This window comes from Numenius arquata, chromosome 15 (genome assembly GCF_964106895.1).
Source record: "Numenius arquata chromosome 15, bNumArq3.hap1.1, whole genome shotgun sequence".
Classification (NCBI taxonomy): domain Eukaryota; kingdom Metazoa; phylum Chordata; class Aves; order Charadriiformes; family Scolopacidae; genus Numenius; species Numenius arquata.
Genome location: NC_133590.1, coordinates 10,573,093 through 10,645,181, shown reverse-complemented (window position 1 = coordinate 10,645,181; position 72,089 = coordinate 10,573,093). Strand labels below are relative to the sequence as shown.

Sequence of the window (72,089 nt, the reverse complement as noted above, 5' to 3'; positions counted from 1 at the left end):
AACTACACGTGTTTCATAAAAATCGATATAAAAATAACAACACTGGGGTACTTACATCTTTCTGGAACAATTGAATTTTTGAACAAGCATCTCTGGTTCTTCCTCCTGCAAATGGATCAAATTACATTTCACTAGGTAATAAAGCATGGTACAATAGCCTGCCCAATCTGTTTTCATCTTGTCTTGTACAAAGTCTCAGATATACTCACTCATTATTCAACCTAATGGGCCTGCATTTGGCATATATTGAATGTTAGCGCTCTCCTTGGAAGTTGCAGAGGTTAACTGCTCCTAACAGCCTCTTTCCTTCCTCTCTGGGCATGTTTTCACCATGAATAATAGAAACAACAGAAGTGAATGTCATAATACCCTAGACTGAAGGTGCTGGTACAAACCACAGGGATGAAGTAATGGTAGCAATTTTTTTGTCCTAATCCCTGATCATCCCAATGGAACCTGGTCTATACCTGGAAATGTTTTGAAACGTATGAGGGAAGGAATCTGCTCCTGCTGAAATACTTCCAGAATAGAAAGTCCACATTATGAAGCATTATTATCATTCTATATTCACTTTATTGGTAGAGTTTGTGTGATCGTGGCTGTGCATGAGAAAAAAAAAAGCTCTCAGAAGCTGGAACTGGAGATGTTACACCCTTCATTCAACTATCATTCCAGTGGAGGAAAAAATCTTTCTAAATACAAATGACCTAATTTAATGTTAATTATGAGCTACATCATGGTCATTGTAGTCCTGTAAGTGGTCCTGCTGCAGCAAGTTAAAAACGAAATTACTTTTGAAAACAGAAGCTTGAAAAATATTTGTATATAATTCATAAGTTCTATAACAAGGAATTACACAAATTGCTGATTGCACACAAAAATGACTAAACTGTTGATACAGTTGAAATGGGTTTTTTTGCTCTCTTTTGTGCTATAATATTTTTCTAGTCCCTGCACTCGAAGTAGATACATCACATTTTGATGTAGTTAGGCTCCTTTCAAGGTGTGAAATTGGTAAGTACCAACACCAAAGGAAAGAAATTCTTTTAATACTGCGCTGTGCCACTTGAAGCAGTATTACCCTCTGGCTTCGAGCCAGCAAACTCCAGTGAGAACTATTTTATAGCACATGACTATAATAAAAGATATTTAAACATGGCCTAACAATGGATTAAACTAGTAAGACATAGTTTGTGTTAGATCCCAAGGATGAATATCAAAAATAGAGGCAATAGTTTTGAAACAACAGCCAGCAGTGAAACGTTTACTTCTAATATAAACCAGACAGTCCCCAAAATAATTTGTGGTTTATTTAATTCTTACCGTTCATCTTGTGTTCTTTTGAGTAAGCTAAAGTAAGACACCCGCCTAAAAACACCAGCTGGTTTCGATTTTGATTCTGGATCTCTAGTGAGCTGAAAAACCGTAATCTGCATCTGCGAGGGTGGGGAGTCATTTCTGTAAACACGAAAAATAAGCATTTGCTGGGGGGGAGGAAGGGCAGCTCATGAGAAGGTGCATTTTGGGAGAAGAGAGAAAACCAAGCCTCGCTAATATATTATAATAAATTACTGTTTTGTCATTATCTGGTTATATTTGCACAAACATCAATTGCATGTGAGCCCTGAAAAAGAATGTCTCATTGCCTTTAATATGCACTGCAGTGTGCACCCATACAAAATCATTACTGTAACAAAACCAGCTGTGTGTAATAGAAAGCAAATGATTTACAATGTTACTATAAGAAACTACTTTATTTCATATTATCATAAAAAGAACAGCACTGAAAATTTGCATGACAAACACAAGGATCCAGGAAATTCCAAATCTAATTCATTTTTAGGTTTTAATAGGTATTAACTTACAGAGGTGAATTGTTAAGAACATTTCTTGGAGAATATTTCCAGAGAGTTTAGCTGCAATATTGGAACTCATATTTAGTGAAACACATACTAGTCCAGTAGTCAAAGAAAATTCATAAGCCTTAAAGAATTTGGATTCATTGTTGGACCTAAAAATATATATATTTATTTTTATCACCATGCTCTGGCTGAAGGTTCTGGTCTATCAAGGATCTCTCTGAAGTCATCGGGACTTCACTCCCCTGAACAAAGACTGCTGGATTAGATCCTGTTTCTTCCTAAAATTTCAGTTCTTTTATCAACCTGCACAGTTTGGGGTTTGTTGTTTTTCAAGTATTGTGAAATTACCATAAATAAACATAAGCAGTTTCAAACTCATGATCTGCTCAGTCGTATGGAGCAGTTGGGTTACTCGAATGATTTAGCAGATGACAAAGGATCGGCTCCCAACTCTATCTCACACAAGCCACGAAAGAAGTTTCTGCTGTATAGTGGAAGGTAAGCCCATTTTATGTTACTATCAAAGGAGATAACAGCTGTTACCAAAAAGGTGGCAGGCATGTAAAACAAAAACTAAAGTCTTGAACAAATGAAGCTTTATAAGACCCAGGCAGGACTCAAACAAATGTTCAATGAAAGTCACTTTTATGACTTTACTTTGGTTTATCGCAAGGCAGTAATAAATGTGTCTCATTAAAAGCCAGTAAAAGAACACCACCTACACCACCAATTGCTGTAACTGCAGATATAGCAGATCTGGAATAGTTACCTAAAGACCCTCATTTCCTAGCATTTAATGCTTCCCTGTCCATATAAACTAGCCTTCTATGGATTTAAAGACTGTTGGACGCTAAAAGCAGCAGCTGTTGCTGGGAAAACGACACTTTCAAAGCCCTGCTTCTTTCTCAAGGTGAAGGTAGGGGGATGTTGAATGAACATGGAGCTCTCCTTGGGTTAAAAAACAAAATTGCCAGAGGAGACCATGCCAACAGAAAGACAAGCAATTCCCCCATTCTGGCTAGAGCGTAAATGTTTTGCTTCAGCTTTATTGCTCAGCGGGTCAAATTCATTCCTGGTGAAATGGCAGTTCCCATGGTGAAGCCACAAGAAAATTCTGAAACCTTCTGGCACCTGTCAAGAAATGGGGCTGTGAAAGTGGGGGGAGGAACTGGCATGTAGGAGCTGGGATTAAGGGTGGGAGCCACCACATAAAAGGTTATTCTTGTTCTAGTTGTTAGAACTTTTTTATTGCGTAGAATTTACATACATGCTTATTAAGTGGTTTAAAAAAGAAGCCTGACAGATATTAAACAGCATGCCACGCTCTTTATGCTGCTGCCATACAGATGTGTCCAAAGCATAAACAGACTTACAGTCAGCACTTGGTTGCTCTATGGGAGAGTATCTCTGTAGTAAATTTCTCCAAACTTTTCAGGACAATTAACTTGAGAATTGGAAACTTTTTTTTTTTCCCCCTCAGATTTGATCCTTTGCTTGATCTCTCACTGCTTTCCAATTATGCAGGGAAAATATATAGCAAGTGTTTTAACGCTCTAGATTGAATTTCCTAAACCTAAACTAGCAGCAGAATTACTGGGCCAGGGATTCTGGCACAAGAAGTACAGCTGTGTGTGAGCTGGTGGGAAAACTACTGGAATATCATGACTAGTCTTGGTGTTCACACTTCAAAGAAGCCATGGAAAATTGAAAATAGATCAGAAAAGAATGATTTCAAGATCCGGAATATCTGCCTTGTAGGGATAGATGTATGCAGCCTAATCTGTTTACTTTATCAAAAGAAAGGTTAAGAGACTTGATCGTGACATATTAATACCTCCATGTGGAGAAGATTTGTAAAGGCTGTGTAACTCAGCATATAAAAATGGACCAAGACCTAGAAGCTGAAAATGTCAAATTCTGATTATGGATAAAGCAGACAGGATTAACAGTGAGGTTAATTAGTCATCAGGAAAATTTCTACAAATGGATCGTAGGTTCTTCACACCAGACGCTTTTCAGTCAAGACTGGACCACTCTTTGACATAAGGAGACCTGTCAACTGGGCTGGGTGCAGGATTCCCAGGTGAGGCATTCTGGCCAGGGCAAATTTGTTAATCATGACAATGTCTATGACCAAGGATGTGCTGGGGCAGATCAGTCTTATTCAGATTAACTAGTTGGCAGAATCAACATTGGTATATGACCCACATTAAAACCTACATCCTGAATGGTCTCCTCTTCACAGGATCACTGATGGTCTTTCTGGGAAGCTCCCTCTTTCCTTCCCGATACCCTCCATGCCTGGACTTTTCTGTAGAAAATATAAAAGTGGAGGCATTTAATTTTCTTTGTCCAATCCCACTGGTGCCACGCACAACCCAACTGCTCTAGTCTTTCTCCTACCTCTCTACCTCTTCTCTCTCACCAACTCCTAAATCTCGGGCTTGCCACTGGATAGAAAAGTCTGGCAAAATGTCTTCTTTGGGAACATATGCTGGATACTTAAATGCTGAAGTGAATTTCTGAGATTTAAGCAATTTCGGGGATGAGCCTGAAAAGTGGTATCTTGGCTGGGATGATGTTTAAGTTAGTACTTACGGCTGCCTGGGAGTTTTGCTGAGTAAAAGTTATTTGCACAGTAATGTTATTCTTGTGCTCCTTTAGTCAGCACTCTCCAGGCTTTACCATGCTGCTCAAACCCAGAAATGGTACAGTAATTAATGCCTTACCTAAAAGTTTCCATGACCTCTTTCTATTGTCACTAGGGGTGGAAGGATCCAGGTAGTGGCAGGACACTATACAAAAGATAAGATCCGGAGACAAATTAATCAGGTAAAGCCTCTGACTGGCAAAATGGAGCATTTAATTATATAGCCTTTTTTATCACTGTAAATGAAGGTGGACATGCTGCTGTGGTAGTACGGGGGAGAGAAAAAATTAAATTGAGCAGCAGCAAAGAAACAAAGGAGAAGCTGAAGGAAAACAAAATATGGAGATGATTTAAAATCACTTATGAGACCTGTGCCTGCTAATGCATTTTTTCAAATGATTATGACTTACATAAAATACATTCAGACATCTTCTTCTCATTAGAAATACTGAGTTGAAAAAGATATAACCAGTATCCCAGTGTGTTCCTCTTACATGGGATTTTGAACCACAGCTACGAAGTTGCATCCAACACTGGTATGCCTTAACATCATATGTTGCTGGATGATGAGACATCTGTGTTCTTACATGGACAATCACATTTACTCCAGCATCAGTGAGAGTGTTTCTAGAGAACAACTGCTGATGTGTTAGCATGGTTTCTATTTTTCTGAGACTGGTATGCTCCATCTTTGATTTCATATTTTTCTAGCAGATGGGAGTTTCCAAAGAGCTGCTATAGAGAGCTTTTACTGTTATTCACTGCTTTTTCACAGTTTGATAGACAATGCTGTTAAACATCAATGGAAAAAGAGGGAGCATCATTGGCTTAAGCCATGAAGACACAGTGAAAACCCCAAGGTAATGACCAAAGTAAGAAAACAAATCACTTTTTCTAACACTAGGTTCATTCAAAGTGGTGGTTGGCGAAGCTCAGAGGGTGACATCTATATCCTGTATATATATAACAATATATAACAATACTGTTAGTATTAACTTTTTTAGTGACGCTCAACCAGAGATAGCACCAGTAGCAAACTTCCACAGCAATCCCTCTTTTAGAAGCAAAGACAAAGGATTATGAAGAGCAAAGCTATATATCCAACAAGAGATTCTAACACCAGGGAACTGCTTTCATTTTTATTTACTCTGACTCCAAAAAGAACTAAGTCTGACTGCATCGCTTTGCTTTCATGTGCAGCTGCATTTTCGGAGCACAATTCTAAAGCGATAGTGGACAAGCTGACAGAAGAGACTCAGTAGATTTCTAGTGCAAGGGGAAGGGCTTCAGAGCTGCAAATAATAATCAGAGGCAAAATTCTGCTCTCCGTTACACTGGAGAAAATTCAAAGTAATTACCCCACTGACTTCAGTGGAGTGATCCTAGATTTATATTACTGTAAATGACAGCAAAAATTGGACCCAATATAGAAATAATTTATCTAAGGCCCCAAGTATAGTTGCACAATTCAATCTGTAAATAATGCCACTAATGCACATATGGCTAATTTACATCCAGACTATGAGAACATATCCAATGCTGATTTCCAGGATGCTTGAAGCACTAGGCAGTGCCAAAATAAATTTGCAGTATTCCCATAGCCCTCACAATCCTTCCAACTTTTGGTGTTGGGAAGAAGATGCACTACAGATATTTTGGAGAAGTGAAATTTTATCTGTTATATGACTAGGTATTGGATAATTCTTACCAAAAAAAAGGCATAGAAGGCTTTCAAGCAGCACTCCACGTCTCCGTGCATGAGCTCTGCAAGCTCGCTCCTCTGAACAAGTTTGTTTTTATCCAATTTGCCTCTTACTGGGAGCAGAATTTTAGGAGCAGCTTGAGTTTTCTAAGAATAAACCATGCTTCAAAGAAAGGACGGTTGTAAGTAACATTGGAGAAGAGTGCTTGGAGTACATACATTTAACGCACATAAAACTTAAGTACAGCGATTTAATTTAGATTCCTTCTCTAATCACATATTTATATTAAGACCTTGCTGAAGCCAAATTGAAACTTATATTGCTAGGAGGCAAAGATGATATAAAATCTGAATTATTCATCAACTCAGCAAGAGAAAAAAATTATCCCAAAATACCAAATATTGTTCTGGGCTTTATACCAGCTCTGCAACATGGGGCGAAGAGTTAGAAAATCCATGTCTTGGTGTACAAGAACTTGAAAGGAGACACGTTAAGTATAAATTGAACAAATACATCTATTCTCCTTCCTTCCTTCATAAAATATTTTATGTTATGTTATTTTACTTTTTTTTTTGTATCATCAGGGAAGAAGGGTTCTCCTGTTACCAACACGCAGGAGGTGTTGAGACCCTGCAGTTAACTGCAGATTAATCACGGCTGACTCAGTGCTGCAGGTGGATTCCATTAGACCCTTCAACAACAGAAGAGACATGGGGTAGTCCTCTGGTAGGAGAAAATCCCTGGGAAGAAATTTTGGGGGCAGCTAAGCCTGGGAAAAAGTCTTGGGAATGAGCAGGAAGTTTAAATGTGTTATTTCAGTTAAGAAGAACTAACTTCAAGGAGGACTTTTCACTCTTTTCAAGGAGGACACTATGCTTTAAGGTGGGCAGATACTTTATCACCTTGCTGCAACTGCTAACTTAGCACGCAAAGCAATGATGGAATCATAACAATTTAATCTTTGTGCAAGTAATTCCCTTTTGCCTGCCCTTGTATGGCAGCTAGATGATGCTGAATGTGTAGGTCCCATAAAGCATTTTGAAGTCTTAGGGAGGAAAAAGAAGTAGAGAAGTTCAGAATTTCCATTATTAGAACTTTTTTTAGGACATAATTTTCTGGTATTTGCTGAGATTCTCCTTAAGAGAGTTGATAACTTTGGATAATTTCTGAGGTAATGGTCTCTGAGATCCTTAGAGACCTATAAAGAGAGAATAAATGCATGAGTTATTTAAACCCAGGAAAAGTACCTCTGAAGAAACTTCATATTCAGACAATGATAAAAATCTCTTTCTTTTTTTTTTTTTTCCCAGCTAGTTCATTAGGAAACGAGAAATAAGGTCATAATTTTCAAGTCGTTTGTTTCTATTGCTAATATTTCTTAGGTTCTGTCAAGCAGAAAAAAAAGATTATTCTCTGCAGAGATGGCAAAATTATCCTTGACTCTCCTTATATTATTCATGTCTATTTCCAATGCATAAAAGTTGTTTGTGACCTTCAAGCAGCGGACATGTACTGAAAACAAGAAAATCATGTGCATATTTTAAGTCTGAAAATAGACGTCATAGAGCCAATCTCCATTTCTAATGTAACTGTTTACTTTGAGCCCCAGTTTGTGTTTCTATGATTTTTTGAAAGGGTACTTCTCTAAGGGTCAGCTTTAGGAGAGCCAAGGGCGAATCTGAATTTAGCCCTTAGCTAAATTCAGCTAAACTCTTTCAGTTGCGTGTGACTGCTCCCGTGCCCTGAGGAGGTATTGCTGAAGACAGCCTGGATCCTACAAGGTTTAGGGCAGGGCTATGGCCTTCCCGTGTGCCTGAGGGATCCCGCAGCTATTTCAGGTTAGAAGCGCTTGAGGAGTTTGCGTGATGGGGATGCTTTGACAGAAGAGCAAAATGATTTGCCTGCTTGCGATTTGTGCAAAAGCTGCCAAAAGGTAGGTGTTTTCATGTCTTTAAAAGACTGAATTGAAATCTAACCCAGACACCTGACTAACATCTTGAGACACAGGCAGTTTGGGTCAAATCTGGATGACTGGCAAGTTTAATTATAGCAGTTGATGACTGTTTTACAGCATTTAAGCCTCTTTGAACTTCACAATGGATGACAGTGTTGAAAGGCTGTGAAACAAGTTCAGCTAAAAATGAACAAAAAAGATGATGTTCCAACGCTCTTAGTGGTACCTGGTGCTTATTTGAAGTCTGATATTGCACAAAATTCTACTGTAACTGTGACTCCAGGTTTCTGGTTGAAAAGTACAGGATTTCTATCAAAACGATGGACAATTCCATGGGCATTTGCCTGATTTCAAGCCCCCATTCACCTCTTTAGAGACACATTTTCTTTGCTATTTGTCCTATGATCCTGTTTATTTCCTTAATGAAAGAAATGCAGGAAAGGATGAGGCAGGGAAGAGACAAATTGCATCGTAAGCAGAGGGGAGGATAAATCCATACCTGGTTAGAGAGAACAATGGCACAGAAGCGATGACTGTGGCTGTACCTGAGAGCTCAGTATCTGAGAGGTGTGTGTAGGGCTGTCGAGAGCTATCAGAGAGGATTTAGCCCTAGTGTTGAGGCCAAAGACAGCCGGAGGATGAGCTTGTACTTTTAAGGAGATGTTCCATAAGTATGAACATGAAAGGTAAAAGAGAGCAGCCAGAGCAGGATGCATCGTGATACATCCAGCCTCAGAAAACCACGAATGCTTGGGGAAGCAAAATTTGGGTTCAGGACAGAAATGTGATGAATATTCAACTAGCTTTTAATATTTACATCAAAATACTGCCACTTAATGAATTATTCTCAAACCAAGAGAGCATACAAAAACAGTAGCTTGAGAAAAACTTCCAAATCCACAGTGGTGGGTTTGAGCCCAGCTATTTGATTTCTGCACTCAATTAATTCTACTGAATTCCTGAAGAAGTCACTAATTGAAAAAATAACGACAGCTAAGATAAAGTTAACAGACAACATTCAGTCTCAAAATTTGCATAGTCTCTCCAGAAAATGTGCAATCTGGACAGTTGCAACAGCTACTGAAAGTCAGAGTCAGCAAGGCAGAAAGCAGAGGCTCGTTACATGTCTAGACAAAACCAGCCTGTGCCTCACAACTACACAACATTCAAAAGAGAGACACTGCCCGAGATCTGCCAACAAAGAATTATTCAGCAAGTAATTTCAAAGAAGAGATAGCATTTTCATAAAAAAAAAAAAAAACGCAAGATGCTTCCTACTTAATAAACAGAAATCGGGGAGAAATTAAATCATCAAATTATCTGCTACGCTTTCCCACTGTAAGCACAACTGCTCTGATCCTCTTTAGCAAGTACGCAACTGGAAATGAGAAGCAGAAGATGGAACTGTCTCAGCAGAACAGGCAAAAATATTTTCTTGCATTTTCTTTTGTAAGGGCAGCCAGAATATCAAGGCTGATGTTTAATCAGATGTACCGTTGGCTCCAGAGGGAGAATTGAAAGGGTATTTCAAATTACTGAAATTGAAAAAAAAATCCGCCATAATTCTTGGAATTCCCTCTTTAAAAAACAATGTAGATCTCCTGGGCCAGAAATGCCTGGAAGAACGTGTAAGAGAGATAGATGGCACACATGAGGATTAAGGTTCCGTATTAAATACACCATAGATATCCACTGTTGTTCTGTGATAAACAATCATTTTTCAAACTCACTCTCATCACTGTATCATGTTTTCTGTCCAAGTCCGCTCACTCTCAGGATGTTCTATCACAAATTTTCCAGTCCTTGGTTTTGTTTCTTTTAGAGGATTTTGAGCTCCAAATGTCACGTTTGGAGCTTACACTCAAAAGCAGCTCCCTTGAGCGCTATATTGTGGTAAAAAGGATTTCTCTCTGGGATGGTAGCTCCTGCATCGTTCTCTGCCTTGTCCCTTTTCCCTGTCCTCCCACCACCTGTGCAGGGTTGGAGAAAGACAGTTGAGAAAGGTGAGCCCAGAATTCTTACTGCTGAAGAAAAAGCCACCAAAGCTGAATATCTGGCCTCAGAAAACTGTTTCTACATTTTTGATTTGTGCTCTCTGTACTATGCTCCTGGTGGCTGCTCCAACGCCCCCTCTCCTTGTAGATAATGTCCCTCTCTTTTCTCACTTTGTTAGTCCGCTTAGCTATTCCTTCCTAAATAAACCACTGAAAATAAATAAACTTCTGAGATTAAGGAGCATTTTGATGACATGAGCTAGCTGAAGAAGCAATATGGTGACCTTGATACATAAAAAGCCGTAAGTCCTTTTCACAGAGAAAGCATGAATTACAGATCTTGCCAAAACCCAATCTAAGAAAAATTCTGCCCTTTACCCAGGAGACATTTGAGTTTTAATTATCTCTCTCAGAGTCCCTAGACTTTCCTTCTCTTGTACCTATTTTTGTCTGCTTATTCTAATCAGCGAAGAGACAGTGAAAACAGCTGACAGAATTTGTCCATCACTTCTGTCAGCTTCACAGTATCCTTCCCCACGTGAACTGTTGTTTGGTTAGTGCCCGCTTCGAATTCAGGCAGAAAAAATGGTTTCTCGAAGATTAGTCACCCTCATTAGCATTCCCACTGTACTGCTAAGGCAAAGTATTTAATATTAATGACCACTGATATTCCTGCACTGTTTGTCCTGCATCCACAGTGCTTGGTCTCAATTTGTGGAGGAAAAGCAAAAGCAAAGGAATTGTACGGTCTCATAACCAAAATGGTGCACAGAAAACAAAATGGATTTTCTAATGTAATATTCACTAAATCATGGGAAGTGATGAGCAAAACCTACAGTGCATGCAGCCACTGAGCGGTGGCGGTGGTGTAGTAAGCGAGAATGTGAGTCGTTTCTGGATTAATGCTCTAACACAGTGCCAGGGGACACTGTGCTGCTGGAGATATCATTATTTCTCGGAGATGTTTTGTCATTTATATCACACGTTACATTCAAGAAGATGACAATGTCCCTGTTCCAAAGAGAACGAAATCAAAAGGCCGGATTGCAACTTGACCCTAGAGGGGTATAAGAGGGAATAAAATATATCGGGTGCACCTTTGAGCAGAATTCACTGCGAGCGCAGGGGTGGGGGGGTTGAGAGGACATCTCCCCAACGCCTGCTCCACCAGCCCAGCAGAGAGGAGAGAGGTGAGAAAGGCTCCACTCTCCTCTTCTCACATGCCAGATTGCGCATAAGGAGTAGAAGACTAATAATCTGCTTATTTTTGAAAGCAGGAAAGGCAGATTGGGTATTTAATTGATATATTGTATGCGGAGGTACAAAAGTTCTTCCGCCTCCCCCGGTTCAGCTGCATGCACATGTATTCCAGTCAGACCCCATTTAGAAAGAGACAATAATAAGAAATGATAGAATGCCAATAAAAGACAAGGAAAAAGCACAAATCCTGCCTGTTATAAGAACCCATAAAACTTTTCCTAAGACTCAGCATGCAAGACATAATGTTTGACTTAGATTTCTGATTAAATAAATACATTCTGCCTACCTAAAATTCATTTCTTGTTTTGATTTGACGAGTGCATCATGCTTGGTTTCGATTTAGTGCAATGAAGAATACTCTATTAAAACAGAATTTGTATGTGGTAAAATTCATTTAAGAAATAATGTGATGTACATATGTCTCCCTGGTTTCCAACAAGAACCCCGTGGCTTTCCCCCACGGCCTAAGTCTCCTGCAGAACACTGTCACCATAATCCTTCCTGGCTCTTCCAGCCTGAAATACAGCTACTCTTTCCCCAAGCACAGCAGTTTGCCCTGGGAGCTTTGTTGACAACTCACTGCGAAATATTTGGGAAAGAAACCTGAGGATGTGGGACACTGGCAGCTGGAGAGGAGGGGAAGTGATTTTCGGGTGAAGGGAATGGCAATTCATCCCAAAGAATGATGTGCGGCCTTAATTCGACCATTAGTATTGCACAAATAAAAACCAAGGCAGATAATCATAGCATTTATAACTCTTTAAGAAATTACTACCCTAGATAATCCATTTACATGCTTTTGCCTAAATATGATCCCAAGACACGTTCTAAAGTTTTCATCTCCCACCAGATCATCTATTTTCCAACATCAACAAATATCAGATACAACGTGGAAGAGGAAAAAAGTGCCAGCACTGTGTTAAATATCATAGCACGCAGACAAATATTGTTCCCAGTCAAAACTTAGGGGTCATTTAAGTATTTAAATCGTGTACTGAGATAACGTGAGCCAGGACACAGACTAACGACTATGTGTAGACTAGTGATCCCCAACCTTTTCTGACCCTGGACAATAACTCGCTCAGCATTAAGCATTGTGGGCAGCATCATACTTTACTCTCCCTAATGGCCTTCAGCTTTAACTTTTTAATTTCCTGTAGGTCTCAGCAGTATGAGAAGGTCTCCCAAGCTTTTTGTTGCTCACAAACCCGTAAGCCATGGACTAGGGACTCATGAGTGAGGGGTGGTGGATGAAGTATTATCTGACTTGGCTGCTGATCTCCCCGCTTGTTATGGTTTTGGGGGGTGGGATATGGAGCCTTGCAACCTTAATTGCGTGTGGGCTTCTTTTTTTTTTTTTGTAGAAACCAAGTTAATACCTGTGATTCCACTTACAGGTGCGTGTGTACAAGCACACATACAGACGTAGCCTCCAGGTGTGCCATCAACAGCCTTACGTGTCCTCAAAACACCTGACAATTATTTCTGCTTTCTCGTTTTAAATCCGAGAGAGTTGGCAGGGCGGGCGGATGGGGTGGAAAATAAAAGGGTTCCCGAAGTGGCTTCCAGCAGGATGGGCCGACTGAGAGCTCCCTCCAGAGCAGCACAAGTCCACGGCCGCCCCCGAGCCCCTCATATATAACAGTAACAACAACAGAAATCTATAGAGGTTCCCTCCTGCCCACAGCTCCCGTAGGGATCTCGGTCCCCTCTAGAAATAACAGCAGCGATTAATTAATTAGGGCGATGGGGATCTCGGGCGGGAGGGGCCACCGAGGACCCGGCTCTCGCCGGGGGGACCCCGGCCTGACTGGGTGCCCCTCGGGCTGGGGGGTGTCCCTCAGCGCTGGCAGCCCCGGCTGACCGGCCACGGCGGGGAAGGGGAAGGAGGGGACAAGAGAGGCGGCCGCCCCGGCGGCGGGGAGGGGGCGAACCCTGCCCTCTGCCCTCTGACCGCCGCGGAGGCCGCCGCCGCCGCTGGCAGCATGGGGAAGGCGGAAGCGGCGGAGCCGGCCCGTCAGGCCGGGCGGCGGCGGTGGCGGCGGGGGGGGAGCGCGGCGAGAGGCTGAGGCAGTCGGGAGGGCAGCGCGGCGGCAGCCCGGCCCCACACCCCCGACAGCGGCGGGGCGGCGGCGGCGAGCCTCCCCCCGGCTCCTCCGCCGCCCTCAGGCACCGAGCCGTGAGGGGCAGGGGGAGGCCGGCGGCGGCCTGCGGGGCCCGCGCCGGGCCGGGCCGGGCCGGGCCGCGCTGAGGGGCCGCGCTGAGGGGCCGGGCCGGGCCGGGCGGAGGGGCCCTGCCCGGGGGATGCCCGGGGGGCCGGCGGCGGGCGGGGGGAGGCCGGGGGCAGGAGGGGAGTAGTGTCGGTGCTGCCGGGGGGAACGACAGCCGGCAGCCCCCAGCCATGGAGCCGCAGGTGGGGCTGCGTGGGGAGGGGGCGACCTGAGGGCTGGTGGGTGCCACCCGCGGCGAGGGGCTGGAGGAAGGAGCGGGCCGAGCCCCCTGACAGGTGTCTCTGCCGTTAAGTGCCCTTCCGCGGTGACCCGGAGACTTACAGACGTTTGTGTTCGTTATCGCTGCCGCCGTCCTCAAAGATGATGTTGGGGGAGCAAGCCCAGAAGTGGTTCCCAACTCACGTGCAAGTTACGGTCCTTCAAGCCAAAGGTCTGAAGCCAAAAGGTAAAAATGGCAGCAATGACGCCTACACCATCATCCAGCTGGGCAAGGAGAAGTACTCCACCTCGGTGGCCGAGAAGACCCTGGATCCCGTCTGGAAAGAAGAGGCCTCCTTCGAGCTCCCTGGATTACTCATGCAGGAGAATCCAGAAAAATACATCCTGTACCTGATTGTCATGCACAGGTCGCTGGTGGGGCTGGACAAGTTCTTGGGACAGGTGGCGATAAGTCTGAATGATATATTTGAGGACAAGCAAAGGAGGAAAACAGAGTAAGTGCTGGTTGGTTTGGTGGGGTTTTTTTCATTGTAATTTGTATTCCTGGTACAGTTGCACTTGGGGGGGGGGCGGGATTAGCAGCCTTATTATCAGTGTACTTGGAAATGGAATTAGTATGTTTCTTTCTTCTGTGGTGTGTTCAAAGCCCCTAACGTATACAGTTATGTCACTGCAGCCTGACCTCTTCCAGAGAGAAGTTTGCTGTAATCACAATAGTCACCCTGCACAGGGAAAGACAGTCATTAACATTTTTTGACAACTTCTTATGTGCAATGTGAACTCATTACAGTCTGTTTTCCTAAAGATTTTTCTTCGTTCTGCTCAGGGCCATATCCCAGTTCAACTCCTACCTCGATTTCAGCCATCTCCCTCGAAGCCTGGTGTTGTTCTCTTTAAAAATGTTTTCCTTCAGTTGCTGCAACCAAGTGTCTTTAAATATTTTATATTTATGTTTTGGTGGTCAATGAACTGTGACTTTGTGCTGCCGTGGTAAGCCTTCACTGTGTTTTTCTGATCCTGATTAGCCTTGGGCCGTGATCCTGCAGGCTGCTTTGTATAGCAGGCCTCGACAGAGAAGACTGAAGGGAAGCTTCTGCTGTTGTGGTAGCCTCCATCATTACCTACATAAGTTTTTGTCAAGTAAAATTGCCGTTTGCCAGCACATTTTGGCACTGGAATGCCAAAAAAAAAAAAAAAAGGCATCACAGCAGTTTATTAGGATGAACTGTAAACTTATCTAACTCGGTTTTTCAACTAAATTAGTAAAATTGTTTAAAATTTCTAGTCAGGATGTGGTTGCACGAAGAAGTCTGATACAAGTGTAATTTATCCTCCAAAGTGTATGGGAATAAACTGTAGATGTAAGCATAGTCAGGCCTGCCTGTGACTACATGATCTGTGTTTGTGTTAGCTATTCTTGTCTCACAGAAGTAGGCCAAGAACAGCATACAGACGTCCAAGCTTGGAGCTGACAAATCTTTCTGCAGTGGTTAAAAAGTTCCTGCCCCAGGTGCCTTTCCTCCTCCAGTGTCTCTTCAGTAGAGCAGAAAGGCCCAAAGTGCCCAAATCTCAGCTGTTAAAATTAAAGGCCGGTATTTCTTCTGGTCGTGATGGTGGGTCTATGGTAAGGTGCTGGACTTTTGCGTCAAAGTGCCTAAGAGGTTGGCATCGTTTGTCGCTGATGGTGCTGGGGAGGCGTGAACCTCCAGCAGAGTCAGAGAGGGCAGGTGGAGGTGGAAATCAGTGCAGCAGCACCAGCCTGGTCTTGTTGATCAGACAACTCTTTCTGCAGAAACCGTCTTAGAACCTTGTCCTTCGTATGTGCAGTGGCTGAGGTTGAAGGAGCACCAAAGACAAGTCAAAGCTGGCTTTGCCCTAGTGGTTGGGTTTTTTTTGTAAACTACAAGTTTTTAGCAAAACAGTATGTTCACTAACCATATAATAGGAAAGAACATGTCAGTGCAGAATCACTGTGGGTTCATGGTCTGAAGTGTTATACTTTTTAATTGCTTATCTTTTTAGGGACAAACCAGTTACCTTGATGCAATACATGGTAATGTCTGTAGCCTTAGGGTCTTAATTTCTATTTACACTTGTTTCAAGAAGTTTCGGTGCTCTTTAGACATGCATCTTAAATATTCTTTAATCATCAGTTGTAATTATCTTGCAAGTCATAGGCAACAGCTTTAGTTTAAACACCTAGCTACTCTGCAGAAAATGGAGTGAATGAATCAAGTGGAAATGCTACTAATTGTAAAAACTTTCTAAGTCTAGGTAGAAATATGTATTCAGAAACTGGAGGAAAATATGTAAATTATTCATGTATTAGTGTGAGTAAGAAAACCTCCTTTCCCTTTGGGGAACCATATGCTTTTGCACCAGTTTTAGTATTGGAGTCTTACAAAATTATTGCAAAAATTTGTAAGTGGGGTAATTAACATAGCCCTTGTGATAGTTAAATAAATACTCTTATCTCTTCGGTATTTTTAGATGACATTGTGTTTTGCAGGGCTCCATAGGTGCCCGTTATTTTTTCAGTTTCTTTCTCTGGAGTGTGAGGGAGGAACTCGCATGATGTAAACGTGCCGCGTTGCTTCCCGGGACCACCGCAGAAACGAGCAGGGCTCCCCGAGAAAGCTGCGCTCTGCCTGCAAGCTGCACTGCAGAGATGGGGAGCCTGTGGGGAAATTTTTACAAACAGCCCAAGTCCTCTTTTCAGAAGTTACTTGAGCATTTAAGATTGCAAATCTTATTAAAAGTTGATGGGTGTTAGGCTTCTAGAGCCGAACAGCCGTACTTGTAAAAGTCTTATATACGTGTAAAAGTGCGGATGGGCGGTGAGCGGGATTTTTGGCAGCACATACTCACTTAATGCCGATTTAAACTCTTATGAGATAGGAGCCACTGAAAGTCCGGTTTTCCTGTCTGTGTCTTTAGGTGCTTAGAAGCTGAGGAAATGTCCTTTTTGAAACTCACTTTTGAAAAAAAAAATGAGAGTCCTTAAGCATTTAGAGGTTTTTGAAAAGTTATGAGGGTTGTCTGCTCATGTGCCTTCGTGGGACGTGTGTGTGTTGCTGCTGACTCCTGTAAGCATTAGCTGGAGATGTGGATGCAATATTTGTACGTGTTCATGGGAGGAGGGCAAACTTTCAGGAATATGTTTGCAAATGTGCTCTCAAACAAAACGTTCTTTCTTATTATCCTTTTATTAAATCCTTTTTGATACAAAATATTCCTAGTCCTGTGTTGGCAGTAAACTAAGGGTAATATATTTAGACCCGAAGACCTTCTAGCCGTGACTGTGGTGTGGGAACTGAGATACCCAGTGCCTTTCAAGACCAAGTCCAATGTCTTTATTACCACAGCATTCTGATGGTTGAAAGCTATATTCATTGTTTCAGAAACACTAATCTGTTTTATTAAGCAATGTTTTTACTTTCAAATATGTTCAACAGGCTTGTGGTGTTATTAAATCCAGAGTTATTTTCTCATGTTGATGTAACCTTAACATTTCTTGCTTTGTTTGGGGATGAATGAGATCCAGTTATTTGATGAAGTGTCTATTGGTAATATTTCTACTTTTTAATATATTTAATAGCTTCCTCTTTCCAACACAGCTGTACATATGGTGCTGTAAGAGACAGACTCAAGAGTCACCAGGGTATTGCAGAAAAGATATTTAATATTCTGCACAATGCTGAACCCTGTCAGCAATTCCCCTGTGCTTTTTTAGTAAGGAGGTATGAGAAGTGAAGGCTACCAGCTGATTTTGAATTCCTAGGAAGACCATGGGGTCTGTGACATTGAGCTTTTTGTATTTTTTTTTTATTTAATATTTTATAATTTGGAAGAAATAAATTTAAAAATTCACTGCATCTTCAGAAACATTATGCTAGGGAAAAATAATCCTTTTTTTCTGTATAGCTTCTTTGTCACTTGTTACACCTTAAGAAAAATACTCTCTGCGGTAAAGTTTTCAGGCAGAGGCCTCATGATAGGATTTGTGCGTCTTGTGTTCTAATAAACTTGCTTTGTTTCACTGAATATTGTGTGAAATCAGTATATTTACTGCAATTTGGTGCTGAAAGTTTCGTATGCACCATCATGCAATGTCCTTTCTCTTTCTTTCTGAAACCGATGATTTTTCCAGTTCTTAAAAGTGAAAATTCCTGGAACGGTTAGATCCAGATGTGGCTCAGATGGTCTCGTACTAGGTCTCTTCCCGAGCCCTCAGCCAAAGCGCCTGCAGGATCTTAGTTCATTTTCTTTCTGTGTTGGTGCAAAAGTGCCCATCACACTGTGCTGACTTTGTAAATTTTTGTCTCTGGCATCTCTGCTGAAGTTGGAAATGGACAGGCTCTTTTTACTTCTCCTGCTCTTTTCTCCAGAGTTGAAAACTGGGCTCCAGAAGCTGAGAGATTTTACTGAGGTTCTTTTAACAGTTCAAAAAACTTGGGAGAGACTGCTTCATTGGAAGTATATTTAGCATAACTCTTCAGATTTTAGATTTCTGACATGGTTTCATTTTTTGCAGTAAAACCCTGTGGATTTTTTTAATTCATCCTGGGAAATACATGACAGTTTTTTTTAGTCTGCTGTTGCAGAATAAATATACCTCTTTTGCTCTTGTACTTTAAATGTAAATGATGATCAATGCATGTGTTTTTTAAAGGATATATACATTTTTGTAATAATTTCAATTCAGTTACATTTAATAGTTGCCTTACTACTGCTGATGATGTGACAATGCGTAACATCAAAACAAGTTTTTGAATTATCATGGAATAAAAAAATACTCATTTACTGTCATGTCTGAATTTACTGAAGTATTTTTCAGTAGGTTTTTTTTAATGACTGCTTAGTTTTTTTTCTCCGGTGTGCTAAATGAACACAGCAGTAGGAGAACAAATTTCTGCCAGCTTTCACCATAATGTTACTTATTTCATCGGCATTTGCTTCGTCCTTGTCGTTCTCTAATTCCACACTATTTATTGTCCATTCCTTTATTAGCTTTCCTGGAGAGCTAATTTTATGATATGTTCAGCTGATTTAAGATGCAGCACTTCTCTGGAATGTTATAAATTTGAGGGGGGCAGGCGATGGTCAAATTATTTATTACAGAATTTTTGTTGGAGGAGACATTTTTATTTGTGACTTAATTCACCTTTTCTCTGGTTTCTATAATACCTCAACACCTTACCCCCAAATTGCTTCAGCGTTGTAAAAAATAATTATTTGAGCATAATCCAGTGATGGAATCTTGGCCTTATCTCAGATGTTTCTCCTGTGCTTACATCGATCATATAAAATAGTTAAAAACAGCTTCTCAGCAAACAAACAAACAGAAAGAATTAGCGATTGACTACGATCAATACCTCTGTAAGCACTTATTCCTTAGCGCTGCTGAGCTTCCTAAAAGATGGGAAACTTGTGTGACTTCCTCCAAATTAACGTGAATTCCTTCTTGGCAGCCACCCTCTTGGACATGGACAGGTTCCCCCTTCGACCGCCTCTGCCCTGTCCTCTCTGTCATCTGCGGCAGCACAAGCAAGAGGCAGGCACTTGAGTAGGTGGCTTCAAATATAACTTGAATTAGGAACAAGCAAACAACTTGTAAATAGATAGTATATCATGGGCTTGTTAATGTCATGTCGTGCTTGTTAATGAATAAAGCCTTTTTAAAAATAATTCTACAAAACATAACACTTTGTAAATATTATTTACTAATTTTGAGTCTTAAATTTAGTTTTAACCAGAAAAATGCGTTTTTTTTAGATTATTTTAGGTGGTAAAACTAAATAGGAGTGGAAATGGCAGGCTGTAGCATAAATTATCAAAATGTCATGGTGAAAGTAAGAGAAAACACTCGTTCCACTGTAGTCAAAAGTGGGAAGAGAAATTTGTCAAAGGCATAGAAATAATGAGCAGCCAGGAGGATCCGTATGGATTTGTGCTTTTACTTTTGTGGTCCAACTCAGTAAATGTAATAAAAATGAAAGAAAGTTAGTAGTGAGTAACAGAAGAGAAAAATGGTTATGGGGGACAACAAAAAGTTGTGCTCAGTTGTAGCTTTATGGGATTATAGCAATATTTTCCAATTATCTAGTAATATTGCCAGCATTTACATTTCGACAACAAATGCGAGCACATCCTCTGAATAAGTCATAATTCTGAGTCAGAGTCTGAGGGCCATCTGGACTGAAATACTTCTCCATTTTCTGTGCATACACGCGTGCTTATACACACACTCAACTGAAATAACTGGCCTTAATTCTCATACCTTCAGTTATTTTGCTTCTAAAGGAAAAGCTTTCACACATAGTCTTTAGCCAAAATAATAAGTAAACTAAGACCACGTTAATTACTTTGATTCCAGTTGATGTTAGCTAACCCCTTAGAAGGGGCATTGTGATATGTGTCAGTTCCCATATGTTTTGTGGTGTTACGATGTCACTGCGTAATACTTATTTTTAAACTCTACTTTGTCTATCTCATTTCGGTTGGCTTCCAGAAAGTAATAGTATTCATCTTTGTGAATGTCATCACTTATTTTAATAAATAATCTGTTTTCTTCTTCATTTCCCCTTGTACACGATGTAGTCTGTGCTCAGCCCCTTGCCTTAATTTTCCTACTTACTGACTTTTGAGGCGGTCTTTCAATATGGTATTCTGCATTTTTCAATGTGCATTTGCTGCTAATGAAAATTTTAGACAGTTCTGGGCTTTGGATGTTGGTTTTTATCCATTAGCTGTGGATATTTATGTTAGTGGGTTTTTGAAGGAAATTTCTTCAGTGTGTCTAGCTCAGACATAGTAACTTAAATGAAGAAGTCCTTCTTTCCCGTGACAGCTGATGGACACGTTCTATCATTAGGATTTTGATGGTGTTTTATAGGGGTAGTTTTAGAAGTACCAGCTGGTATAGAAAATTCTCCTCATCGCTGTGTAGCAGATTAAAGTTGCTTAACAGTAAAATCAGGGTGCTGATTTTACCTGTAAAATCAAGGGTAGAAGCTTTGTGGATGCTGTGGTTGTATGGCTTTTTGCAGAATTCCTTCAGTAATTTGTGAATCGAAATCAAGATTTTGCAAGTCTTTGGGTGCAATCTAATGATTTCAGGAAAGCAAAATTAGATCAGCTCAACAGGTATTTACTGGTAGAGTGAAGGCAGAGCGGCATATTTGGGAAGCAGCAAAGTGAGTGGGAAAGCTCCTTTTGTAGTTTCCATCTTTGGCACAGGCAAAAAGATGGAGTCAGAAGGTCATCTGTCATGCATAGGTTGAATGTGCTGGCTAGAAGACTTCTATTTCCTGGTGAAATTGGTAGACAAGTATCCCAGTGGTTTTTGAGGCTGTTAGTATATAATTAAAATGTAATTAAAATTACATTGTGGTTTTTCTAACCTATACTGTTACTATTTTTCTTACCCATCCTATGAACCTGTCCTGCTGAGTGTTACGTGGTGAATAGGTTGAGTGATGCTTCTTCAAAGAAGAAAGAGGGCTCAGACTTGGAACTGTCAAATTCTGTGACAGTTTTGGAGAATAAGACACCACGACATCAGCTTCCTGCTATTGGAAGGGAAACAAGGTCTTGGTTTCAAAATATTTGTTTAAAATAACATTTGTAGATCACTAGCTATTCAGCTGGAATAGACAGGCAACTTGCTCATTAATAGTAACTTATTTTAGTTTTATCCTTCAACCTTCCTGTCTACCTTTTCTAAGGTAAAGGGATCAGTACTGCTGATACTATGGAATTATGGTATGCAGAAGATAGTTACTGTCTTAGAAATAAGGGAGTTTGCTTTTTGCACCCCTAATTACAGGTATGGCCAAAAATGAGTAATTTTGTTGTGGTTAGAAAATAGCCACGTTTCTTCAGGTAGGGGTTTAGTTTTTCAGGGCTGACTGGGCAGCAGGATTTTTCAGCCTTGAACGTTGATCTTCTCTTTACACGTTCAAAAAAATTGTCAGTGTACAGAGTGGCAATTTATATAATACTTACAGAATAAAAATGATCAGAAACCTGTGCAAGACAGGCAAAGCCCATTAGCACATTCAAAAACAGATGAGAAAAAGAAGCAAGGGTTGTTCTGATGGAAACCGTAGGGGAAAAGTCAAAATTAGAGGGTGTATGGAGGACGTTGTCCTACAGAACATTTGAAGGTGAGAGCAAGAAGTATGAATGTGATTCAGGAGGCAATAGGGCTTCCTTTGAAGTTGGGAAAATTTGCCAGACTTTGTACAAGGTCTGTTTAAATAAAGACTGTCTGCAAGACTGGATGTAATATTTGGTTATTAAATAAAAGGGCATCTGCTCTCATAAAAGCCACCCTGTTTTGTTCGTGTATGTTATTGGCTATTTTCCTACTTTGTACAGGCTTTCTATAGAATAAGCTCATGGCAGCCTGACAAATGGAGCATTTATTGTGGCTAAAAGTACTGTAAACAAAACCAAAATAGCAAGTTTTATTGGCTTTTATAATACATTACAATTTTTTAAATTGGCAGTGGTATAGTGGAATTTAGTATTTTAGGACCCAAATGCTGTTATCTGAAAACAGTGGACTTCATTTTCCAATTCTTTTTTCTGTTGTATACAGCACTGTTTTTTCTGTTTGTTGCTCACGCCCATGTGTTGTAGAAACAGATTCTAATAAGAAACATTTACAGACTCGGTTGCTCATTCACGTGTAGCCCCACACAAATGCATTGCCTGCGTTTGTTCTCATCTGTTTAAAAAAGTAATTATTCGCCTTTGAATTTGAAGAAAATCGTGATTTGAGTCTGCTTCTCATATTGTCTCGTTATGAGCTGAAGCATATGGAGCCTTCATTATAACTAAAACAAGATAAACTCTCCAAGGTAACAAAGAAACCTCCTTGAAATGCCTATGAAAATTGAATATCTGTGTTTTATACAAAGATTTGATCCAGCAATCGTTATTCAAATAGAAATTCCACTGAAGTCCAGAGGAATTTTGCTGGAGTAAAGAGTTTATGATTAAATTCTGTTGGAATCAGTAGTAGTGTTGAACCTGGTCCCAGCAGGTCCAGTCCCTTACACAGTTGTGTTATCTTCCTGGGGTAAGGCGAGTTTCCTTGTTTTCCCAGCTAAACTTATTTTTAGTGTCAAGTTCTTCAAAGTCTACTTTGAAAATAAAGGTACAAGCTGCAAAGGCAATGTATTAGTTATGTGCTGGAATTCTCTCCTTCAGACCTGGTGAATGTCAAAATAGTGTGTGGAGATACGGTCTTAGCAGGTGAGTGCAGGTAGTGACACGGAGTGGTTGTTGATTCATGATAAGTAAGTCAATAATTGAGTTAAATTAAGTTTTAAAAGAAAAGGCTTTCTTCCACACAGCAAAAGCTTCAGAATTTGTCTTGACACTGTTCTAAAACAAGTCAGCAAGTGTCATACATCAGTTTAAAGTTTTGCTGATTCCTAAGCAGAAACATGAAAATTCAGTAATCTCATCAGAGATACAGTATTAATGTTTGAGATCTGTGAGGGGAGGGAAAGAGGGAGAAGCGGAATATGTTTTCTTGTAGTGTAGTTTGAGCCTTTAAGCTTGAATGTCAAAAAGTGAGGTCCTCTTTGCCTATTAAGCTTCTTAAAACACTTAGAAGCCTTATTTATGTTTATGTTTAGTGTCTGTCTAAGGAATCATGGTGAGGACTTTCTCAGTTTCAGGGTGTTGTTTTTCTTTGGGGTTTTTTCTGCACAGGCAAGGTCTGTCTGATGGAGATTTATAAGCAAGGGCTTGCTCATTATGGCTGTGAATTGTTTTAATTTTTTAAGAGAATATATGAACATATTTTCTTTTAAAGAAAGCAGGCTATCTTATCTTCCCAGTTTTTGCAATATTATATATCACAAAAAAAGATTTACTCTTGGTTCTGTTGTGTGTGTTTTCTGTAACGACTCTGTAGATGAATTAAAGAGTTTCTGGAATCAGTTACCAAGAAGTGAAACGTTATTAACTAAAAGGAAAAATGATCCATCTTCGTCAGACACATAACGTATTTCAGGTTTTCTCTTTCATTTAAAGTACATAAATGAAGTTACCTCAGAACAGAAGAAAAACTTTCTTCCTAAGGGTTTAGTTGTCCTCCTACCAGTTTGAACTTCTGGATCTCCTGGTCCACATTCATGTTTTCTACTGCCGAGAGAGAAGGTCTGATATTTCTTAATTATTCTGGTTTAGTTTGGGATATAAAACCTTTTGGACATTACAAAACAACAAAAAAAAGTCATAATACTCTTTATCCTTTTGCTATTTCTTTGGCAGGTCAGCTTTAGAAGTATTTTCTCAACTCAGAAAATAGTATCTCTGTCTGAAAATTTGATTTAAGTTGTCACCTTTAAAAGTGTTTATGAAATTTGTAAGGAAATTGAGGGTTATTTTTCTCCTTTCCTGGCCTTTTTTTCTATGTTTGGCAGTATTGAACAATGATCAGTTTTACATCGGTGCTGATAGACAATTTCATATCTTAGACTCCAGTTTGGAAGTTACCTCATGGTGACAATGCACTGTCGTGTTAGCATGTGTGCATGCGTTTCTCCTGACAAGGGCTTTAGAGGACTTCTGTGGAGCTGGTGGATCTGAAATATGCCCTTGTGCCCTGTTTGAAACAGGAAAAGGCTGTTGATGATGGTGTGGAGAAAGGATTGTCTGTCAGTCATTCATTTAGCTGAAGGAAGATCGAGCCATAATTCTGCAGATGCTTCCACAGGACATTAGGCACAATAAGGAATGGATAAGACGCTTGGATGATGACAAAGCCTTTATTGGACAAAGAGCACGCTTGGCTTTTTGAAATAGATGATGACACCTTTGATCTCTTTTCAAGGAGTGGGGCTTTGTGTCATGGTTCTAAAGCCTATGGAAATTTCTGAAGTTGATCCTACTGGTGACCTGCAAAAGAAGGGACAGCTGTAAGATAGACCTACACCCTCGCTGTTCTGCCACCAGTGCTTGCAGAGTTACTGTCAAAATTAGTAGGGGTTGCGGTTGCAGAATGAAATGATGGTTGACTATTCAGGGGTCTCAGATCTTCGTTTCTTTACTAGTGCAGTTGACATAAATCTTAACCAGAGGTTAGAAGGAAGGGACAGATGGTAGAAATGTTTGAGAGCATATAAAGCTGAGCAAAATCAAAGGAGAAAAGGTTACTAGATGAAATCTTTGTATACATTCAGGTAATATACATCACTGCTAAATACAGGGCACTTGAAAAATATCAAGTGTTCTCCAAAACAGCAAAATAAAGTGTATTTGTATTAACATTTAGATACAAATTCTGCTGGGCAGATATGAGCTCATTAGCTTTGATGTAGCTTCCATGGAGTTGGTTTTGGTTCTCAAAACAGGTGAACGCTACAAAGAGCTTTGTGCTTGCTTAGTTACTAAGTTTTCTCTTCATAAACAAATACAGACAAAAAAAGTTTTTCAGTACAGGAATGTTTTAATTTTTGGTATGGAATTTGGTTTTCATATTCTAAGTTATACTAGCTAGATGCATTAACCAGCTAACCAGAGTTTAATGACTAGCCTCCAGAAAACACAACTTAACTTGCTCTTTTTCTCCTTTAAGGTGGTTTCACCTGGAGTCCAGACAAGGAAAAAGAACTAAAGACAGAGGAGAAATAAAGGTTAATATTCAGTTTATGAGGAATAACATGACAGCAAGTATGTTTGATTTGTCAATGAAGGACAAAACTAAATCCCCTTTTGCTAAACTAAAAGACAAAATGAAGGGTCGAAAAAACGATGGAACGTTTTCGGATACATCCTCTGCAATCATCCCAAGTACTCACATACCTGATGCAAACGTAGAGGTATGTAGTGGTGAAGTACAAATGAAATCAAAACCAAAAAAACCTTTCCTTTTGGGACCTCAGCGGCTATCCTCAGCTCACTCCATGTCAGATTTAACGGGATCGCATGTCTCAGAAAAAATGAAATCCAGCACAGTTGGCTACCCTCATCTTTTCAGGCGTCAGCTAGAATCATTTGGTTCGGTTGACGAAGGTGGTAAGTAAAACTCATTACTATTATAATTACAGTTCACTGCTATTAGAGCATTCAAAAGTCTTTCTTTAGTTTATGAAGCAATTACAAGTCCAAAAAGTTAAGAATTATTGCTGGCCTATTTTTTTTTTCCACTGCCATTAGTTGATGGTAACTCGTAACTTCTATTTCTGAGCATAAGAAATAAATTATATTGCTCATTATTTGTGGTAATTTAGCATTTTTCTTCTTATGTCCTCACTTGAGAGTGTATTGTAGGGGAAGCATTGCATTCTAGAGGGAACTCTAGGCAAAATAGCGTCTTGTGAAAAATAAAATTCAGTTTAAAAAGTTGAAAACTATCACCAAAGTTTTAAACCTGATTTAGAGGAAGAACTGAAAATACTTTGCATTGTTCAACATTATTGTGCAGCCATAGACTACTGTTGCTTTTTGGAATGGCGCTCTAGTCATAGCTCTCTTCTTTGTAGAACTTAATTTTCACTCAGAAAACAAAAGTTTGCTGTAGTGTCTATCCATAAACATTTCTGAATCACAAAGTGAAGGCCACAGCTGTTCATTATTTTTTTTAATAGCTTAGTTACTCCGCAGTGTTTTGAACTGAGACTCAAATGCAAAGCTTCTAGACCTAAGCTAAAATGGGTTCTCTGCATGTCACAAGCTATGATACAGTGTCTTGTTAATAATATACTAATGACAGATTGTTTGCAGGGAGTCTAAAATCTCCACACAGAAGGACATTAAGTGTTGATACTTCTAAAGTGAACCCGCTTGACAGCACAGCCGATGAAACTGCACTTGAAGCACAAAATGACCCATTTACCAATGTGAGTGCTTCGTTACCCCAAAAATTTGCTACACTGCCAAGACAGAAGAATCCCTTCGAAGAAAGCCCAGCAACATGGGATCAGAACATAAGCCTGTTTTCCAAACCTGTCGAAATCAGGAAAGACATTAAGAAAGAGAAAAAAGAGAAAGTTAGTCTTTTTGAAAGAGTGACTGGAAAAAAAGATAGCAAGAGGTCAGATAAACTTAGCAATGGGGGATCAGACAGTTCTACTGACTTGAAATCACCCAGTGCGTTTGGTGAAACTCATCAGGAGAGTTTTGATTATGATTCAACTAATCCGTTTATGACAAACTACAAGCCTACAAGCATGTTGCCATCTTCAAGGTAGGTTTTTGCTGTATTTCGATCTGATATCTTGAACATGTTATATAAATGAAAATGTGAAGTGTTGAGGAACACAATCTTTGCGCTTTATATACGTTTATATCATTGCTTATCTGTTTCTAAGTAAAAGTTATGAACTTTTTATATAGTTTGATCTTTTCTTACTTAATTTTGAAATTACATTTATATTACTAATATGTACTGTGAATGTTCTTGGGTGCTTGAGTTTGTGGAAGACTTTGTGCTTCAGAATGAGTTCTTCCTGAAAGTTCTGCTTTAACTGAACACTCATTGCTAATTATTACAGTGCCTTAAGTCAAGGTTTTAGAGGGAAAAGTTTCAACTCTAAGCAAAAATAAACAGAATAAATGAAAGGATAAAGAAAATGTGAGTAATGAAAACAAATCCTGTACATGTCAGAAAAAAATGGATTTAGGTTCTGTATGTTAAAGCACAAGAATTGAAGACCATTCTGTTTCTAAATGGGAGCACCCACATGGGCACTTATCACGCTGGAATTCGTTTGGCTCATTCTAGCTTTGCTGAGTTCTTGAGTATTCAAGTCGTTGCACAAGGCAGCAGTTTACATGTTAAGCAGTGAATTAAGTTGCCAGGGCTGATGAGAAACTTTGCTTTAAATAACCCATTCTAATCTTTGTTTGTCTATCAACAGTTTTCTTGTTTTCCATTAAAAAAAAGTTAAAAAACAAACAAACAAACAAACAAAAAACCCCACCCAAAAGTGTATCCCACAGTTAGTTTCGTTTCTGGCTTTTGTTTGCTAGTGATGAAGATATACTGTCTTTTTATATATATATATGTATGTATGTATATACAGACATCCCCCCCATCTATACTGTTCCTGATAAATGTTTAATGAGCTAATTATTTAACTTTTATTCATTTGCATTCTTATTTTTTTCTCTATATTAGTGCCAGAAATTAACATTCCTTTTTTTTTCAAGGTAATGATTAATTTCTATTTAATGACTTAAGTTGGATAGAAATTGAATTTAAAATTGAAGTGGTCCAAACTGGAATTTTAAGGTTGTAAAATAAATCACTGTTTTAAATGGAAAATATTGTTCTAACAAATTTGCCTTTTTCCTGTCTATTAATTCCTTAGTTAATGACACAGTAGTCTTGTCTTTAAAAAAAAAAAAAAAAAAGTAATTTGTTTCTTGCTAGCCTGTTCTTTTAGATTTTAGAGCAGATTGATCTTACTGTATCCCGGCTCAGTTTTATTCGTAGGTTAGAATGCTTACACTCCTGATTTAAACTTATAATAATTTTCTCAACAAAACTAACCGTGGATGTGAATTAGATTAATGAACTGGAGTGGAACTGCTAGAGAAGAGATTTGGTTGCTACAAGCTCATACAGGCTTCAATGAATTATCTTCTTAGTGTCCTCTACAAGTCAAGTCAGTTCCTAGTGTCTTAAATAACATGTTTACAGACAGAGTCTTAGAATATTATTTATTTAATAAAGGATTTCTCTAGATTAGAGTAAGGTTAGGATGTAGCTTGGTTTGTCAGAAGTTAAACTTCCATTTAAATAAGCTCCTTTAAAGAAGAAGTAATTTAAATAACAATTAAAATTACATAGCATTTAATTTTTTTAAAATGAAAAAATGTATTCAGGCAGATGCTAGATATAAGTAGTGAAATCTTTTGAAGTTCTTGAATGCAGCAGATCTTGATAAATATAAATCTTTAACGGTAATCACGATGGACTTTTTTTTCTTTATTTTGTAATTAAAAAGCTCATCACAGTGCCCATTCAGAAGGACTCTAGTCATTCGTTCCCCCTCTTTGTATGAGTCTCTTTTACTAGTTCTTGACTTTTATGTAAACATAAACTTTTGATAATACAAATAGATATTCAGTTATTTTGAAAAAAACAAAAATAGTAAACATTTTGACCTTTTTTTATAAGACAGCTATTATGGAATAATATCTAGCATGCAATAATATAAGTCAGAAGCTCTTGATTTTCATATGCTCCAGTATTATGTTCTGTGACAGTCTTTTAGAATAAGTTCACTTTCTTTCAAATGTATCTTGTACAATGATTTCCTTTTGAAGTAGAAACTAATACAAAATGTGCATATTTAATAAGTTTACAGTTTAAGTTTACCTTTTATCTGTGGAGGATATGTTAAATAGAATCCATTTTAAATTTTTCGAACTAGTAATACTGTGAAGAAAGAACTGTATAAATCTATGGGCGCAAAATAAATGCAGTTGAGTAACAAATTAAGTGTGCAGAAAAGATACACAGGGAATTTAGACTTTGAGTTGCTTTTTATTTACTTAAAGTGCTATTAAGCTCTTTTGGATGTATACCATTTCTGCAAGTAAACTAGGCAATATCTTTTTATTAAGGTGTGTCCTAAATCAGTGTTCTGGTGTGGACGAGGAGTTCGCTTTGCAGGTGGATCTCCCAGTTAACCCCACTTAGCTAAGCCTTTGAGTGATGGAATGGTTCTGGGGCATGTGAACAGGATTCCTGCCTGATGAAACTCAGCTGGCAGATGTATTCCAGGAGCACACAGGAGCCACAAAAGGCCATTCGCTCCCTGGGACTGGGCTGGAGGTAGTGGAATAAAAAAAAAACCATCCTCAAAAAAATTGTCCAAACCAACTCCATATGCAAAGCATGAAGGTCAGGTTCTTAGCATGGGTGAAATGATGCCTGTAAAGTTAGTGGGAGTCTTTTCAGTGACTTCGGTGAGCTTGGATCAGGTTTAAGTCAATCCTAATTAATTGTGTTTGGTAACGTTGCCTAAGCAATAATGATGTGCAGGACAGCGGCTCGCAACAACCTCACTAACTGATGACTATGGGAGTTGCAGAACAGTCCCTGAATAGCCCTTCACCCAACCAGTTAGTTAAATGCTAAGTGGCTGTCTACATACTCTGTCACTAATTACTCTTATTTACTAATTAAAAGAATGAAGATAAATACATCTTCCATGTGTCTCTCAGCTGCTGGCGTAGAAAATGTAGAAATGGTTCAGCAACAGTTATAGGTTTGGTATTTTTTGCTGAAAGCAGGAAGTATCCCAGGATTATTTGAAAATTATTATTTATTTTTATTACTATTACTTATTATTACTATTTCAAGAAGGTTTTAGAAGTATTTTGGAAAAAACAAAACAAAACCTGCCTGGTTTGTGTATAATACCAGTTGTTAGGAAATCACAAAATGTGGACCCCTAATTTCTATTAATCTCTGCTCTGGCAAAGGCTTGTTCTGTGGCTTTGGCTAAATCACTTAGTCTCCCTGCTCCTCATCTGTAAAACTGGGATGATGTTTTGTTATCTCTTACCAATGCTGAATGGATAAATTAGTATTTTTTAAGGATTTTATAGATACGGTAATAAAATATTACATAAGTGTTCAGATTGGGAGTTTTTATTGTTTGGTGTAGGTGTAATATAGATACTTATGAGCTGATTTCTTGACAATTTAAAAATGATGCAGTCTCATAGTGAAACGAGATGCTGTTTTTGCAAATATTACAAAATCTGTTAGTTCCAGAGGATTTATATCATACAGCCAAGGAAGAATTTTAAGCACATGATATGTCTACTATTTTTAGCCAGCATTTACCAATAATACTTTTGTCTTCATACTTATTATTTGGCTGCTTTGGAACTTTTACCTAATACTATCTTAAATTGTCATCATTCTTACAATTACTGCTATTGTCATGGCTCTCATGAGGTTAATTTGCAGTCAGGAGCCACGTGGATTTTGTATTGAACACAGTTAAAGAAATTAAGGATACTCCTGGAAAACAAAGATTGTTTTGTGCCACGGCCAAACCTTGTGCATCATTTCTCTGAAATTGTTTGTGTTTAGGAAAATACACTACAGTAGGCTAATAAACTGATGTGAAAATTTCTCAATTTACACCACTTGACAAGTGCTAAAAGAAAAGCATCTTTAATTTTAATGTGTTATTAAGACCTTTTTAGAGAGATTGTACAAGTTATTAACAAGGTCCTCTGAGACAGGAGACGGGTAATTAACAAGACCTACAGAAAGAGAGTTTAGGTAATTAACAAGATCTTAGGCACTGGACACAGGGAAACAAATAGTCCAATATTTAAAGCTGACAGGTTGTTACCAGTCTGATCAAATTCCAGATCTGCAAAACTGAATTTATAGGTGTTTGGGAGCTTTCTAAGAAACATTATATATAAAATACATATATACATACACACAGTATAAGTGTGTGTCTGTATATACATATGTTTATACATATATAGACAGATGCATTAAAAAAACCTTTTAAAGTAGCACTTCCATGACCTAAGTATTGTTAAACTTAGAGCTTATGGCTACATACTGGTTGCACTTTTAACTCAAGTTCTTGCAATAAATATGTTACATTCTAAGCAATGTGGAAGATGGAATAGTGGAGGAGAAAGAAACCTGTATCTTGCTAGGATTCACAGTAACAATTATGAATAATGAATTATGAATATGAATTTATAACATTAGTAATTGGTCAATTGGAACATAAAATGCAGAAATATTACTTAATTTTTTCTGTGTTCTTTTATTGCTTCAACCTTTTTTAAAAATCACAACTCAAAAAAACCCAACCAGCCCAACCCTTAAACTCATCTCTTTTGTATCTTTCTGCTTTGCGTATCATTTCCAAATGGGATTATTTTTTTCAGCCACTTTCCCCCATACTATCATCACATGTAGCCCTTAGAGCTGCCTCCCTGTCCAGTGTCGCCTGTTCCAAACAAATCAGTGTCTGCAGTTTCATTTTTCCCAATAGATTAAATGTTTGAAGTAAGCGGTGTCTCTGCATTTTGATGTCTGTTAATAGATTTGGAATAAACCAAAGAAGTGAGGTGCCATGAAAACATGAGCTTCTTTGATAACCATGATGTGTTTGGATCATATTAAATTGTTAAGTCCAAAGAACGGCCAATGTCTGTTACATTTCTGCAAATATTAAAGTTTTGTATGTGTGATGGTCAGCTAGTTAGAGAAGCTTTTACAAAATCAGAGTGTTACTCTGAATTTCTAGGTTACTGCTTGTCACTTGAGCTGTGTTAGTAGAGCAGGTGCCTGGCTCTGGGCAATTGTAAAATAAAACCTGTTAGCTTAAACCGCAGTGAAGATAAGTTATTAGTGCAATAACTTCAACATCACCAAAGATAAATGACTGTTAAATGGTTTCAGTCTCGCCTGTTACGTATGATGTGCCAGAGGCAGTTACTGGTCACAGCTCTGTGGGAATGAACGCCAGAAGTTTCCTGGTCAGAGCAGAGGGTTTTAATGGCTGTGGATTTCTTTACCAAGTAGGTCATCCTTTCCCAGTGTACAATGCAACTCACTATTTTTAATTTTTGTATGCCTTGTTCAGAAACGTTGATCTCTAGCAAGTTTATTGTTGCGCTTGCTTAAGTAATAAAGTTTGTTCTGACATTTTAACGTATGTTTCTCTGTTAGTCAAAAAGTGACATCAGGTGAACTATGCTATTTTCAGAATTTTGTTTCCTCTGTCAGTCTTAGCATGTCTTATTTTAAGAACAGTGTACGTCTGCATCGCTTTTCTTGAAATGAAAGGATTTTTTTCAGTTCTCTACTGAAATTTGACAAGCTTCATTTCTAGTCAAATGCGATTATCTATAGTCTAGGTACAACATTGATAGTCTATGACAGTGCATTAATTATACTGTAAACTATTAATTTTTGTTAATTCAGTGTGGTAAAGCTGTCAGTTGAACGTTCTTTCAACAAAACAAATACATTCCAGGTATGTGAGAGGTAAGAAGAAACAGCAAAACAAGGAGAAGTCATGGGAGGATTCTTAGTCTGTCCTGCGAGGGCTATTACCGTCCAATTTAGAAAGCTCACTGCATGTGATGAGAGAATAATGAAATCTCTAGCAAAGCTACTACAAAGCAGTGGTCACAGTATTTGGGATATTAGTCGGGTGGTTTGGAGCAATCAATTCCTAGAGGAAGATTGTAGAAGTACCTAGTGTTAATCTTGACTTTTGCAGACTTTACTAGCAATCACTTACTCCTAATTAGTTGTCTCTCTTAGGAAGACTGTTGTGAAAGTTCATCCTGCTGCCTGAATGACAAGATTTTTTCAAGCTTTCATTGTCTGTTGGTGCACATTAGGGCATGTGAAAACTTTTTTGAGTGGATGCACGAGTCATATTATCTGTCCCGGGGGGAATGCACTGCCTGCTCTATTTGCTTTAAAAATAATAAATAAATAGTTATATCCAGTTTCTTTATTAATAAATTCAGAAACTATATAAAATTGATGAGCTATATTTTTTCCCTGTTTCATTATAAGAACTAAGAATTAATGCTTTTTTTTAAGCATTCAAAAACACTTAAATTTTCTTAAATGCTTAAAAATTCTGAAAGTTTCAATACAAAATTTTACTTTAGGGTTGGTTAATCTTTTGGTTGGATCTCTAATAGTAGGATCTTCTAGTGGAGGTGCTGGCACAACTCTTAGTATAAAAGTTCTTCAGTGGTCTCTTGAGAATAAAACTCATTAGTTAGTTTTTTAGCCACAGCACAACTGCCTAGTGAAAGGAGGTATATTTAAATGCTTAAAAATATTAACGTTTTATACAAAACTGTCATTTTTTTTCCAGAAACTTAAATTCAAATTCAGTTGAGGACACTGTGTGAGATCACTTTTGATTTAGGAATGTCTTGTAAGTCCTATATAATAAATTAATTTGCACAAGTAATGTGTCCAACAGTGTGCAAGTACAAGTGCCGTTGTTTTAAGATACTTAGATTTTTGGAAGGAGAAGGCTGGCATTCTGGTGGCCTCCACTTCCCTTGATCTATCTCCAGCAGTATCAGACACCTCAGAATTGGTCACCAGCCTATTGTGGATCCAAATTCATGTCTGTTTTCAAAATGGTGTTTATACATAAAGCCAAATTTGTGTTAATTTTTTCAAGCTCCTTTAACTGAAAGTTTCTGTGCTTTCTATATAGTTGCACTGTCCTGTTTCCACTGCACTAAATTTGAGATATATGTGAGCTACACGAGAAGAGGCTACTTCCTTAAAGTTCATGTTATTCAGGACCATTATTGAGCACCGCATTCTGAATCTGTAACTTCTTTGTCTCATGGAGCATTCTGCCGCCTTTGAAGGGCTCCACAGAGTCCTGCAGTATACTCATGAACAGACCATTTCCAAAGTAGTCTATATAAAGAATATGTAGCCTGAGAATGAATGATTTGCAAAAAAAAGTGTGTCTTACATTCAAAGTTCAGGGGTTTTGGTCCAGTTTCTTAACTCTTGGCATGAGACTTTATAGTAATATTAAGAAATGGAGTGATAACAACAAAACCTGATACTCTTTTTGTGTCCTTCTATGGTTACACAAACTCCAGAACGCCTTGGAGCATGGCTTGACAGCAGGACAATTCAAAGAGTGAAGTGTCTTAAGTGATGTTCACCAGAATGATTGGGAAATAAACGGTAATATGATTACTCCATAGTTGCTCAGCTGCCAGACATGACAGTCATTCCTTCTCAGAGTATAAAGTGATGTCTGCACTGCCAGGCACAGCAGGCTAACAATATTCTATGGAAAGCTAAGTTTCTGAATTTCATTAACTGTATCTAATTTTATTAGTTTCTTTTGTGTTTCTAGTACATTGGTAATAAGTTAAGTTGCATCCTAATATTTCAGGGTTTTGATATGTGTTGTGAGAATCCAAAGAAAAATGCGTAAGCAGTGTAATAAGACTCAGTCCAAAGACTGAGAAGTAGGAATAGGAATAATATTTCAATTCTAATGGAAAATGAACATGGTAGAGCTTTGCTAATTAGCTGTATGTAGACGGTCCATATTAAAGGGAAAAACTTGAAACATCACACCGAGCTTATTGGTATAACGGATATTTTGGAGGATGTCAAGATAGCATAGAATATTTCAATAGTTTGAATAGTAATGATTAATGTTAATGTCCTAGTTTTAATTTCTAATAGTATACAGTGCAGTGATCATATAACTAATATGAATAGCAAAAGATAAGTGAAAAGCTTTTGCTCCTTAAGAAAAGATGCTTTCCATACAGCATAATGTAGGAACCTGTTTCCCGTTCATTATGTTGTCAGAGTAAATGGTTCAGGCACTAAAATGTTTAAATCAGTTACAGGAAAGATTTTTTAAACATTGTTTTAATCTCTAGGCATTCAGAAGCTAAATATTTAAGCAGCCACTAGACCTAATGTTTGAATTTTTAACTACCGTTAAACTTCAAAAGACAAAATTACAAGCTCCAGTCACAAACTTGAGCTTGTGATACATCCTGAACTCAGCTCCACTGTGGTGAAGCTTCTCTACAAACTGCAAGTAGTCAGCAAGCAGTGTAAGTATTTAACTGCCTCATAAAAAGTAGGTGTTATTAAAAAAAAGTAAGAGTTTTAGGTAGTTCTAATGTAATGTATTTAAATAGGGAACAAGAAAGTGTAAAACAATATTCTTGCTATGATTATGAAGTAGTCATCCAAAACACTTTACAGAATCAGCATTATAGTCTGGCTGTCTCCATTATTAGTTTATACTATTTTAATTTCTCATCACTTTTCTCCATCCAGCAACATGGCGTTAGGAAAGGGTTCTCTTCTCAGATGAGTTAAAGTTGAAATCCAAGCTAATAAAACCCCAGAAACTCAAACAAACTTTACTATTCAGTAAAAATGTACATGTAAAGAAAAACTTATGTCCCAAGCCATAAAATAATGGATGTGATTTAATCTGGTAAAAATATCTGATATAAAGTAACTGTTAAGGAGACTAATTGGATTCCCCGATGAGTGAAATGGGCAGCACGACTAATTGCTGTGCTGGACTGAAGAAGTCCCTTTTACTGCTTCCTAATTTTCTTGAAGGTGATTGGAGTGAATGAAAGTTTATTAGCTGTAAGAGGCAAAATGTTAAAAATCATTGTGGGACCTGGGACATCACCTTGAGGCACATGAGACTGCACAGTGGTGGAGCGGGGGGCTTGTGGTCCTGTCTGGGTAAGTGGAAGAGGGAGAAAATTACTTAATTCCTTGATATGATTGAGGGACTCTTTATGAGGGAGTCTAGCAATGGGACAAGGCATAACAGTTCTAAACTGAAAGAGGGGAGATTTAGATGAGATATTAGGAAGAAATTCTTCACTGTGAGGGTGGTGAGACACTGGAACAGGTTGCCCAGAGAAGCTGTGGATGCCCCATCCCTGGAAATGTTCAAGACCAGGCTGGATGGGGCTCTGAGCAACCTGGTCTGGTGGGAGGTGTCCCTGCCCATGGCAGGGGGGTTGGAACTGGATGATCTTTAAGGTCCCTTCCAACCCAAACCATTCTATGATTCTATGACACAGGAGCAAGAAGTTAAATGAGGTCTTTTCAGTGAGCAGAAAGAGGAGTAGTCCAGCCAGTTTGTGTAGGTTGGAAGTTGTGTCCAGTGAGGAGGCGTTGGATGTAACACCTGGGAGTTACACACTGTCAGAGAAACCCCGTTTGACTTCAGTTCTCAGGGTGAGCTGGCAGAAAGTCCATTCGTTAGAAAAGAATCATCATTTCACTTGTAAACTGAGCAAATTTATTTTGGGCATAATTGTTGAGAAACAATAATTATAGAATCCTACAATGCACTTTTTTTTTATAATCGCAGTTCACAGAAAACTGTACTCAGAACAAAGCTAGAAGAACTTTTTTCCCCAAGCTGTGAACGTAGCTTTTTCCTGCTTCCATAGCAAAAGTTCCCTGCCAATTTGTCAAACCCTGGGGAAAAAAAAACAGAGATGGGACTATAACAAGCATTATTGCTATGAACTGTGATTGTAACACAGAAAAAAAAAAAAAAAAGACATTATTTTTTATAATTGCTTAGATCAGTGATTTCAGAATGCTCTTAGGAAGTCCTGAAAATGGCTGTTTGAAGGAGGCTTGTGATGGTTGTACAGCGTGTGGGCTGGGGTCCTGGAGGTGTGTTTTCTGTAGGCTATTAGCAGTAACCAAGTGAAATGGTAGCTTTAGGGGTCTATTATTGTGATGAAATTTAAATTAAAAAAATAAACGCTTTCATGGATTTCACTACACCAAGCATGCAACTCCCCCAACTGTACGCATTCATAATTTTACAGCATTTTTCGCGGTATTACTTGGTCCTCGGACAGTGAATTATGTGTCCGGCGGTGAGAGCCTGCGTCTGCTCACGCTCACCTCGGGCTGGAAGCGCTGGCAGGAAACCCTGCGGGGCTCCCGCCTCACTTAGCAGACAACCCGATTTAAACAATGTTATATGCATTCTCAGCACCTGTTTCTTCCTTGAGAAGCAGTAGATTTTCCGCATATCTCTTTTAAAATATGAGTTAAGAGTATTCGTGGAGTTTGGGGTTTTATTAGGGTCTATTCTGTCTAATAGCTTTTCATTTTTTGCAAGTGTATTCAAGTTGCTTCACGTGAAATACGCAGACGTGCTCTTTTGTAATTGCAGTTACAATGTCCGCAATGTTATGGAAATGATTGCAGGTTTTTTAGCTGCAAAAAAAAAAATAAAAATTAGTCCCTACTGCTAGTGATTTATATTTCTAATTTTCAAGCGTAACTTTACGTAGTCAGAACTGCTGCTTGTCTTTTAAGCTGCTGCTATGAAAAAGGGTCGCAGAACTTATTTCGCAGAAACTATAAAGTCACTCAAGGCAATGAAAGATCTTGCTTTTTTAACCTTTCAGAAAGTCACTCAGTTGAGCAGTCAGGCCGTATTATTCTATATCTTGTCTAACATGAGGAAACAGTCCCAAAAGAAAGATATCCCAAATTAACGCCACACTTCGTTAAATAGAGACATTCTTGGTTTTCACCAAGCTAATTCGATCCAGTTCAGTTAACTCATTTTTTTTGTACTCGGATCACAAAAGGCAGCCATGAATGAAGCAAGTTCATCATGTGTTTGACACATCAGTGTGTAACTAAAAGGCAGGCTGAGAGGGAGGGTTCCTGCCTTTGGCTTTTTAGACAATACCCGATGAAAGAGGCCCCTCATTCAGAACCGGTCTCCAGCAAACTAGGCAGACTGCTGCGGATCACTGTTACAAACAGGTATAATGGGAATTAGCCAGAATTTGATTCGTCAGACACCTCTTGATTTCCAGTTGTGACTGTTTGTGTAATCCAATCTTTATCTAATATCCTCGGTCCAGCAGATGGTTCATGGGATTTCTGTATGAGCAAAAGCCTGCCTACTTTGGAAATGAAAAATAATGTATAGAAGAAAAAATTGTAACGTAAAAAAAAAAAAATTGTAATGTAAACAGTTGGCTTTTTTGCAGAAAAAAATCAGGTTTTACATTTTACGTAGTTTACCTTTGTAAATTACGTCCCTTCCACTTTTACACCATGAAATACATGGCTTATAAATTCAGATAACAAAGTGATAAACTGTCACAAAATACTTGTTCCTTACTTTGAGCTACCTTTAAAATAAATTAAAAAAAAAAGTGCAGACATATTTTTGTTACTTTTTTGTATTATTCTCAGTCAGCAAACGTCACCCTTGACAGCCGGTACGTGCAATCCGGCTGAAATAGTAGATTCTGGGATGTGACAGAATGATGTCTGCTATGATGCTACCAAGTAAATAATATTTGTGAGCCACATCCCGAATTCTGAACATGTTTTCAGAGAGTTAGTTTTCTCCCCAAACTTGCTGTAGCAAGGACATAAGAACGTAGCAGCACTGATTTTTTTTAAGTTATTTGCTAATAATTGCATCGACCTGAGAGGTCAGTGGACTGTTTCTTAGGCCTGGCTGCTTTTATCAATATCGACTGCACTTTTGCAGTTGAGGAAGAAAAAAGTCTCAACACAACAACATCATGAAATAGCTTTGCTTTTTCAATATGTGGGATAATCACTAGGTTTAGAAAATAATGGAGTATTCACTCAATTTTAAGTACGAAACAAATGTTGCTGATAGAGTGTGGCTTTTCAGCTCCAACTTAACTGGTGATCTCACTGGAATTTCTAAAGGACCTTTCTCCTCTAGAAGCTGCCTTGAAAGCTGGGAATACATGTTAATCTACGGGGGTTTGGTTTTGTTTTTTAACAATCGTCCCAGGGACCTGTTTCCAGAATACTTCGTTTAAAGTATCTCTTTTTGCTCAGAAACGCGAGATAAGAGAAGAGATAGAGAAGCCCAATCTGTAATATCCTTCCTTGCATTTCTTAATTACTCAAATTTTATCACAAAAAGCATATGAAAAATACAAAAAAAAACCAAAAACAAAACAAAACAACAAAGAATATATGAAAATTTTCATTAACTTTGAATATTTTCCTACTTTTCATAAGTTCAACAGATCAAAAAAAAAAATATTAAATATTTTATAGCTATATACCTAATTCAGTAGTGTTTTCTAGTTGATGTTTTGGTCAGATAAATATGCACTGCTAATATTTGGGTTTGGTTTTTTTCCCACAGTTTTAATATGAATCCTTCTGGCATTGAGGACCTCAGGAAAACAATGGTGAGTTACGAAGTGTTGCCGTTGGTAAATGCCGACTAATTGGTGCTTGAATTAATATAAACTATTATTCTTGTTTAACCTCTTATAAGGGAACGTTGGGGTTTTTTTGTTATTCTTTTGAAATATCTAGATCTAATTAGAAAATTACAGGCTTAATATAAATTTGGAAACAAAGAAGAGTTTTACACTCAATATGTAGTATACTTCTGGTATGATGATGTAGAGAAGAAGGGAAAAATTAGATCTTTGTGCAGAAAGTAAAAGGAAGACTCTTGCTTTGGGGTATTTAAAATGGCTCTAGAGAAGTACTAGTCAGGTGAGGAACTCTGCATTAGGCAGTGATGTGTTAATTGACCTAACAGGAGTTTCCTGTCACTATAGTTGAAGACTTGAGGACAGTCTTTACATGGTAAATCAGAATGGAAATAATGAACTGATGTATGATAGGATTAATGATACAAATAATAAATGAGCAGCCTCTTAGAAAACATTAAAAACAGAAATACTAGCAGTTATTATTCAAAATACTATTTTGACTCTAAAAGTTCTTAGAATAAATTGTGTACTAAGACCAAAAAAATCCACAGATTTCCTATGCGGTGTCTTTGTTTGAAGGAAAATGTGGTCTTACTGGAATTTATTCTGTAAATAGATGAAATCTTTAAAAGTGGGTTTGTTTTCAATCTTTAAAATATATAGAAAACAATTTTCACAAGCAAATAGGACTTTGTACTGTTTGGTTTTTGCTGGTTTATGTAAATGACTTGTAATAACATTTGATGTTATTGTAAATGCCCAAGTTTTTATAATGTAAGTAACTGGTGGGAGATGTCAGAGTATATGAAGGCTGTCTTTGATCAGATAGTAAACTGAATTCTACCAGGCGGTTACTTAATCTCTGACAAAAAGCGACATCAAAAAAATTGATTTAACTTAGCAGCTATTGTCTGTAAAGTAACCATAATTACAGTTTCTATGTGCTTGCAAATGTACTACCGCAAATCATGTAATTTATTGCTGGTGAAAGCATCAGTTTAATTCTTTTAAGAAATAAGATGTGAATTGTTTTATTTAAAGGATTTAAAGGTGATAAAAGAAATCCTTGATGATTTTTCTTTTGGAATACCAGCTATCCTAAATGTCAGTTGTAGGATTATGAGGTGGTGCTCATTTAATACGAAATACAAATTAGGAGGAGAAGAAACTATATCTCAACCATAGTTTTGAATGAAACCATTTGAATTTTTTTTTTTTAATGTTCAAGATTGCTTCCTAAGGTGTTTGAAGTAATTTATTATTAGGTTCTGCAATAATAGCCCTCACCAAGTTATTATATTTCTTCCTTGTGCATCACATTTAGTAATTATGTTTGTATGTCTTCTGCTCTGGTGCCAACACCTGTCTCTGAAAGCAGTGTTTAAATGGGAGCAGTAGCCAGTTGAAAGGGCAGCGTGAGCTCTTTAAGGCCTAATTAAGAACTGAAAGGAAGATGAAGTAAGTAGGACAAAAGATGTGAAAGTAGCTTAGATGATATTCCCAGAGCAGAATTCCTCATTAGAACAATAAAGAGATGATCAGAGATTGCCAGACCTTCGTTTTATCTAATTCCATTTCCTCTGGCTGTCAGTGTGTACCCCAATAGTATTTTGTGGCTGAGACAATCGTTCTTTGCATAGCTTATTATTTAAAACCTTTTTTTCTTAATTCACTATAAGGTTAAGGTTTTGTATTAAAATTTTAGTACCTGTTTTGTAAAGATATAATTGTTCCTTATACATCTAAGTATCACTTCCTTGCTCAAACTGGACATTTAAAATGATCTTAACTTTAACAATACTTATTTCTAAGTACTAACAACCTTTAACTAGGATTTTGTGTAATTAATGTGATAGGTTATTCCTCCCAAAGATCTATAGAGCATGTGTATGACAGAACATCTTTAAAGCATATGTATTGCACACAATCTTCCAGTAAACTTTATGTAATAATTAAAGACATCATTGCATCTTAATTCCTGTTCCTTTGCCAAATCAGAAAATTAGGAAAACCCTATATTTTAGACATGGTAGTGTTACTGGTGTCTTTTCCAAAGTGTACAAAACATTAGCACTATAAAGAGAAAATTTTACTTCCTTCTTGTAGAAGAATATAATGTCCACAAAGTGAAGTTATTACTAACCAATTTATAAATTTCATCATTAGGCATTGTAATAAAGTGGGAGTTATTGATCACTTACAATATTATAACTTGATAATATAGTTCAAAATACTGAATACACATACGTAAACGTTGACATTAAATATCTCAAATGTAGTGAGAAACCCTTAAAAGCACATATTTTCAAGATGTACTATTAGAATATAATTGATGGAGAGAGGCTGATTGATCTGTCGTACTTCAGCCTATTTGCAGTGCCCCATCACTTTTAATTAGGTTTATTTGAAAACTTCGGCCACCTGCATATTTTAATTATTCAGCATATGCCAATGTGTAAATATGGAGCTGTATGGAAAGAAAAGGAATGAAAAGGAATGAATATGACGTTATTATGTGCTGTGCTTCCTCGCTGTGCAAGCTTTATCATTTTTAATGATAAGTTTCTACTGTAAACAAAAGCTTTCTTGTGGTCGTCTTCTGCCCTGTTAGAGGCGCAGGATTTGAGAGCTTAGAATAACCTATTTTATTTTGTTAGAGGTTCCATATCTTTTAAATGTATCCATTTCTGAATCAGATAAAACTTCCTGCTTTGCATGTCTAACAGTGGTAATACTTTTATAAACCAACTCCTCTCACAATCTTTTCCTCCATTCTATATTGCCAAATATTTAATAATCTGGTTAGTTAAGGTCACAGCTGATTCTTCTTGACGTGCAATGAGATGTTCGAGTTTATAGTATTATGGATTGCACATTGCCCTTTGTCAAGGGGACTAATTTGTCCATCTCTGTTAATACTTGTACTTACTGAGTCATCAGAAATCATTACAGAAACAATTCTGTTTTCTCTACTGCTTAATTCTGGGCCCCTCCTGCTTTAGAGCAAACAAGCAAGATCTTTTAGTAGTGAATATTTCTGTCTTAAGTGCTGTGGAGCAAATAAGATGCAGCTTTTTCACCTGAAATTCAAAATTGAAAGTTTTATTATATGATTCAGAGGCCAAGGCCTGGAGAACCACTGACGACTGAAAATAGAATATGAAAGACAGATGAGGGCTGATGTTATTTAAAGCTAAGTAAATGTTTTGCTTAGATATGCTCAAAAGGCGAGAACTCAGGAAAGTTACAGTAGAACCTGAACTCTCAGGGCTTTCTCTTGTTCTGCTATAATTAAGGTTACCACACAGTCAGTTTCCCAAAGTGGACCTGCTGGCTGTTGTTGTGGTTACTGCTCATATGGTCATTAATTGTGTATACATCTCTCTGAGAACAATATTTTTTTTCCAAGATGACAATGTGGGAAATTAAACCGAGCAACCTCTCTCCAGTTTTTTCTGCTCCAGTGGGGGTATTGGAGGGAGAAGCTCTAGAGCAAGTGGGGGTATGTTGTCTAAGAGACGTTGCTTCTGTCATGAGAGACATGAAAAGCGATAACCCATCAACTTGTTCAGAGCACTCAGCTATTTAATAAAATCTGATGGTTTTTTTTCAACTTATCTGTAGGATGGAAATCCTTTCGACGCCACTGCAGGATACCGTAATCTTACTTACGAAGAGGTTTTGCAGGAGCTGGTGAAGCATAAAGAGCAACTTAAGAAGAAGGACACTCATATTCGTGAACTTGAGGATTACATTGATAATCTTCTTGTACGAGTGATGGAAGAAACCCCTAGTATTCTCAGAGTGCCATATGAACCTTCTCGAAAAGCTGGCAAATTTTCCAAAAGTTAAGACAGTGACGCTTGATGGTACTTTCTGATGAATACGTTAATGAAAGGAAGTCACGCTTCAACATTTTGACTTCTCTCCATTCCTTGTCTCCTAAGAAATTCCAGGAGTCAGGGAGGACAGGACAATGGCGTGGGTTGTTTTTGTTTGTTTTTTACTCTGAACACTATCAGGGACTGCCAAAAGTAATATTCTGTTAGATTTCCTAAGTAACTTTTTTTTTTTCTTTTTGAAACCACCTTTAGGTACAGAATACTTACAGTACAGTAAATAATACACATTAAATATGTCCATGCAGTTTATATAATAGCTTAGTGTTCACCATGTGGCAGTTTCAGTTGGGAAATCTGTGCTGTTATGAATGTTTTCTTGGATGATTATTGGTATTCTGCAAATATATCGATTCTGGTATTACAGCATGCCCTCAAGACCACTGTTTTCAAGCCAGTGCAGTCGCTTTACTAAACCTAAGTGTGGTTTGTTGCAATGGAATGTAGTTCGTTCTATACATACTAGAGGAAAACAGTGATGCACAATCTTTGCAGAGTAAATGCTGTATTCTATACAATGTGCTTTTTGTATAACAATGTAAAAAAATACCATGCCACTTCAGTAATGGCACATGCTGGAATCAGTTATTTTACACTTAAATGCTGAATTTTGTGTTTAATGATTGAACTTTGGTAGTGAGCTCATGCCATAAGGTTGGTTTGAGGATCTTTTTGAATGAAGTTATCGCATGCCTTTTCATATGTTAAAGTACTTTGAACAGTGTTAATAAAGTCGGAGGTAGGACTGGAGAAAAGTATGGAATAAAGATATGAATACCTTGTTCAGTCAAAGTCTACTACAGTGAAAATGTAGGAGAAATGAACAGGCTGACTTAAATAGACATGATAATTCAAAAAATATAGAACTGACTTAATTTAAGGTTGAGTTTTACATTATATATATCTGTCAGGTTTTTTAAATCTTATGACAACAAAGTATATGCCTTTAGAAATAGGGTATGTTGCTTAAACACATATAGAGTACTTAGAAAGGCTTTTCATTAGAAAAAAAATCTGTATTCCTTGTAAGTCAGTTTTCATTGAGGCAAGTGAAAGAAGAATGTAGTAAATGTCTTCCTGGTCATTTAATAATTGTTTGTAGAATGACATATGAAGAAGGTATCTGTTATTCAATAAATTGGCAAAATATAGTGAATTTATAATGGGAAGGTACTGTAGGAGAAGAATCCTGACAATATTAACATAAATAGATTTAATTTCCTTTATACGAGTCTCAATTGGATTGTCTGTTGCTGTGAAACAGGAAGATGGTATTAAAAAAAATACAGAGAATATTTTAGATTTGGATTTAAGAAAAATTACTGTCTTTTCCTCCTCTTCTTTTTCTATGCATGGTCTATTTTTTTCTTACAGCACCATGTAATGGCTGTTGCTGAGAAGGAAAAAAGCTTGATATTAAATTCATATTTTTTGTTGTTGTTGTTGTAAAAGATCTAAATACATTTTTATTTTTAAATCTAAAAAAAATAATATCTTGGATAATTAATTGATCTGAAAAAGTTCTATCTGAATGCTTTTGACAATGTTATTATTGTGTGACAGTACAGAATTATTCTTATTAGAAAAAAACATTTCTCTGTACAGTGCTCAGATTTATTTTACTACTTTTTTGCTTTTTCTTCTTTTCTTCTTTCTTCCTTCTTTTTATTTTCTTCTTTTTTTAGGAACTACCTCCCATCCCCCTAGCGCTATGTCCCTAAAATTTGTGCAGTTTGAGTGTTCCCAGCCCAGCACTGGGATCCCTTTAGCGTAGGTGGTTGTGCCTGGATGGGGCTGAGTGATTCAAGCCCTGCCTAATTGTAGTGCTCTGCATTTAGACATTTCTAGCACAGAAACGGGCCCGCTTCATCAGGTAGTCTCTCTTTTGACAACCGACCTAAGGATTTATCGCCTTCGGTACCTCATAAACCACATGAATGTTCTTTTGACCCACTTAAGATCTAAATGACTGTAAATTTGTTGTAATATATTCGAAGTGCCAAAGGTTATGTACTAAGTTATGGTACGTTTACTATTGGAAGTTAGGTTTTGCACTCAATTAGATTTTAATTTCCTAATTACACCAAGATGTATTTCAGTTACTCAGTATTTCCATAAAAGTTCTTAAACATTTTCAAATGTTTGGCCGAAGCAAGTGGTTTTCTTATATTGTTAATGGGGAAGTGTTGTGCAATTGTTTTGAATTCCACAGTCGTTTTCAAACTAACTGGTATGAGGCCATCTGTGGTATCTGCAATGATTAAATCATACACACCAATGGGGTTTAACTGAAGTAAACTAACCAGAGAGTATGCTCCAATGACTTTTCACTTGCAAGCCAACTTATAATTATTAAAATTAAACTCAACTATATTTAGCACCTCTGAAATCACTTCTTTTAGAATGTAAATGTAGAATATCAAACTGCATAATTGACTAAAAGCAGATCATTTGACATATTTGCATACCAAGAACGATAAGCAGATTAAAGGTAGCGAAAAGATCAATTTTTGTGCATTAGTGAAGAAATTCAGTGAAGCTTTGAATGTGCTATCTAGTCTTTATCTGATCTGTAAGTGAATAAAAGCACCTTTTGTTTCTAACAGTTTATCAAGAAAGGGGAGAACAACAAATGCAATTTAGGAAAAGGTAAAGCTACTGAGAGAGGCAGAACAGGACACTTACAACTGTGAAATTATTTTTATAGAATTCTCCTAGCTAAAGGTATAGGCTGCTTTTGGAGTAATTTTGGAAAATTTACATGCATGTCATTTTCTGCTTAGAATGAAAATTTTAACATTTTTCTATATTTTGAGATTATTTTTGGAAAGTATCTTCACCTTGTGTATTTTTTGAACTATGCAGCTTTCAAATGAAAGCATTTCATATGAAGTGATTCATATGTTGAAAACAAAGAAACTCTGTTTCTCCCACAGGATAAAATTATAAACTTTTTTGCAGATCATTTTAAAACCACAATAACTTGCCACTTACGATCAGTCTGTCTTGCCCTTTAAAACACATGGATGAAAATTTTGGACATCTCCACATTTTTTTTTTATTTTTTTCTCTCAAAAATTCGTGTAAGAGTTTATCCATGCACACACGATACTTTAAAATGATCCTTTGAAATGATCCTTTGAAACGTATCCTCTGCTCATAGCCATGTACTTTACTTGCTTTAAAAAAAAATATTAAGGCCATACTTTAATGTTGTAAGTAAAAAATTTAAACCTTTCTGCCATTCAAGAAGGATGTTTAATATTTATATGTTACCTCTTGCTGCTGTATTTTATGTTTAGCTTGGTTTTCCATCTACTAATGAATGTAGCATTCTCCCTAGATTATACATAACTACATTTGTTGCTGTTGGCTCTGTATCAAGAATTATTTGTAATTTTCCAGCTGTGAAAATGTTGCCTTGCATTTGGAAAGGTTTCGTGATTTGGGGACCTAATGAAAGTCATGCTCGTTAGGTACCGGTCTGCATTTCTTTCTGCACAGGATGCCCTTTCTTAGACGCATCTTACAAGAAACAGAACTGCTGTCTTAATATGTTTACTGCTGCACTGGAGGTTTATTTCCACTTCCAGCTTTAAAGAGAAATTATTGTCCTACATCAAATATGTAAAGTAAGCTCATGCTTTTTTGCTCTTTATGTATCCATTACTGTTGTAGCTGTGATAGAGGCGTTAGCTGTGGGCTTAAAATGGTGATATTTAAAGCATGTTGACTAACTTCCTCTCTTTGAAGTACATGGTGAAGGATTATAGCGCTGCTGTGTTGATGATGCTAGATTTAAGGGTCTGTTAGCACTTTCGGTTTGAAACCCTATTTTTCAGGGATTTATAACTTCTAAATGTAGATACAGTCACTGGAAGTATTTAATATGCAATAGGTAGCACTTTAATCTGTTCATGAAGGGTTTTGAGATTTGTTTCTGTTGAAAAAGTCATGGTCTTCTAAAGCGTGGTGGGCATTTGCTTTATCTTCTATAATTTGTATGTTGAAGAAGCCACTGTATGTTACAAATGGTAGAGCCATTCCTATTCATCTTAGAAGCTTCCAGATGTCTTGTATTACAATGTACTATAAAAAGCTGAAGATCCAGGTTATATAGGAAGTCTGTAAAAGATACGAACATTGCTTATAACTTAAGGGTTGATTTCGTCTCGTGCAATCAATGGTAGTTTGTCTACATTTAATAATGGTACAGAATCGCAACTATATGCACATGTGAGAACTATAAACTTCGAATGCATGAAAAACTTTATTTTTTGTTTCATTATTGCAACTTCAGCTCCTTTAATTTGATTAAAATGTTATCTTAATATTTTAATTTCTGTTCATTAAATAAATATTGCATGTCTAACACTAATAAAGCACCACAATGCACTACTGCAGTATTTCTTGAACTGTGATATTAATCTGTGTTATGCAAAGCATGTCACTCCTAAGCTCCGCTTAAGTATGTGTTTGTAAGAGCCGTGCTGTTAAGACTCTCAGACCACAGAGAGGTATTTCCTTAAGGACCGCTCAAAATGAATATCCCAGCTGTTTGCAGGGTAACCATTAAGGGAAATCTCTTCAGTAGTGTCCAAAACTTATAACTAGTGAAAAAAATGGCATGTTCTTACTTTGCTAATATCTATGTCTTTTTTTTTATATGACAGCTGCAGTCTCTTTAAATGCACCTTCCTCCAATTCTGTGGTTGTGTAAATATTACTAGGAGATCTTTGGCACTGTAGGTCAGAGTGGCGTTTAGCGTGAGAACAAACACTGTACAAATTTTGATATGAAAAATATGTTGCGTATTTCTCTTCCTACTTGAGAGGGTAAAACTCGGCCAGAGCGACACAAAACTGGAGCCTCCTTCCCCAACTCCCTGCCCCATAGGTGTTTTTGTCAATGCTCCCACAATTTTTTAACTCGCTTTTCTCAGCAAAAAGCTGCTTTTGCCTGTCTTCTTTTCTTTTTCCTTGAAGCAGCAAGACAGCAAAGTCTTCCCCTGGCAATAGTAGTTTTTCTGGATACTAAGGGGTTACAAAGAGTGGTCCTGGCTCAGAAGAAGAACATTGTGAGTAGTTCACCCGGTTACTTGGAGGCTTGAATTTCACTGGGATGCGATTCCTTTCCTTGCAGTTAACTTGCTTGGTGACTAGGTCCTTAAAGAGTTCCAGGTTTAGAAAGGGTTCTTCTCACTGAGGTGTCCATGAAACGTGGTGGTTATGGGAAATCAGTCAATTTTTGAGATGCACATGTACTTATGCGTGCTTTGTTATGCAGGTTTCCATCAGCTGTTTCACCCCGTGTTTCACTGACTTTGCGACTGTCCCGATGGGTGAGTAGATGAGGAATGAGGACAGCACAATGCTGCATATTAAATACGAGCTTCCATCTGTAATTCACATCTGGTAACTTTAATCTCAGTTCCTATGCCCATTTGAAAATGGAGCCAGTGCAATTTCCCTACCTCAGAGGCATAATGGTTGTTAGTTGATACCAAGCGTAATTCTATTGACAATGTAAGAGCCCAGCTTGATTAAATCGCTTCCAGTTTCCCCAGCACGGAGTTGGTTTTTGAGTTTTCATTATTTAACATCTCAACCCCCTAATAAAGGTTTTCAGTGATCTTTTAAATACAATTTACAATTTAAAGAGCTATTGAAATATTTAGATGTAAACTAGAAGGATCATTAAGGACAATTCTCTGTCCAGGGTACATTTATTAAAGTTAATTCTTTATGGAACCATACAGAGTAGAAATCAGAATTTCATTTCCATATTTTAAGTTGTTTAATTTGTTTTTATGGGAGTGTTGTGCAGCTCTGGGTGCAGCTCACTTGGGATATGTTGGCCTTCTGTGTAACACTGGGCACAGTAGTAAAGTTATAAATGATGATGATGAAAAACAAATCCCGTCTGTTATTCTGCATTAATAAATTAAATGTTGGGTTGTTTTGCTGGATTATTTTGCAATGGTGCCATCAGATTATCTGCTAAAGGAAACTGTTTTCTCTTGTCTGTACTGCTTACTGAGCAATGCTGATAGCAGGCTGCCACACCACGTACAGCCCAATTTGAAACCCGTGTGGCATTGTCTGTGTGATGTTTATATAAATACCAGTATACCCAACGCTGGAAGCCAGCGGCTATTACATGGAGATTATTGCAATGTGTTTTTACAGCGTTTAGTAACATAGATCCGTCTTTGATAAATGGATGGTGATTTAGGACAGAAAAGTACCCTCTGAGGCTAAATACTGACATGTTTGTACTTTAAGCAGTTTAAAAAGGTTTTGGGGACGTGCAGCATTTAACGAAGCCAAGTATTAAAAAGGGGAAAAACTTCCTGTGATGGTCTTTTGTTTCAGCCTTAATGGTATCTGCTGCGTGACACAGAGGGAATGAGTGAAAGCAGCATTTGGCAGATCCCACTGTTGGGATCCTCCACAGAAGTTAATAGGATGAGGATTCAGATTTTAAGGGATCTATTCGCCCAGCATGTGCCAGGTTCTTTTTGTCATCGGAAAAGTTAACACAGCATCCTTCACTAGCAGGATCAGTGTCAGGGTGGGGAAAAAAAAAAAAAAACCAACAAAAAAAGTGGGAGTTTAAGAGAAGGCTTAGTTCCTGAGGCGTGGGGTGCCAGGCAGATGCCAGGCAGAAGCCGGGTGCTTTAGCCAGCTGTCGTCTCTGCTCTTGTAGTCCCTCTGACATTGCAATATTAACTTCAGGGATTAAACGAGCCACTTATCCTGTGAAAGTTAGGAAGCGTCTGAGGAAATTTGGTGTATGCAGCATGCGGCTGGCCAGATTGCCCCCGTCATTACTCGAAGTAGGTGTCTGGCTCCAGGAATCTAACAAATAAGTCACCAAAATGTGTCCTATCGCCTCCTTCTCTAAATGATGCATTCAGGGCCACCTTAGGTGAGGAATGTCTCCTTCTCCGATAACTTGCTGCTTACATTAAGAATTCCTTGAAAATTGACTCCCTGGGACATCTTTACAGGAGACATCAAGGGTCTCCATTTAAATTTAATGAATATTATGTAATTTGCCAAGGACTTCTACTATGAATTAAGAAAATCTGCCTTGCTGAGGCCAGAACTTTGTCAAAATAATGGCAGCTTCATGGCATCCTTTAAAAGCAGCTGCTGACTCTCCAGCTACGAATATTTTCTATTTCCTAATAAAATGTTTTCCCTATTAAAGCAGCTTATTTCACTAACTTATAATTCATAGCTTAAATACGCTTATATTTTGCTAATTATTTTTAAGGAACACTGAAGCACAAAATGCAAAATATCAGGGTTTTTTTAAGAGAAAAGTCTTGCCTTGTGCATAGCAATTGCATTTTTCAATACGCTAGTTTTAAGGATTTTAACATGCTGTTTTAAACTAAATCATTAAACATGTATAACAAGAAACAATCTAAAGTGTTCATGCAATTTATAGTTATAATTCCTTTGTAGATATGTGCTCCAATATTTTATAGTTATGATTCAAAGCTGCCACAATTACATATTTTAAGTTGTAAGGTAATATTGTAATATTCCCTATTATTTTTTTCCAAAATATACAGAGATGAGGTATCTGATGTAATCTTTTGTGTAATGTAGAAGTTAAAAATGAGCTCTGGGAGAATTAAAATTTTCCTAGAAAATCGTACAAGCCTGTTTGTTGAACTGCAGTGCAACTAAAGTTGAGTTTAACCTTCAGCACTCCTTTATCCAGCAGACTAAAATCAAATTTCCTTTCTTTTCTTTATAAAGTGGAGGACAAGAGGATAGGACTCAGAAATGACATATGCTCAGTACTGCTCTTATGGATGAAGGAAAAAATACTGACACGTTGTGAGAAGTGGTCTTGACTTTTTTGTGTGCAAGAAGCATCAATACCAAGCTAATGTGTTTTCAGGGTCAGATATAGAAAACTTCCTATTTCTTATGTTTTCACATTTAAAAACTTGTATTTATATAATACAAGAGATATTTATCTCTTTCTTTATTGTTAAAGGCCAGATTATTGTTGGCTACGATACAGGTAACAGTTCACTTGACTAACATTGCTGCTGTTTGGGACCCTCTCCTAATTGGCCTCCTCATAATCCACACACAGAATACTGTGAAATAGTGTCAATTTTAATTTGGGACACTAAATGAAAGGACCATCCAACAGGAGTGAGGAGAAATAAAATAACCCTAATTAAAAGCAAAATAATTATATGATCTGAATTAAGATTCAGTTGGTGGATACTGAAGAGTATTTTTTCTGGAAAGTATTTTTATTACAATCATCCAGTATAATTGCTTTGGAAAAAAACCTCACCCTTCATATTTGATGGTGTAAACTTTATTAGCTATTATAAACCAAATATTCAGTTAAAGACTTGTGCTTAACCTTTGTTCCATCAGACATGATTTCAGACATTCTGATTTCAACATTTTGTTGCTGGAGTTGATCATGACAGAGTTATATTTACTAATGGGGTCTTAGCTATTCTTTTATCTGTTCCATGATTTTCTGTGTCATTTTAAGTTCTGAGCATTTCACCACAGTCTATTTAGAGCATTATTTAAAACTCGTTCCAGTTCTCTTCATTCTTACGCACGCCGATGTGCTAAACTACTCCAGAAACCAGCTTAGCTCTCACCATATTTGGAGGCTGTTCCTCTTCTTTGCTCTTGGGCTGTTTTGGATGGAGACTTACGTCTAAAGTAACAAATGAAATATGTGACGAGAGATGACTGCCAAAACAGGGATCAAAGCAAGATTCTGAAGGGCTCATTGGAAAACTATCTTGAACTTTGGAAGGATGACTCAAAGCCACAGTCTAAATAGAATAAAACATAGCGAAATAAACTTCAAGGTGGGAATAGAGTTCTTGAATACAGGTGTGGGAGGGTGTCCCCCTAAGACTAGACGGTCCCTTTAGTCTTAGGGGAAAGGAAGAAAATCAGCAGACAAATTTCCAGATGCATCCCAATCAGGATGGGTTGGTCAGGGTGTTTTTCATCTGGAAGCCCACAAAGCTTTGCAGTTCCTGTTTGGGCTTACTACACGCAAGTGTGTTAGCCGAAGAGCATTCAAAATAAAAGGTAGCGTTTGTAGATAATGTCCTGTGGGACATCATTAACGTGTCTGAACAGTTGCCAACTTTGGAGATGGTTTCTGTTAAATACATTCAGTGTCTGTCTCATCTAACTTAAAAATAGGAGAACATTCAGCTTCGACTCATTAGTTACAGCCAGTTCATCTGAAGAGGAGGCTGCGTTTTTTCCTGTATCCCTCTAAGAACCATGTAGACTTGTAAGAGACAGCTGCTGTAACTGAGTAGATAGCTGTACTTTGCAGTTGAATATGTGTGTTAAAAAAAGCTAGCGTTGGAGAAAAGAGAGTTGTTCTGTGCAAAACCGAACCAAAGCCCCTCTGACAATCACAGGATCTCTCAAACTCCCAATATTTTAAGGTGTTCAGAAATAAAGAAGTAGGAGAAAACCATTCAGCAATGATGGTCCTCAGCAACTGGGAGTTGTGTATTTAGGTAAAAAGGGAAATGTTTGTTTTAGAAGGAGAGGAAGACAATTTTTAGATAGTTACTGTACTGAAGATTTATCAAATGCTAATATATAAGGTAGCTGTAGAAGGGAACAGCATCTCCTTCAGAATATAAAAGGTGAAGAATGAGCCTGTTGAGTTTTCCTGTGGTAGGCATGAGAAGCAATAACTGATTCCTTACAGGAGGCAATAACTGACTGCCTGCAGTAAGAATCACGCTTCAGGAGTGGGCCAGATGCTGTGAACACAAATAGTAACAGACTTCTCAGATTTTCCTAGTGCCTGGAAAAAAGTACACAAATCTTCCCTGAAGTAAATTTCTTGAATTACAATGCCCCTGTATTCGTTAATTTATTTATTATTCAAAGGACAATTAGCAGATACACAAAATATTAAATCTTTCACTGCTTTATTTGATTCCTCCTTTGACTTGTCTTTGAAAGGAAAATAGTGGCTTTTAGTCTGACAAAAGCCTAATGGAGTCGATGCTGTGTTCAAAAACTGACATATAAACAAGGAGTGATGCAGTTATAAAGGAGATGTATTAGGCTGGTAGAGTTCTTTTTACAAACAATATCTTTCTGTGAAATGGTGATCTTCTGGCAGGAGCACTTGTTGCGATGTCCTGGGAAACATCCTTCCCTCAATAAATCCCCGTACAGAGCAGCTTGGGAACCTGCTTGGGAAGAGTTACTGGCGTGTAGTACTGGCCAGTTGAAATAACCACTCACTGCAATCCCGAACACAAAGCGATGCTTTTTCTAGAGTATTTTAGAAGGCAATGCTTTCCCTTTAAAGCACTTAAAAAGACACCGAGGGATAAGATCACAACTTATTATATAAGTTTTTCAGGGTTTCATCTTTTTCTCATTGCTAACCTAGGGCTGGTACTTGGACAGCTGACTCGGTGTCTGAAAACCTTGGAGCAGGTTGGTTGTAGCCCTCGCAGTTTGCACGGTAGCAGCTCTCAGCCTGACGTTTGGATTATTGTTATCCTTTGGCTGCGGCACCCAATGAAACCACCATATATTATATCGGCTTGTGTCTCTCAACTGCTGGACATTAATTATTTAGACCATTGGAAAACTGAACCTCCCCTGCTTCCCACAGGTATAAAATGTGTTTATTTTAGATGTGGCCCTGGAGTTTACACTGTCTGTTGCTGCCTGTGAGAAAAGCTGGCAGCATATCCACTAAAAACCCATGAATCTCTTGTTCTCAGACCACTTGTTGTGAGCAGCAAAACTCGGGAAGCTCACTTTTTTTTTTTTTTGTCTCTAGGCCCTCAGTAAGTAGAAAGTCATGGAATTCTCAATGAGTGCAATTATTTATTCTCTTTACTTTGACATTAATGCCAAATGTTGGCATTATATTGGGTCAAAATGAACTTAAAAGGCCACTAAATTTCAATATTAGCCGTTATTCCCTCTTTGCACTGATTTTAATGTCTGTCTTAGATCCAGGGCAGTGGACGCTTACCACACCTGTTTTCAAAGTAGCAATTAACTTTGCTGACATAGAGGAAAATTTAGGGCTGAGTATAAATCCTGATCCCTAGGAAGGAAATATTTTGGCTTGTTTTATGGTAAAGTTACACAAAAAATAATGTGTTTGTAGCCCAGGATTTTTGTGAGACGGCAGTAGCATCAGTCTGTTTCTTTCCGAGACCTTTTCTTCCTCTGGCACACAGCTAAGCAGTCGAAGTCGTTGATTTACACAGCTTCAGTTCTGAATATATGCGTTTTCTTCAGCTATTGAAATACTTTCTCACATGTTGGTGCACCTGTACTTTCAATTTGGCTTCAAATCAGTACAGAGCGTGCACTTTGGCAAGTTGTAAAAATTAGTTGAAGAATAATAATAAATAAAATGGCATACTGCCCAAGCACGTTGTTTTTTCTTTACTAATATAATTGCTCATTGAACGTATTTTCCAGATACAGTTCTGTATATTTAAGTATGTATCTGAATAACTGCACTTTTAAATTCAAGAGTCAAGTAGCTACTTTGTATGCCGTGCTTATCTTAAAATAGAGTTTGATTTAAAACATTTATCTTCCCCGGTATCATCTTCCATGTCAAAGCACATTTAAATCATTCTCGTTCCTAATATCGCTCGTGTTTAAAATGGTATCCGAGTACAGAAAAGTTTGATGAGCACTCTGTTGTTTGCCCGCTTTGTAGTTATTAGCTGCTCTGCCATTGTTTTGAGTATCACTGAAGTTGAGAAGGAGAAGCTTCAGCAGAGTAAACTTTTAAAAATTAACGCCAAGGTCAGACTCCAGGGTTAGCAACACCAGAAGCCTGCAATTTAAAATGCGTCCAATTATGCAAAATCATGTGTTGAGTTACAGCCTCAAGTCTCCGTTGGGATCTGTGAGGCTGCCGAGGTAAAAGTATTGGAGGAATTTCAGGAGGGGTTTTTCTTTTGTTTCTCCCTTAATCTTGCCAGAGAATGATGCAATTCTGGCAGTGCTCATCATTTTTAGATCAGTAACTCCAAAGGAAAACTGTTATTTCAGGAATGTTTAGTAGGCGCATCATTTTGGTGAAGGCAGCAGAACCAGCACGAGACTTTGGAGACTTTTGGCACCTTGTCGTGTTTTATTGGTTTGCAGAGGCAGAACATTCAGGCAATGCCTCTGAATCCAGAAATAAATCAGTTTAGGGACAGCAAGTGACCCGCTAAGCCAGAGCAGATTTTTAATATTTAAACCAAACACCATCGCATCTAAGTGTTTTTGTCCCAAGATCTTAACTTTTCCTTATCCTTAGTTTATCTTTTCCTTCAGGTAGGTAATTGGAACGCATAAGCACACAGTGGTGCCAAACGGTGGCTCCCAGAAAGGCTGGAATGGAAAGGTCAGACTCAGTTTACTTGGATGATTTATGCAGAAGTTAGGATATTTAATTTGCCAAAAAAAGTCTACTTCTTTTTTCTGGGGGAAAGGAAAACATCATGTGCTGTTCTTTTAAAGTACTTATCCCCAAGCCAAAACACTGTAGAGATATTTTGTAGTCTTCCTACTTCAGAAAACATCAAAACTTACCACCATTACATTTTTTCAACTTCTGTGTGAATCTGAGGTATACGGTTTCATAATTTTGATCATTTGTATGAAAGCATTCTTAATAGGAGAAACAGACAGATTATGTTCAGTAAAAACAGAAACACAGTTCTGAATATGTTTAAACAAGTTTTTGCATTGATAAACAAAACTACTGGGTATTTTTTTTCAATCACAGACACAAAAAAGTCATCAGTACTTACTAAAGAATTTGTACAGTGCTCAGGGCAAGTTACAGCTGGATCCTCTTAAAAACCTCAACCTTTTCTAATAAATGACTCATAAAACTATTGTAGTTATGAAGCTTTTCAGAAAATTTATATAATTAAAAGGGATTTTCACCATTTGAAGAAATGTTAAGTTATTGTAAATATCTTCTTGTAATAGGAGGAAAAAAAAAAAAAAAGTGTTGCTTTTGCAAAGCATTTCTCTTTCAAGCAGCCCAGAAATTGAGTTTCTAAACTGACAAATTTACTACGGTAATTGTTCAAATGTTTTTGACAGAATGACGCCTCCTACTAGGCAGGGCTAAGGCACCTGGAAGGAGAGTCTTGTGCCTCTCTCTGTGTAATTAGCCAAGTATGTAGGAATTTGCTGTCCAATTAACTCTGTAACAGTTCTACTGAGCCACAGAGCCTTTTCTTTTCTTACGCAAAGAAAGTGTATGTATTTGTAAATATTACTCAAATTCCATTAAGTAAAGGAAGTAAATTCTAAACCCTAACTACTTCTGTCACCCTCCAGGATCTGCTTTCATCCTTTGATGTTGTTTAGCCCCCAAGACATCTCTTCTGCCTTCCACAGCTTGCAGGTGAAATCCTGTTTTAGGGTCTTCCTCCCGTCAGTAGGTTTTCCTTCCCCTTTAAGTGTAAGTGTAAAGGTAAGTATTGTCTCTATGCTGACATTAAAAGTGAACACTACTTCTAGGAATCCGAGAGAAAGCTTTTATTCGAGCTAGTATGGACTATAATAACAGGTAAAATTAAAATTTATGGGTTTATTCAGATAAAACCAATAATATTCAAGCTCTATGAAAAGCAAATTGTTACTGAAGCAATAAGAAAAACCACAAGCCTTTTTTTAAATTATTACATTACTGTATGATTATATATTCTCTAAGGGTCATGTTAGAAAGCACCAGCCTGTAAAAAGGATAAAACTGTATCTAAATATAATGTCAAATAAAGTTCCTATTGACAATGAGGAAGAAAAAAATTAAAAATCACTTAGGACCTATAAACAGATTTAGATGTAGAATATAACATGTAATGTTCAGTCAGTTAGTTTATCTACTGATATTGGAGAGATAAAAATTATAATAAACTGGAATACTATAAAATGCTTGGCAGAGAATTTAAAACACTGTGATGTTACCATTAAATGTGTATTTACGCAAAAGCCAGAGGAGGTAAAGGGAGCTGGGTTGAAAGAATCGAGATAACATCTATTTGAACATAAGTAAATTCAGGAACCACTTTAGACAATCATATTCTGGTGTCCAGTAAATCTCTGGATATAATGTAAGTTAAGCAATGCATTCCTTAAACTGGGAAAAATCAAAGTCATATAAAATTTATGAGATTAAGGAGGTAAAAATTGAAATTATTGCAACTGGAATGGAAGCAAAATCAAGATCATAGCACACTGAGAGGACCAAGGTTTCTCTGGCCCGATCTGGTAAGAATGGAGACATGCAATTAGAGGCTTGTAAAGACCAAGCAAGCAGTTCAAAGGTCATGTATCTTTTCTTATTCCGTACAGCTTTTAATTCAGTGTTAGAAGAAGGTGCCTTTTTCTATGAGTCGTCACCGCTTCAACAAACTACCTGTTCCAGGCCAGCATACTCAGAGACCTCCAAGAGGGAGTAGTCCTAAAGGCAACTTCAAGCTTGCCATAAAGCTTCATACAGACAGAGGTACAGAACGGATAAATAAATGGATCTATTCAATGAATATAGAGGTTGAAAATACATGGTAGTTTGGGTGGTTTTTTTGGTGGAGTGAAGAGATCCCAGGAAAGGTTAACCTTTTACAAACAAACATTTTGATTGCGCTCATTAAGCTCATCCAAGATAACCCTGTACCTGTTTTTTCTAAAAAGGAAAATTCTATAAAATTCATCTTTTTTACCTAAAGGTCAACAAATACTTACCATAAGATTAAACCAAAGCTACGAGCCACAGGGGAAAAAAAAAAATGTTTCTGTGAGCCAAGTTGAGTTGATTTAAACCAAAATAGTAAAAAGGAATTTAAATAATATTAATAAACAAACAGAACACCTTTAAGGCTGCTATAACTTTGTATTAAGTTTGCTAATATGTATGGCACAAAATATCTAGTATATATTATTTAAGCACTTCTACAGGTTTTTTTATATTTTTGCATTTATTATGGGTTGGATAATGATTGTATAGTGTACAATTTCTGTAGAAATTACGATTTCAATCGATAAAAAAATCTAGGAATTAATCTTGTTGATGCTACTGAAATAAATTACCCTAAGTAGGCTAGATATATAAGAAAACAATATAAATGCATTTAAATTCAATTATTTAACAAAGGGAATATTGTATTTAATTAGAAAATTGAATCAATTTACTTACATTCATCCTTATCCTTAATAATTTTGGAGGTGATAGATTTCTTCCTCTTACACTGTATTGTTATACAGTGACAGAAAGAAGAGAATAATCTCTCTTCCATTTTTCAATACCTGTTTGATTTTTTTTTTTCAGCTGTGGATGAACTAATTACTAGTCAGAACTAGCAGAATAAACTGAAGAAAAAAAAAAAAAAGTATTCTTATACAATAGAAAAGGATAGTGTTGTTGAAACCTGGTTTAAGACTTCAACAAATGGATACAGAGGTTGAGCCAGGACTTCAACTAGCTCAGTAGCTTGACTTTCCTCAAAATATAGAGAAAACTTCTATGAATACTTCTTACTTTTATATAGTTTAAGAGATTATAGTAATACTAGAACTAACAAAAAATATTGTGAATTTATTGGAATGCAATTGTTTTTAAAAGATTTTTTAAAAGCTAACTTTTTAAAATTATTTCTGTTCGTCACCACAATTTATAGTGGGTAAGTGGAAAAAAACCCAAAGAATATTAAACTCAAGATACCTAATCCAGTTGTTGGAGAATTCTCTAATTGTTAGAGTCCAGTTCAAAGTCTGCTCATGCTGAAACCAGAAGATCGAGCACAACAAAAGCTGAATGGAGAGAGAGATAAACCAAGTACAAGGAGGACGTGAACTGTACTCTGATTTCCATACGAGCAAAATCATGGTTTTCTTAATCCTGAATGAAAATAAGTGAAAAGCATTTTATCTTGGTTTAAAAGAGTGGAATTTGGCCACAGTACCGATGCTCATAAAACAGAAATTATTTTAAATCCTCACATTTTATCACGCATTTATCATTATTTAACCCCTCCAAACTCCCCTAAAGTAAGCTGATACAAGTTTAGGCTGTAATTTGTAACTTACGTTTGAAATCCCAAGTCACTGAACTGAAGCAAAACTCCTGTTTCAGAAAGACACAATATTTTCACACAAAGAAAGCAAAACAGAAAGAACAAATCTCCTTTTGAAATAGACTTTATTATTTGGGTTTGCTGGATTTATGTTTGTTTTTTTCTAAGAGAGACTTAGGGTGCTTAGTGTACAAGAATTAAAAAAATTGAGGTTTTATTATGATACTTCAAGATATCATAAGGGCTTATGCAAACCAGAGTTCCACTTGCAATTGGTCTAGTTCCTTGGAGCTGTTTAAGCTAGAGAGAACTCATAAGTTTTACAGTCTAGGTTTTTATGAAGCGTATTATCCCAAATGGGTCAATCTGAAAATCACTGTAGTAAGAGCTTGTTATATTTGGCTGGGATCTGCAATTGTTAGGAGTCAGTCCAAAATTCAATGAAGTCATGGATTTTCATCAAGTCAGTATAGATTAATACGGACTAGATCTGTCACACTTCAGCTAACAATGACCTTTCTTTACATGCATGTGCATTCCCTTTCTGAATTCGATTACCAAGATATCTATTTCTTAAGCCCTACAAAGTACTTTTCTTGGGAAAAATACCTTGCCTGTCAATTTTTCAACCAGTGATTATAAGTAGTCATGGTAAATCCTGCAAACTACAGTGAGACTAATCCTGGGAGAGAAAGACCCGTGCAAGTATCAAGAGGACAGGTATCCAATTTTTCCAAAGAAATGCAAGTATATTTAAGTATTTAAATCATACATGAATTTTGAAAAAGATGCACCAATAAGTTTAGGGAGCTTCTTTGCATTACTTTTCTTGAGAAACTATTGGGCTAATCTCCACCTGAATTTATCATCGCATACAAAATTGCTGCAGTTAAGAAAATTGCTGTTTGATGTATAAAGGGGTGAATTGTTCTTCTGAAAGCAAGATAGTATAGGGTTTGGCAGTTATTATATTAGGTTTTATGAACTGTGAATGTTCTACAATGTTCTCCTGTACCTAGTGGGCTCGAACTGTTGATACGTCTCTGAATGAATCTTGTAAACGGTGGTGCCGGGGGTGCACTCCAATTTTGGAACCTTTGTTGCAGCAAATGGAATAAAGGTTTTGATAATCAAGTAACATATAAGCTTGCTGCAGCGTGTAAATTACACCACTTCTGTTTCTCTGGATTCACTTCACAAGTATTTGATTGGCACCACACACTGTGTGTGCGGTTATAGAGTTTTCTTACATTCACTGGCATACGTGGAAAAGTTTTTTGCATTACACTGCAGATTATTCGTTGCTGCAAGTGAATCTAAGGACAGTATCGAAGTATTTAAGCTGGCATTTTGATTGACTGGGCCAAAATAATGTGGACACTCCACTGAGCTAGATTTTCTTCTTTAATTAAGATGTTTATGTATTTCCTTTTAAAAACGGAAGTGATACCCGCCTTTTTAAGATTTTATTTTAATGAAGGTAAAGAGAAATGTGAGCAGGTTAAAGTGCACACTAGTGATCAGAGGGCTGGGGCAAGCTGTAAGAAATTCAGGTTCTCTGTCCTCTTCTGCTTGAATGTATTAGGGTCCAGACCATCTGCTTTCCAGGAAGATGCTTTTGCCACTGGCTCTCATAGTCCTGGGCACAGGAACACTCCACCTGTGTAGCCACAGCTTTGCCAGCGTTGCAGAAAGCATACAAAGTATGGGGCTGGGAAAGGCAAGAGGCAGAATCTCAGTTCTCCGATTCAGTAATGATAGTATTTGGTGCCTTAAAGCTACAAGAGCTCTTGGTGAACGTTTGGTGTTAAAGGTGATGCCACTCATGTTTAGGCATAACGTTAGAAGTATGCACTGAACCCTCAGAGGATGATGGTGGTGCTGGGCTACAAACCTTACGGAAGTTTTACTTTTGAAAATGTAGGTGCATATGTGACTTGAGGAGCTGTACTTCTGTACCCCAGTGCCTACATTTTATTCTTGTCTTGCTTTTTGTGCTCGCGTCCTTTGGCAGGTGATGGCTTTGGCGATTTGCCACAAATGCAGAAAGCTGTAATGGAGAAGGAACCTGAACCAAACCTGCCCATCTTCCAAGCTAGTGATATAAGCAGCAAATCATCCTCTGAAGAGGATCAGGTTTGTTTGTAAATTATCCTCTCCATGACAGTTCCTAGGGGCTCCACAATGGAGAAGACTAAAAGGCTTAATTAGGACCCGCGGATGTGACAAATACAAATAGGTGTGGTGAAAACCCGCAAGTCCAAGGGGGCAGAGAAGCCTGTAGGGACACTGACAACTGCCCTGGAGTGGTTACATCCGCACGGACTGGCAGAAGTTGAAAAAAAAATCACAGTGGAGACGTGCTCCATGAACTTAAGTCACCTGCCTCAAGAGTCCCAGTATGATAGTCACATGCTTTTCCTTTTCCTGCAAAATCTCTGCTTTGTCTGTCTGTCCATCAGATCCAGCTGTGGGCTCTGTGCTTCCACGGCAGCTGCTGAGGCATTAGGGCCAGTTCATCTCACTCGGATATTGTAAAATAATTAGTTAACAAGTATGAAACGTGTCGGATGCAAGACTGTTGAAGGCCTATAAAAGTCTCTTGGAAATGAGTCTCTAAAGCGTGTCTCCTCTCGCTAATTGAGATGGGGCAGGGAGAGAGCAAGAGGTATAATTTCAACTCTTAACGTGAGTACATCCTGTGGAAAAAAATCAGGTGTGAATAATAAGGCAACCCTAATTCTGTTATTTCTTGGCTTTGGAGCATTTGACTTTATAAACTTTTATTCTTTACATTTCTTAATCTATAATTTGATGTAATTTTAATATAAGGCTATTTTTCTACTGACACTGGGAGAAGGTATGAACTCACTGTAATGCAAGCGAATAAGCTTACACCTCTGGAGAGTCACCCAAGAGTAAGTGACCTTATTAACGAATTTAAGAGTAATGACGCTGTTCATTGGTGTTCAACAGGCGTCAAGGTGTCAGCAAGGTTGGGGAATTCATGATGTATGCTCTGGAACAGCCTGTTCTTACAGTTTTAAGAGATAGGAGCTGGCACGCATGTATTTGCCTCCAAGGCTTTCTGCCGGGGCGCTGCGCTTTGTTGGGCTCCCCTCAAACCTCCGGCTCCTGTTCCTGGGAGACTCTTCCCTGCGTGGGGCAAAGGTGCAGCACCCAGTCATGCTCCGCCACATTCCAGGAGTGCTGCCCGAGCCCAAAATAGAAACTCCTAACAACCAAAGGTGAGAACTTTGTTTTGTAAATCAAAGAAAAGCAGTAGTTACTAAGCTGGGGGAGGCCGCGGAAAAATAGTTGTTTCGCAGTAGGTCTATCCTGGAGCATAAAAAAAAAAAATATACACAGTTCATAGATTGTGGATTATAAATTTGCATGGTTTAGATCATATTCTCTTCTTAACATCAAGAAATTCTGTGCAAGCCCAAGCAACACTGACAAAAGCAGTATAGCTCTGTAGTTCCTCTGATTGAAGGGGTCATAATTTGCCCTCAATTACCTTTAGCGAAGCACGGATCTAAACTAAATCCTTGGAGCTGACCCTCCTCAGATTTGCAAAAAGCTCAGATGAGCTCTGGCTTCAAATGTGGCGCACAGCTCCCATCTCGCACTTTAACTGCAGTAACGTACCTTCTGAGTTTACCTGTGCATTTGCAGTTGGAGAGCTTCAGAAGATAAAAAGTTAATATGATATAAATTTAGGGCCGACATGCTTGCACTGTGAAGGCAGGTTAATCAGCCTCTTAACATCCTGTATTTCCCCTGGCAAGTAATGACATTATGCTTCAATCACATCAACCTTTTTTTAACACTGCCCTCAAGAAAGATTTGGGAAAGATAAACATTTCCCGTAACATTTTTTTCCCCCCTGACTTGCATCAGCTATATATGATTTATCTTTTAATGTGTTAAGGCCAGCTCAGTACTCCCTGCCCAAGATAATCTCTCATTGACTCCACGGAGAGATTTTCTCATGGCAAGAACATTAAACAGAACACCAATTTTATTTTATTTTTAATGTGCTTCTGACAAATTTTTTAATTTTGTATCTCCTTTTTAATTTTAATTTCTGTCTCAATGATGCAGGAGAGATAATTTATTGGGATATATTTTTTACACTATTGTTTCAGCCCTGCTTTAGCACCTGCCATGGATGATAGATGGCCTGGCTACTGGTGTCAATTATGGAAGTGCAAGTGCTTCATTAGTCTTTCTAGAACATTGTCAGTCGCAAATTACTTAATGGTTCCCAAAGTTAATAAGACACTAACAGTATTATTGTGGCCAGTTAAGGAATGTACAATTGAATGTAGGGCAGGTGTTTGCATCCCAGGTGTGTAATATGCTATGCACTAGTAGATAATAAAATATGCTTTGCTTCTAACTTTATTTATTATGGCACTCTTTGTGCATAGGCACTGATTTGAGTAATTTTTGGATGTTAGGATTGCTGATATCGATTTTTTTCTTCATTCATACCAGCTCTTACAGTATTTTCTGCTAGCCTCAACTATTCATCCCTTTTCCTACAAAGGCACTTTGATAGCAACTTGGTTTAAGAAATTGAAAGCCTGCATAAACTTTGCCTTAATATTGTGGACTGTAGAAGGTAAAAAAGTTATTACACTCTTTTTGTACTGTGGAGACTGTCCTAAATTTTATCATGTATTTGCTAACTTTAAATTCCACTCTTGAAAATGCTTGTACTCATGATTACCTTCAGTAACAAAAAAGAACACATGAAATCAGTGCTGCTATTTTCGCTGTTGAATTTGAACATGTTTGGAAAATGACGTCCTAAATTAGGATGCTATAGAGAAATTAGATTTTCACTGGTAATGTTCTTTTATTTTACTCATCATGGTAGTTGTCATAGTTAAATGCTTTAATTGGAAAATATTTTTTGTTTACTTCTTGGTAAGTTTTGATATTTTTGTATGACTTCTGCATGAGCTTCATTACAAAACGACATGATCAATGTAAAACAGTTCCCTTGATGATTTTATGGGGCTTTTGAACCTTTTTCCTCATTACGTGTAGTTACTGGCACATAACCAATTGCCAGATCAAAAAATAGTTTTGCTTATGGTACGTGTTGTGAAGCACGGGGACCTTGTCCTCTTCAATTTTTTGCTTAGAATTTACATCTTCCAGCTTACGCCAGCTCTGATATGGACTTTGCCATCCAGTGATATTTAATATGAGGAATGGAGGAGAATGGAGGGGATTTGGTTTTGTTTTGCTATGAGCCAAACAGACCAGAGAAGTGTGACACTGAAGGTGGCAAAGTCTTAGTGAAGGGACCCGAAGAAATTTCATCATTGCTCAGTTTCCTCTGATGTCCTTGAATGGAAAGAGTTGGGGACAGCAGGATAACACACAGGGAGGTCATGATGTTTCTGTTGGCTTTGGGGGGCCAGTCATGATTATTTGACTCGTTTTTCAGCTTTCAGTTTCAACCAGCTGGAACCCTAAGAAAATGCAGTGTCTTATTCATCCTTGTCTGGTTTTGGTGTGTAAGATCCATTACGGAGATCCACACAGGGCTGGAGGATGTATCACCACCTTTTGCGGTCACTGCATTTCACTGCTGTTTGGCACACGATATGGGAGAAGTGAAGTCACTTGGTAGTCCTGTTGCTTAATTATTTTCAAAGCTGCAGAGAATCATAGAATCATAGAACGGTTGGAGTTGGAAGGGACCATAAAGATCATCAAGTTCCAACCCCCTGCCATGGGCAGGGACACCTCCCACTACACCAGGTTGCTCAAAGCCCCGTCCAGCCTGAACCCCTCCAGGGATGGGGCATCCACAGCTTCTCTGGGGAGCCTGTTCCAGTGTCTCACCACCCTCACAGTAAATAATTTCTTCTAATATCTAATCTAAATCTCCCTTCTTTCAGTTTAAAACCATTCCCCCTTGTCCTATCGCTCCACTCCTTGATAAAGGGCCCTCCCCAATAGACTGCTTCAGGGTAGACTTTCACTCTTGCTTTCATAAACAAAATGAAGATGCCTCAAACTCAAAAACTCCTGAGTTCCAGTGCCACAGCTGAGCCTGAATCTCCATCCAGGCAGACCAGGTTGCAAAGTCCCACTTTGGAACCAGCCTTCCTACACTGCACAGCTCCGAAGCACATGCCAGGTGACTCTGTGCAAAGTCCACTCTCACTTGGATCCATCTGCCCCATTTGTGTTTTATCTGTATTTTGACTATCCCCACATCCTGCTCTCCTAGTAGCAGAAATGGTTGCCCTATCTTGGAAACTATGGGGCCAGATGCAACTTCTGAAGAACAGCCAGGAGAAGCAAAGCAGTCCAACCCTTGGGATCCCTGCCCATCTTGCATTGACTGCCACAGTATCAGACCTTAATTACAGTAATAGGGATACGGTAACACAGCAAGAAGAGATCAATATCTGCTAGTTCCATGTTCAAAAAAAGTCACTTTGTCCCTGGGATGGTGGTTTTCCAGGGATCCTCAGGCAAAAGTGTGTTTTTCCACAGGTCAGTACCCTCATGTGTGAGGCTCCTCCACAAAGCAGTCGTATTTCTGGCTTGCTCAGTAACAGTCACTTCACATCAACTCTAAACACACTCAGGCATTGCAAACACAGCCAGTGCAAAGTGGCAGAGGGTATTAAAATCAGGCTTAAAATTGCTGCCACTTTGTTCAGTTCATTCACAGTCCTTCCCATGAAGGAGGTGGTTTCTAGAAACATTTATTTTCTGTGCTTGCACTCATTGCGATGCAGACTGAATGCCCCTGCATAAACAATTAATCTGACTTCTTTGCATCAGGCACCCTTTTGATAAATACTGCTGTTGCAACTTGTTTGCACAGGGTGAAGACCTATCACTTAAAAACATTTACTTGATATATTTACATATAATTCTGCATTCTCTCAAGACCTGTTGGCAGCGTTAAGTTATTCTACAATGTCAGCTGTTACAAGGTTGTGAGTTTCTTGGCTCTTCAGTGTTGCATAGAAACAAAGCGCTTGCAGATGCTTTGCCATTTGGCTGTAATGTTGCTTTCCATTTAACAAAAAAAGCATTTCTTGGATGTCATACGAGCATCGGTATCAGATTTCTGAGTGATTAGACCGGTGGTACAGGTAGATCTAAAACTGTTGCTACTGCTGGTGTGTACTAAACCTTTAGTAAGGCCTTTGATGTTCTACCTGAGTGCTTACAAACTGTTGCCACCTTAGTCTGTCAGCATTTTTGATGTTCCAAAATGTGAAAACGATAACCACATATCATTAGCAACCTGTTGCTGTTCAAAGATAAAAGCCAGGGATGGCAGCAGTGATGTTAATAGCCGCACTGTTATCTTAGAGACATGTTAGCCAAGCTGTGCTGTGCACAAGGAATCGTCTTGCCATCCATTAAAATAATTAATCAGCAAAATGGCATGTTAATGAGGACCGTAGAGATGCCTAGGTGGGCCCATAAAAATGATCCTTTATGCCTGAGGCCAGATTCTGTTCTCACTTACAAAAAGGAAAACCCAAAGAAATTCTGTTGGCTTCAGGTGCATTATTCTTCTTAAAGCAGTGTGTGAATAAAATCAGAAGCAGGTCCATAAAACTGAGGCAAAGTATAATATGAATGAATGATTTTTGGAATGATTGTTAGATTCATCTGAGGGAGAAAAAAAATGTGGAAACTGTGAAATATTGCAAAAATTAGTTTTGTTAATAAGAAGTAACTTAGATACGGCTGTGGTTGCAACTAAATCATCTGTCTCTGAAATGTATGCAGGTCTGGACGATAGTTGGGGAAAGAAAAACCCCCTAAATGTTGATAGGAAAGTGCTTGGAAGCAAAGTGCTTAGTAACAATCAGAAGAGATGACAGATTGTATTATTGCACAACAATAAGTCTTCAAGGTATTAGAGGTATCAATTTACAGCGCTTTCTATACCATCATTACCTGCCACAGTCTGACTCTAATCACAGCAATAGAAACCAGGGTAGCTCCATGGGTGTTTGTGACTTTCTCTGAATATTTATGAAGGTTATAAATGAAATCAGGATCTTGCTCTCTGTTCTTAGCCCATCTGTATAACCATGAAGGCCAAATGAAGCTTTTAGTCATTATACTTAATTGGATGAATGGCCTTCAAAGCTGTCAATAAGTGGTGTGTTCACAGTAAGGTAATTAATAACGCTATTTCCTTTTGGAAGACATATCATTAGCCATTATTTCTGGAGATACAACACTGATGTCTTTATTCAAAGAGGTAATTGCAGGTTACCCACCAATTCCCCACCAGTGACATCATCTTTGCAAACTGAATCTCACAATCTGTCACTTTTGAATTCATAATTAGGATATTTTTCTAATGACAAGTGAATGTTATTGAAAGAAATACCTACTTTGTCGTTGCAGGAATAAGCACAGCCGCACTGCAGAGTGAGGGGCTTGGAACACAAATAAGGCTTGTGAGTTGTTAGACTGAACATCTGGGACCTTCAGAGCGACTGTGTTGAAGGATCCAGCAAAAGTCACAAAGGCAAACCGGCAGCTGCATCACAACCAGCGTGTCACCAACATTTCTGATGGCATACTTGAATAGACATGCCGAAAAGATCCTCTGCTGCAGAATTTATTTGCTAATTCAGAGTAATTTATAATAACAAATCAAGAGGTTCTGTTAGATTGCCCCCGTTCAGAAAAGATGTACTGTACAGTGTGAATGTCCCTTTTCACCCCTCTTAATTAGCTAATGTGCAATGCAGAGTAGTTGATTTCCGACCCTATCCTGGGAGGTCAGAAACATGGATAGCAATGGGATACTTTGCCGCTTTTCATTTGTTCATCCTATTTTAAAATGTATGTGTACAAATAGCAAGAACCCTTCACCAAGAGGTGAACAGCTCTTGCTAGTGTTGTAAAGCTATATAGGTAAATTATATCTATGTCAGCGTGAAATCCTTAAATACAACCATAGTTTTCAGCTATCTCTGAGAATTACTCCTCTTCTTCTTACTGAAAAACCCGAATGGCTAATGCATCTGGGGAGTTTTGTAAAGGTATAAGCAACAGCATGGTTTATGCACTGACTTTGATCTGCAGACTTCAAACAAATGCGCTCTGCAAGTATTTGTCACACACCCAAAAGTCTGGCAGGAGCTGGAACCCGTTCCATATCCAAAACCGGATATTTCAATTCTGGTTTTATATCCACGCCTTACCAATAGCAGGAACCTATTTAACATGGTTTCTGCTTCCCCGACCCTCCCTGTTTGTTTGATGTTGAGTCGCCTTTCACGTGCATCGTCTTCTTGCACCTTGGCTCTGCCCCTCTCAGAGCCGCCCTGAGCCCGTCGCTCTACGGGGCAGTGGTGAGGTGCCCGTGGCTGACCCCATGGACCTGCCACAGCTGAACATTCTGGCTGAATGAGAAACTGGAGAGAACCACTCTGCAGGTATGTCTTTGTCATACTCTCATTGTAGCGAGCCTCTTTGCTTGCTGCTTCTCTGCTCCGGTTATTACGCAGGCAAGCCCATGCAGTAGCTGCAAGGCAACAACTAAGATCTCAAGTACCGTTTCAGCCGCAGGGTAGTGTCAGGAGCCATTTCATATTGCCTTTTAGCTCTTAATTCTCTTCTTAAACTGAGTTTTTGTCTGCACCTCAACTGCATTTGTGTTTTGGAAGTGAGCTGGCCTTCAGCTGACCCTATGTCAACTTGAGTACCCCAAAGAATTCGAGATACAACTGAAGGCTTGCAAAGGACCTCACGTAGAGGGCTAATAGCATGGCTAATCACCAAGCAAGGCACAATCACCACAATTTGGAACAGGTCCTGAGCAAAAATGGTGTTGATGGCCTTGGTATTCTTGACCCAGGATAGGAAGGTTATTTCTTATTTTACCTGTAGAGCTTTGCAACACTAGCAAGAGCTGTCAGAAAGCTGTAATGTAGTGGAAACTCTCCAGAGTTTCTTTCTTGGTGGTTTAAAGATATGGTGCTAAGCAGTTTCTTCTGGTAAAATATTTTAAGTAGTGACATAATTTCCTTCAAATAACTATCGTTTTCAAGCCCAATAAAAGTGAGAGCTTTATAGCCTGTATTAACTCAAACAGCCCTTTGGAGAATGTCTGACATTTTATGAATACTTATTGTCTGGTTTTTCTACCTACTCTTAAATAATGAAATACCTAACACCTGGAAACGTGTAATGATGTCGAGGAGGAAGATCTAACACCTAGTGCTGCCTGGAATATCAGACATCAGATTTTCTCATTTGTAAACAATATTTTTCTTACAGGGCTTGCAGGTAGCAGGAAATCTTTATCTCAAAGCCACTGCAGGAAATGTTCAGACCATTGGTGGGTGGGTGCACCGTGACTGATGGCAGACTGAAAAAATTTACCTCCCTACATTAGAAATTCAGGCCTTGAAAAGACATAGGCAGCGTGGTTGCAAATGGCTCTTGCAGAAGTACAGTGTGAAAGATTACATAAAATTCTCTCATGGGAATGAAGAGATGTGGTATTTCAAATTTAATACAATAAAAATTGAGTTCAGTGTCTGATCTTTTTCTTAGCTGACTATATTTGCTATCTAACTTGCTACGTTGAAAAGATGACACTTTTCTTCCCCCCCAACAGTCTCATCTCTCTTTAATCTTTTCTTCTTTTTTTTTTTCTTGAAAACATCCTAGTGTAGTGTTTACCTATTTTACAATCTAGGGAGAATGCTAGTGCATGGCTGCATTTAAAAAGCAGCATTAAAAATACAACTTCTTGATTTATTCAGCAGAAGGAAGGTGGATTTTCCTCTATGCTAATTCCTTGAACATATGACAAATTGTAACGCACGCTTGTAGAACAATTAAGACATAATTATTGAGAAGTGAAAGTCTGGCAATAAAACTTCTTTGAATTTTGCATTTTAAATACACAGAGTTGAATCCTGGAAATCTTTCTTTAGTAGAAATACTTGTGCGATAAAAGACAGTTCAATAAATGTCCCTTTATCCAAATGCATTTCCTAGATGATAGGGTAGATAAAATGATCAAGCCCATGTGCAAGAATAAAGTGAGTGTTGAATGAGGGTGGGTTCCCACAGCTGTACAAGGCAGCGGCTGCAGTCAGTGCTGACTAAGGGGGATGAGACACGGGGCCAACGTACGCACGCACACAGGAGCTGGGTGCAGGTAAGAGGGGGACACGGTCATTTCGGTGGTGCCCCAACCCTCCTTCAGAGACAGTCAGTCATTGTTGGACTTGTTCTCCCATTTCTACACTGGGACTGATGTACATCACAGACAAAACTCTGGACTGAGACTCTCATGATGTCTCCTCTTGTGTTTTTGCCCAGCTGAATTAGCAGGGTCACAGCGGGGCCATGGTGCCTGCCCTGAAGAAGGCTTGGCATTTGGGGCAGCTGTGGAAGCTCTTCCAGACTCCTGAAGCAGAGCTCGTCACAGGGCAGTGGAGCACTTGCCATGATGCACCGGTGAGTTATTCTGGTATGATGCAATTAATTCTTCATAAAGGACCTCAAGGCTTGTCTTAAAATCAAGGTACAGTAGCATGTAAGAAAGCCTTTTACCTGTCAAGGACTGCTGACAAAACTAAACATTAGGGACCGTGCCCTTCCCTCCAAATCGCAAATATCTATTTTGTTGTGCTGCTCCTTTGGTTAAAGATGCATGTTTCAGCCCTGCCATTTAAATTGGTAAGAAAATCTTATTCAGACTCAAAGGAGCAGATCTGGGTATTATTGCTCAATAACTCACACAACCGAAAACGCTGGCCCTAAGCGCTGACGTGAAGCAACCGGGTGGTTGTTTTGCACAATCTCAGCATGTGCTTGCAGATGGCTTTGTGCAACAGTAGCTGTCCTGGGATGGTAGGCATGATTTGTGTCTTATGTGGCTATAAACATATCAGTAGAAGGAGTTATTAATGATCATAACCCATAATTATCAGATGTTCAGTCCATTGATTATATTAAAGAACCTCTTACAAAGGTGTAAAGCATGAGCATTATCACTGTTGCATAATGAAATCATTATGTAATGAATATGTAATTATGTAATGCATAAATCATGCTAATGACGCTGCCAAATGTTAACTGTATTAATCACTAGAGGGCAGATTATAATCCGTGCTGGTACTTTCCTGCTGGCTGCCTGCATCGCAAGGAGGCAACAGCTCTCAGGGGCTCACTGGTTGGCAGGCAAGGGGAGGCAGGGGGGATCCCATTGCCACCGGCTGAGAGAGGACACAGAGAAGGACTCCAAGTTCAGTAAGTCTGAGGGACGTTGCTTCCTTCTGTCAAAACAAAAGGGAGCCGTGGACCATGCTGACTTTTAGTAGAAATCTGGTTTACTGCTGTTTCTCGAGTTACATGAATGTGATTTTTTTACCA

The 72,089-nt window shown here is 38.2% G+C and overlaps 1 protein-coding gene across 1 annotated transcript; it reads left to right on the top strand.

The window, feature by feature from the left end:
• The first annotated feature begins 13,796 nt into the window (after positions 1–13,796).
• RAB11FIP2 (RAB11 family interacting protein 2) lies at positions 13,797–47,965 on the top strand. The gene is made up of 5 exons (XM_074158931.1): positions 13,797–14,367; positions 25,473–25,912; positions 26,621–27,083; positions 39,586–39,631; positions 43,292–47,965. Exons 1-5 carry the CDS (start codon positions 14,015–14,017, stop codon positions 43,517–43,519), a joined length of 1,530 nt encoding a protein of 509 aa, XP_074015032.1. The 5' UTR covers positions 13,797–14,014; the 3' UTR covers positions 43,520–47,965.
• The last annotated feature ends 24,124 nt before the right edge of the window (positions 47,966–72,089 follow it).

Bases quoted from the DNA above. Each gene is read 5' to 3' on its own strand.
- RAB11FIP2 (XM_074158931.1), top strand. From the start codon at position 14,015: ATGATGTTGGGGGAGCAAGCCCAGAAGTGGTTCCCAACTCACGTGCAA. The intron at 14,368-25,472 runs GTAAGTGCTGGT...TTCTCCTTTAAG, and splicing joins AAGCAAAGGAGGAAAACAGA to GTGGTTTCACCTGGAGTCCA. The intron at 25,913-26,620 runs GTAAGTAAAACT...GATTGTTTGCAG, and splicing joins TGGTTCGGTTGACGAAGGTG to GGAGTCTAAAATCTCCACAC.